This window comes from Lolium rigidum, chromosome 5 (genome assembly GCF_022539505.1).
Source record: "Lolium rigidum isolate FL_2022 chromosome 5, APGP_CSIRO_Lrig_0.1, whole genome shotgun sequence".
Classification (NCBI taxonomy): domain Eukaryota; kingdom Viridiplantae; phylum Streptophyta; class Magnoliopsida; order Poales; family Poaceae; genus Lolium; species Lolium rigidum.
In genome coordinates this window covers 137,313,854-137,385,942 of record NC_061512.1, presented here as the reverse complement: position 1 = coordinate 137,385,942, position 72,089 = coordinate 137,313,854, and the positions used below count along the sequence as shown (strand labels likewise).

Here is a 72,089-nt window from a genome sequence, read left to right as displayed (position 1 = left end):
GTTCTTTGTCTCCCCTTGTGTCGAATCAATAAATTGGGTAATACTTCCCTCGAAGACGTTTGCGATCCCCTATACGTGTGGGTCATCAGCGGCACATGAACATTTTCTGGTACTGCGCTACTCTGATCAAGGAGAGAAGATTCAGTAATCTCGTCGAGTTCTACTTTTCTTCCAGTCACTTCTTTAGTGAGAAATTCTTTCTCAAGAAAAGTTATGTTCTTAGCAACAAAGATTTTGCCTTCGGATCTGTGATAGAAAGTATACCCTAGAGTTTCCTTAGGGTATCCTATGAAGACGCATTTCTCCGCTTTGGGTTCTAGCTTGTCCGGTTGTAACTTTTTTACATAGGCTTCGCAACCCCAAACTTTAAGGAACGACAGCTTAGGTTTCTTATTAAACCATAATTCATACGATGTCGTTTCAACGGATTTAGATGGTGCCCTATTTAAAGTGAATGCAGCCGTCTCTAATGCATAACTCCAAAATGATAACGTTAAATCAGAAAGAGACATCATAGAACGAACCATATCTAAGAGAGTTCGATTATGACGTTCGGACACACCATTTCGTTGTGGTGTTCCCGGCGGTGTCAATTGTGAAAGTATTCCGCATTTCTTTAAATGCATGCTAAATTCATAACTCAGATATTCGCCTCCACGATCAGATCATAGAAATTTAATCTTCTTGTTACGTTGATTTTCTACTTCACTTTGGAATTCCTTAAACTTCTCGAAAGTTTCGGATTTATGTTTCATGAAATAGATATACCCATATCTACTCAGATCATCTGTGAAGGTTAGAACATAACGATAACCACCACACGAGGCTACACTCATTGGTCCGCACACATCGGTATGTATGATTTCCAATAAGTCTGTAGCTCGCTCCATAATACTAGAGAATGGAGTCTTAGTCATTTTTCCCATTAGACATGCTTCGCATCTATCAAGTGACTCAAAGTCAAGAGATTCAAGTAATCCATCGGTATGGAGTTTCTTCATACGTTTCACTCCAATATGACCAAGACGACAGCGCCACATATAAGTAGAATTATCATTCAATTTAATTCGCTTAGCATCAATGTTATGAACATGTGTATCACTACTATCGAGATTTAATAGAAATAAACCATTCTTCTCAGGTGCGTGACCATAAAAGATATTATTCATAAAAATAGAACAACCATTATTCTCAGACTTGAATGAATAACCGTCTTGCATTAAACAAGATCCAGATATAATGTTCATGCTCAACGCAGGTACAAAATAACAATTATTGAGGTTTAAAACTAATCCCGAAGGTAGATGTAGAGGGAGTGTGCCGACAGCGATCACATCGACCTTGGATCCATTTCCAACGCGCATCGTCACTTCATCCTTCAATAGTCTTCGTTTATTCCGTAGTTCCTGTTTCGAGTTACAAATATGAGCAACCGAACCAGTATCAAATACCCAGGTACTAGTACGAGAACCAGTAAGATAAACATCTATAACATGTATATCAGATATACCTTTCTTCTTCTTGACAAGGCCGCTCTTCAGATCAGCCAAATACTTGGAGCAATTACGCTTCCAGTGTCCCTTCTCCTTGCGATAATAGCACTCCAGCATCAGGCTTAGGGCCAGTCTTAGGTTTCATAGGAGGCGTGGCAGCTTTCTTGCCACCCTTCTTGAATTTGCCTTTAGACTTGCCCTGTTTCTTGAAACTGGTGGTCTTGTTGACCATCAACACTTGGTGCTCTTTCTTTATCTCAATCTCAGCAGATTTCAGCATGGCGAAGAGTTCAGGTAACTCTTTGTTCATCTTCTGCATATTGTAGTTCATCACAAAGTTCTTGTAACTAGGTGGCAGTGATTGAAGAACACGATTAATCCCCGATCTGTTAGGAATCACTATTCCCAAGTCACTGAGTTTCTTCGCATGCCCGGTCATGGCGAGCATGTGCTCACTAACGGAGCTGCCTTCTTCCATCATGCAACTGAAGAAGTGTTTCGATGCTTCATAGCATTCCACGGCCGCATGAGTTTCAAAGATAGCTTTCAGCTCAATGACCAACTCATCAGGATCGTGGTGCTCAAAACGTTTTTGAAGATCGGCTTCCAGACTGCATAGGATGGCACACTGAACTTGAGAGTACCGAGTTTTCCAAGTCGCGTAAACATTATTTACTTCATCGGTTTCAGTTTCTGCAGGAGGGTCACCTAGCGGTGCATCAAGCACATATTGCAGGTTTCCACCAGCGAGGAAAATCCTCACATGACGGAACCAGTCGGTGAAGTTGCTACCGTTGCTCTTAAGCTTTTCTTTCTCTAGGAACTGGTTAAAATTGATTGGGGACGCCATGATATACAACATATATTTGCAATAGTTTAGACTAATGTTTATGACAAATTGAGTTCAAATTTTAATTCAACAAAACTAAAAAAATAGGTGAACTCCCACTCAAAACAATATCCCTCGAATTGTCTTAGTGATCACACGAACCAAATCCACCACACCAAGTCCGATCATCACGAGACAAGATGTAACTTCAATGGCGAACACTCAAAGTGTTCATCATATCAATCATATGATTCATGCTCTACCTTTCAGTATCACATGTTCCGAGACCATGTCTGTACATGCTAGTCTCGTCAAGGCAACCTTAGTATCCTGCGTGTGCAAAACTGGCTTGCACCCGTTGTATGCACTTGTTGAATCTATCACACCCGATCATCACGAGATTCTTCGAAACGACAAGTCTTGGCAACGGTGCTACTAAGGATGAACACTTTATTATCTTGATATTTTAGTGAGAGGGATCATCTTATAATACTACCGTCGCGATCTAAGCAAAATAAGATGCATAAAAAGGATTAACATCACATGCAATTCATATGTGATATGATATGGCCCCTTTGTATTTGCGCCTTTGATCTTCATATCCAAAGCACGGACATGATCTCCATCATCAACGGGCATGATCTCCATCATCGTCGGCGTAACGTCAAGGTCAATGGCGCCGTCTTCATGATTGTTCTCCCATGTAGCAACTATTACAACTTCTTTGAAATACTACTCAACATGAAATTTAAAGACAACCATAAGGCTCCTGCCGGTTGCCACAATACAATAATGATCATCTCATACATATTCATCATCACCTTATGGCCATATCACATCACCAAACCCTGCAAAAACAAGTTAGACGTCTCTAATTTGGTTTGCATATTTTACGTGGTTTAGGGTTTTCGAGTAAGATCTAATCTACCTACGAACATGAACCACAACGGTGATACTAGTGTTGTCAATAGAAGAGTAAATTGAATCTTCACTATAGTAGGAGAGACAGACACCCGCAAAGCCACTTATGCAATACTAGTTGCATGTCGAGCGTGGAGCAAATCTCATGTACGCGGTCATGTAAAGTTAGCCCGAGCCACTTCATCCCACTATGCCACAAAGATGCAAAGTACTCAAACTAAAGATAACAAAGCATCAACGCCCACAAAACAATTGTGTTCTACTCGTGCAACCAATCTATACATAGACATGGCTCTGATACCACTGATGGGATTCGTAGCATAGAAAGCAAAAAATTTCCTACCGCGAGAACGCAATCCAAGCCAAGATGCAATCTAGAAGATGGTAGCAACTAGGGGGCGAACGAGACTAACCCTTGAAGATTTCCAAAGCCTACGAGATTAGATATCGTTGTTGCAGAAGATGATCACTTGCCGCTTTCAAAAGCCCGTAGAAGATCTTGACGGTGCCACAATCGGGCAGCACCTCCGTACTCGGTCACACGTTCGGTGTTGATGAAGACGACGTCCTTCTCCCCGTTCCAGCGGGCAGCGGAAGTAGTAGATCCTCCTTGGAATCCCGGCAGCACGACAGCTTGGTGGCGGTGTCGATGGAGATCTCCGGCGGAGCTTCGCTAAGCGTATGCGGGAGAGGTGGTGGAGGAGGGGCGGCTAGGGTTTGGGAGAGGGGGGCGCCGGCCACTCAGGGGTGCGGCCAACTAGGGCTTGGTGTGGCCGGCCCCCTCCCCTTGCTCCTCATTATATAGGTGGAACCCCCAAGTGTTGGACTACAAGTCTTCGAATAAGACCCAAACCCAAAACCTTCCATGTGTAGGGAAACCTACCCAAGGTGGGATTCCCACTCTAGGTGGGATTCCCACCTTTCCTTGGAGGGGGTGGCCGGCCACCTTGGTGGAGTCCACCTGGGACTCCACCCCCTTAGGGTTGGCCGGCCATGCTAGGTGGAGTCCCTCCGGGACTCCGCCTTCCATAGTGATTTCTTCCGGACTTTTCTAGAACCTTCCATAAATGCACCGGATCATTTTCAAACTTATAAAATGACTTCCTATATATGAATCTTATTCTCCGGACCATTCCGGAACTCCTCGTGATGTCCTGGATCCCATCCGAGACTCTGAACAAAACTTCGAACTCCATTCCATATTCAATATCCACTAATACGACATTAAACCTTAAGTGTGTCACCCTACGGTTCGTGAACTATGTAGACATGGTAGAGACCTCTCTCCGACCAATAACCAATAGCGGGATCTGGAGATCCATAATGGATCCCACATATTCAACATTGACTTAGTGATCGAATGAACCATTCACATACGATACCGATTCCCTTTGTCACGCGATATTTTACTTGTCCGAGGTTTGATCATCGGTATCTCTATACCTTGTTCAACCTCGTCTCCTGACAAGTACTCTTTACTCGTACCGTGGTATGTGGTCTCTTATGAACCATTCATATGCTTGCAAGCTAATTAGACGACATTCCACCGAGAGGGCCTAGAGTATATCTATCCGTCATCGGGATGGAGAAATCCCACTGTTGATCCATATACCTCAACTCATACTTTCCGGATACTTAATCCCACCTTTATAACCACCCATTTACGCAGTGGCGTTTGATGTAATCAAAGTACCTTTCCGGTATAAGTGATTTACATGATCTCATGGTCGAAAGGACTAGGTAACTATGTATCGAAAGCTTATAGCAAATAACTTAATGACGTGATCTTATGCTACGCTTAATTGGGTGTGTCCATTACATCATTCACATAATGACATAACCTTGTTATTAATAACATCCAATGTTCATGATCATGAAACTATGATCATCTACTAATCAACAAGCTAGTTATACAAGAGGCTTACTAGGGACTCATTGTTGTTTACATAACACACATGTATCAATGTTTCGGTTAATACAATTATAGCATGGTATATAAACATTTATCATAAACACAAAGATATATAATAACCACTTTATTATTGCCTCTTGGGCATATCTCCAACAAAGGGGTCTCTCCAGGCTTTAATCACCAAGAGCAAGTACTGGAAGTGATGCAGGGGAGGTAGAGGAGCAATGATCAACAAAGATCAAAAGAGGTTTAGTCAAAAATCTGGTGGATAATAGAGTGTATGTGCAAACCAGAATTGTGCCTGCCAAGTGCTCGATGAAATGGCCGCATGAAGAAAATGTTTGAATTTTTCAAATCTTTTTGGTGGAGTTGATTTGAATATTATTTGAAGTAGAATGGTGGTGGTGGTGTGCAAATTGGTGCTGGTTTGCAAAGTTTCAAATTTGAGGTGATCTTCTCTTTGATTCAATGTTGCCACTTGTCACCTTTATACTGGTCAATGTAGACAGAGTCAACCCTGATGGTCAACACCAAAAATGTTCATCTTGATATGGTCTTGGATGATGTGGAAAGAAGTGAGGGGTTTTAGTTTAAGAATCTGCCAAACCAGGGGCTCAAAGTGGGCATGATGTTATAAAGGTGCAAATTGACCATTATCATATGTGAGTGAGATTTGATATTTCCTTTGATTTGATTTGTGTTTCTTGGATGCAAAAGTGTTTGTTATTGCTATATTAGTGTTTCACAAGCAATGTCACAAGCAATGGTGGCCTTGGTTGATGATTTGCATATTTGGCTAAATGTGTATGTGAGTGAAAATGGTATTTTTCTATTTTCTTTGTTTCTCTCAAGTTGAGGTGCTATGATCATGTACTAGGGTTTAAGCACCTTAGAATAACACATCAACACTCATCATGGAAATGGCATTCAAGAATGCATGAACACTTATGCATAGCACTATATGTAAAGAAAAGTTTTTGTTAGTTGTAAATTTTGAGTAATTGATTTCTTTGTCTTTATTGAATTGAAAACTTGGGATGTTACAAACCCTTCCCCCTTACAAAAAATTAGGTACTAAAGAGATATGGGTATTCAGTCCTCATGAAGTCTTCTCGCTCCCAAGTAGCTTCTTCTTCGGTATGGTTACTCCATTGGATCTTCAGAAACTTGATACTCCTGGTGCGGGTGGTTCGGAAAGATTCTTCCAAGATGAGAATAGGTACTTCGCGATAGGTCAAATCTGAATTGATATCCACAGCTCGGTGATCGATGTTCTTGAAAACCTCGGTCTTCTCCGGCACTTCCAAGCACTTCCGGAGTAACGAGATGTGAAACACATTGTGTACCGCTGACATTTCTTCAGGTAACTCCAGCTAATAGGATACTTCTCCTCGGCGACTCAGGACTTTGAAGGGTCCAACATATCGGGGTGCAAGCTTTCCTCTAAGTTGGAATCTCTGTATTCCTTTAAGGGGCGATACTTTGAGATACACAAAATCTCCGATCTCGAAGGTCATCTCTCGGCGTCTCTTGTCAGCGTAGCTCTTCTGTCTTGATTGGGCTACCTTGAGGCATTCTCGGATCTTGTGAACCTTCTCTTCGGCTTCTCGGAAAATATCTGGTCCAAAGACTTGAATCTCTCCGACTTCTGACCAATTCAGAGGGGTATGGCACTTCCTTCCGTACAACGCTTCAAAGGGAGCCATTTGCAAACTGGCTTGATAGCTGTTGTTGTAAGAAAATTCTGCATAGGGCAGACAGTCTTCCCACTTGGATCCATACTCAAGTACACATGCTCTCAACATATCTTCCAGTATCTGATTGACTCGTTCAGTCTGTCCATCAGTCTGTGGGTGATAGGCGGTGCTGAAATTCAGCCGGGTTCCTAGTCCTTCATGTACTTTCTGCCAAAATCTTGAGGTGAATTGCGATCCTCTATCGGACACTATTGACTTCGGGGTTCCGTGCAGGCTGACTATCCTTGAGATATATAACTCGGCAAGTCTTGGTCCTTGATAAGTGGTCTTGACGGGGATGAAATGGGCTACCTTGGTCAATCTAGCAACCACTACCCAGATAGAATCATTTCCTTTACTAGATTTGGGCAATCCGGTGATGAAGTCCATTCCTACAGAATCCCACTTCCATTCGGGAATCTGCAGGGGTTGCAGCAATCCTGCGGGTCGTTGATGTTCTGCTTTGACTCGTTGACAGATATCACACTTGGCGATGTAGCTTCCAATTTCTCTCTTCATTCCATGCCACCAAAATTGTTCCTTCAAGTCTTGGTACATCTTGGTTCCTCCGGGATGAATGGAGTAAAGGGTGTCATGGGATTCTTTCAGGATAACTTGCTTCAACTCTGAATCTGATGGCACACATAATCGTCCATTGTACCACATCACTCCTTCTTCATCTTCGGTGAATCTCGGTGCCTTTCCCGCAGCTATTTGGCTCTTGATCCCATCAATGCTAGCATTTCCCTTCTGGGCTTCCTTTATCTGACTAATCAAGGTAGGTTGGAGTTCGATGCTGGCTAGAAATCCGTCACTAACTAGCTCCAGTCTAAACTGCTCAAACTCTTGATGCAAACTGGGTTGCTCTTCTGCGATCATGGAGTTCAACTGACACGGCAGTCTACTCAGGGCATCCGCTACCACATTGGCCTTGCCGGGGTGATAGTGAATTTCCATATCGTAATCCTTGATTAACTCTATCCATCTTCTCTGCCTCATATTCAGCTCCTTCTGAGTGAAAATATACTTCAAGCTCTTGTGGTCCGAATAGATCTCGCATCGATTACCCATGAGGTAATGACACCATACTTTCAGGGCCAAAACTCTGCTGCTAGTTCTAAGTCATGGGTTGATTAATTCTGCTCATGTTGCTTCAATTGCCTTGACAAGTATGATATCACCTTGCCTTCTTGCATCAACACACATCCAAGACCAATCTTGGAGGCATCACAGTAGACGTCAAAAGGCTTGGTGATGTCTGGCATGATTAATATTGGGGCTAAGGTCAATCTGCTCTTGAGCTGTTGGAAACTTTCTTCACATTTCTCAGTCCATTCAAACTTCTTGTCCTTCTTCAACAATTGAGTCATTGGTCTGGCTATGCTCGAGAATCCTTCAACAAACCGGCGGTAATATCCCGCCAATCCGAGAAATGCACGGACTTCAGTCTGAGTGGTTGGGGCTTTCCATTCTTCAACGGTCTTGATTTTGGAGGGGTCAACGGCAATTCCTCCTGCAGACAAGATATGTCCCAGGAATCCTACTTCCTTCAACCAAAACTCACACTTGCTGAACTTGGCGTATAACTGATGCTCCCGAAGGGTATCTAGGACTACTTCCAAATGTTGCTCATGTTCTTCTTCGGATTTGGAGTAGATAAGGATGTCGTCGATGAAGACAACGACAAACTTATCCAGGAAGTTCATAAAGATCTTATTCATGAGATTCATGAAGTAAGCGGGGACATTGGTCAATCCAAATGACATGACATTGTACTCATACAATCCATATCTGGTGGTAAAGGCAGTTTTGGGGATATCGGTGGCTCGAATCTTTAGTTGATGGTAACCACTCCTAAGATCAATCTTAGAGAATACTTTGGCACCGGTCAGCTGGTCAAACATGTCTTCTATCTTTGGCAAAGGATACTTGTTCTTGATGGTGACATCGTTAAGCTTACGGTAATCCGTACATAAACGAGTGGCACCGTCCTTCTTTTCCACAAACAAAACTGGGGATCTCCAAGGTGACACACTTGGTTGAATCAGACCTTTGGACAACATATCATCCAGTTGCTTCTTCAGTTCCACTAACTCTGCCGGGTTCGTACTATAGGCTCTCTGGGCTATAGGTCCTGTTCCAGGGATTAACTCAATGATAAACTCGATATCCCGATCTGGGGGCATACCGGGTGAATCATCAGGAAACACATCGGGGTATCCACAGACTACCCTGATCTGATCCAAGGTTGGTTTGGCTAAACTTTGGTTGCAGGTAAACTTTCTGGGCAGTCTTTCAGATATGTGCTCTACTAACACTCCGGTGCTACTAGTCATGGTGATGGCCTTCTTGGTACAATCAATCAGTCCATGATATTCGACATCCAGTCCGTACCTAGTACTACTTCCAAACCTTTTGTTCCCAAAACAATCAAATTTGCATAAAAATCTATTTCATGGATTCTGATAGGCACATCTTTGCACATTTTTCTAGCTTTAGTTGTTGAACCGGGTATTTGAACTATCATAACATGCTTCAAACTGATGGGTTGAATCTTACTAGTGCATGCAAAATCTTCAGTAACAAACGAATGCGATGCTCCAGAATCAAACAACACTCTTGCAGGTATTGAGTTAACAGAGAACATACCCAGCACGACATCCGGTGCTTCATGGGCTTCTGTTGACCGCCAAAACCCACCGGCGGGCAGCGACCGTCAACACAGTAGAGCCGGGAAGAGCCTAGAGCTGCGGCTGGCTGAGACCCCTCCGAGCGACGGCCCGCAATGCTCTTCTGGTCACACGCGGCGATGCGAAGTGCAAGGGCGTGCCACCTGACCTATACCTGGTCAGGAAGGTGATGGGGATGCCTCGCTTAGTTCCCGCATGGCATACACGTAAACATTAAATACGAGCCTCGATCGGCTCTCGAGTTATCTCGTGAATCGGCTCAAAGAGCCGATCCACCCATGATTCGTGCGGGGTGCACGAATACTTGGTGATCCTGCTTGATCAAGATAAAGCTAATTAGATCTACGACGATTTAGGGTTTTCACCGCATAATCGGATCATCCTACTCCGAGGTTGGGCCTCGCGGCCACGCACGGTGCTCGTAAGCCGATCCTAAACAAGGCCACAAAACCAACATGACGTTGATCCTCGGAACATCCTGTTTAGGACTTGCGAACGCCACCCTACGTGCCACTCGGATCCTCCCCCTTTGTAAGGCCTAACTATTGCGGATATTAAACTAATCCTTGCGCAGCAAGGAGCAATCGTAACGGATCAGATCTACTAAATGATGAACAAGCAGGTGCCGCCCCCACACCCGAGATAGGTGTGAGGGCGGCTAGACATGCAAGGGTTGCACTACGTAAGCATGTTATACGAAGAACTATGCTAACCCTAACACATCTATGATAACTACGTTGCCCGCCATCAAAGACGCTTCAGTACGGGCAACGCATGAACAACGTGGGCTTGTGCTGCCTAGATCGCAAGATGCGATCTAGGCAGCATGTCGCTTACCTGATTGAAACCCTCGAGACGAAGGAGTTGGCGATGCGCCGAGATTGGTTTGTTTTGGGGTGAACGTTGTGTTGTTGTTTATTCCATAAACCCTAGGTACATATTTATAGTCCAGGGGACTTTCTAAGGTGGGCGTGCACTAAACCGTGCACGAGATAAACTCTAACTTTTAATCTAAATACAATCTATGGTAATTAAAGATACATGGGCAATATAGCCCAAATTCCCCAAACAAGGCCGCTTCAGAGATCTTCCACGTGTAATCTTCCAAGCCCATCTTGATCGCGGCCTACCTCCTGATTTGGCCAAAATCTGGTGATAACACATGCCCCCCTGGTTTTGGAAATGACATTTCCAAAATCATTATGCTTTCCTTCGTCGGGTCATGTCGTGGTACCACCGTTGCAGTATCCTTTGTCTCCTCATATTTTGCAGTGAGAATTAGTGACATGGCACCAGTAGTATGCAAGCAATCGGCTCTTTCTCCATAAGAAATCCCCCTTATCAATGAAGAAAAATCCCTTAATTAATTTCGCTCACTTGCCGATTGTCGAATGGAGTTGTCGTACGAGGAGCCGACGGCGGAATATCGGCTCATCTTGCCGTCCGAGGCCCAGCTGTTGTATAAACTTATTTCGCTAAAGTCGATATCAACGTATCGGCTCTGTTCTCTGAAGTCGATGCCCGTGCATCGGCTGTGATTTTCTCGTATATGTATATCCTCCTCTTTTTTTTTATCGGCCGATTCTGGAATCGGCCCCACATCTTACTCGTCCATCATCCCACATGCTTGGGAAATATTTCTTGAGGTGTTGACCATTAACAGCCACGGGGAACTTTTCGCCGCTCAATTCCTCCGAGCATGTATGCATTACCCTTCAAGGCCTGGACAACTTTGTACGGACCGTGCCAATTAGGAGACCACTTGCCATATGCCTTATCCCCGGTTCCCAATGGCAACACAGCCTTCCCACACAAGATCGCCAACTTGGAATTCCTTTGGCCTAACCTTTTTGTTGTAAGCACGAGCCACCCCGGCTTTGTTCTCCTTAATCTTCTCCAACGACCAAAGCCCGAGTTCCGTTGCGTCCTCAATAGTGTCGCTCATCAAAGCTGCATATTCTTCAGCTGTCAGATCATTCTGAAACGTGACACGTCTTGATCCAGCCGTAATTTCCCAAGGCAATACAGCCTCCTGTCCATAGACAAGCTAGTACGGCGAGGTCTTTATAGCTCCATGGCACGACATGCGGTAGGCCCATAATGCTTCTGATAACTTCTCGTGCCAATCCCGAGGGTTCTCGTCAATTTTCCTCTTGATTAGCTTGATCAGGCTCTGATTGGACGCCTCGGCCTGTCCGTTAGCTTGAGCATAATATGGGGATGATCGGATCAGTTTGATTCCTACGTCATCACAGAACTTCCTGAATTCTTTAGAAGTAAAGACCGAACCGCCATCGGTCGTGATAGTCTGGGGAATTCCAAACCTATGAATGACGTGTTCTTCCACAAACTTGATCACGTCCTCTGATTTCACCTTTTTCATAGGGACGGCTTCGACCCACTTGGTGAAGTAATCTGTGATAACCAAAATCCATTCATGTTTTTTACTTGATGCCGGATGGATTTTGCCGATCATATCCATGCCCCACCCCCGAAACGGCCAAGGCTTGATGATGGGATTCATCGCTGATGCTGGCACCATCTGAATTTTTCCAAACATCTGACATGCTTGGCACCCCCGTAATAGTTGAAGCAATCTTCAAGCATAGTGGGCCAATAAAACCCTGATCGCCTGATCAACCACTTCATCTTATGAGCCGACTGATGTGTTCCACAGGCGCCTTCATGCACCTCATGTAAGAGCCGATTAGACTCAGTCGGTCCTAGGCACTTGAGTAACAACCCTTCCAATGTCCTGTAGAACAGATCGTCTCCTATAAGGACGTACTTCATGGCTCTGTATCTTACTCGTTTAGGTGCCCCCCGAGCCGAATCTTTCAAATAATCGAAGATCTCGGCTCTCCAATTGTTCTGTTCCAGGAATTGTATCTGAACTTCCGATCCGTCGGCTATATCTATGTAGCCTGACGCCATTTGTGCGAGACTGTTGGCATCGGTATTCCGGGATCTTGGGATCCAATTAAAGTTGATGTACCGGAACTGCGTCATCAACTCACGGCATTCCACCCAATATGGGAACAGCGATTCGCTTTCGCAATTATATTCCTCCGTGAGCTGGTTAATCACCAACTTTGAGTCTCCAAAAAGCTCTACGGCTTCCGCTCCAGCCTTCCAATAGCAGTTCCATTCCCTTACGTATTGCCTCATACTCGCTACGTTGTTGGTGCAAGGGGTAGATAATCCGATGGAGAAGGAGTATTCTGCCCCCCGAGGCGACACGAGCAGAATGCCGATGCCGCAACCCTCATCACAAACCGATCCATCGAAGAACATAGCCCACGCACGTATGGATAGTGCTGCTATATTGGTGCTGATCCGTTCAGCGATGAGATCGGCCAATGCTTGGCCCTTGACCGCCTCGCGAGCCGGTACCGGAGATCAAATTCCGACGAGCGCAAGCATCCATTTACCGAGTCGGCCTTTCAAAACAGGGGCCGACAACATGTGTTTGACGACGTCTGATTTACAGATGACGATGATCTCTGCCGTCAGAAGGATGTGATGAAGCTTGGTGCAGGTGAAGAATAAGCAGAGGCAAAGTTTCTCGACCTCAGGGTATCTTGTCTCTGCGTCCAGCATCCTTCTGCTGAGGTAGAAAACGACTCTCTCAACGCCATCGTAAAGTTGCACCACCACTGAAGCAATGGACGTGTCAGCTACTGACAGGTAGATGTAGAATGGCCTGTCTTGCTGGGGCGGAACTAGCACAGGCGGCGTCGTCAGATATCGCTTAATTTCATCAAACGCCTGTTGCTGTTCTGCCCCCCAATGAAACTCGTCATCAGATTTAGTCTTCACCAGCGCCATGAACGGCTCGATTCGTCCTGACAGATTAGAGATGAACCGCCGGACGAAATTGATCTTGCCGATGAGACGTTGGAGCTCCTTTTTCGTGGCGGGCGGCTGCATGGTACGCACCGCCTCCTGACTTTTCAGGCCGATCTCAATTCCCCGCTCATGAACCAGAAAACCTAGGAATTGACCAGCCGTTACGCCAAAGGCGCACTTCTTCGGATTCATTCTCAGTCCGAATTTCCGAGTTCGGTCTAGGACGCGCCGTAGATCGTCCAAATGTCCCTCCATGGAGACCGATTTGACCACCACGTCGTCGATATAGATCTCCACCAACTTGCCGATCAGATCATGAAATATATAATTCATGGCTCGTTGGTATGTCGCACCAGCATTCTTCAGTCCAAAGGTCATGACCACGTACTCAAACAAGCCTACTGCCCCTGGTACTCTGAATGCGGTCTTGTGTATATCTTCCGGAGCCATGAAAATCTGATTATAACCGGCGTTGCCATCCATGAAGCTCAACACCTTGTGGCCAGCAGCAGCGTTTATCAATGTTTCTGCCACGGGCATTGGATATTCGTCCTTTGGGGTGGCCCTATTAAGATCTCGAAAATCGATGGCCACGCGCCATCGGCCGTCCTTTTTTTCCACCGGAACGATACTGGAGATCCACTCAGCATACCTGCATGGCCTGATGAACCCGGCGGCCAACATTTTCTCGATCTCCTTCTTGACTTCTTCCAGGATCTCGGCCCTCATCTGACGTGCTCGCTGTTGGAACGGCCGAAATCCTTTCTTAAGGGGGAGCCGATGCTCAATGATGCTTCTGTCCAACCCAGGCATCTCCGTGTAATCCCATGCAAAGCAATCTGGGTATTTCTTCAACAGGGCTATCATCTGTCCCCTGAGCTGTGGATCTAACTTCTTGCTGATAAACGTAGGTCGAGGCTTATCCCCAGGACCGATGTCGACCTCTTCTAGCTCATCAGCTGATGTAAACCCATACCCTAGCTTTCCGTCACCTGTGAGGTCGACGCCACATACCGGGAGAGCATGTGATACGGATACTATGGGCCGATCGCTGGCATCGGCTTCTACTTTGATCATCACCAAGATGTTTTGGCGGTGTTGGGGACGATCGCATGGAGCAGCCTCTTCCTTATCTTTGCCACGAGAGCAGTTGCCCTCGCCTTTATCTCCATCAAGGGGTGTCCCGAGCTCTATCATGTTGACGTTGAACAAGCGTCCTGGTTGGCACCTCCCAGGGTAAGTACCGTTAGTCCTGCCAACGGTGCGCGACGGTGAATGAGGCACTCCCGGTGCCGCCGATGTGCACGACAACGGCAGACGGGGCTGGAGTGGCACTTTTCCTCGGTAGGTCCTGAGAGCTGGCTCTAATAGAGAGTGCTGATTCTTCATGACCTCCTTGACCATCCGAACGGCGACGTGCTCCAAAGTATTCACCAGGCTCTCGGAATGGAGACGCAACGAGTGAGCCACCATGCCACCAATCTCCTGGCGCACGGCCCTGGTACGCTCCTCTGACGGGACAGATAGATCCACTCCATCGAGTGCGCCTTCCGGTGAGAACCCCTTCCGCTGGACGCCATGTGAACGAGTCTTGTGATACGAGCCGATGAGGTCGGCTTCGAGGGCGACCTTGATCTCGTCGTATTTCTTCTTGAGCTCGGCAGGTAACTCCTCGTAGGTAACTGGCGTGCCGTCCGCCGCCATCTCAGATGTAGATGGCGATGTGGTTGATCCGTTGATGTAGACGATTGTCCCACCGGGCGTGCCAGAATGTGTTGACCGCCAAAACCCACCGGCGGGCAGCGACCGTCAACACGGTAGAGCCGGGAAGAGCCTAGAGCTGCGGCTGGCTGAGACCCCTCCGAGCGACGGCCCGCAATGCTCTTCTCGGTCACACGCGGCGATGCGAAGTGCAAGGGCGTGCCACCCGACCTATACCTGGTCGGGAAGGTGATGGGGATGCCTCGCTTAGTTCCCGCATGGCATACACGTAAACATTAAATACGAGCCTCGATCGGCTCTCGGGTTATCCCGTGAATCGGCTCAAAGAGCCGATCCACCCATGATTCGTGCGGGGTGCACGAATACTTGGTGATCCTGCTTGATCAAGATAAAGCTAATTAGATCTACGACGATTTAGGGTTTTCACCGCATAATCGGATCATCCTACTCCGAGGTTGGGCCTCGCGGCCACGCACGGTGCTCGTAAGCCGATCCTAAACAAGGCCACAAAACCAACATGACGTTGATCCTCGGAACATCCTGTTTAGGACTTGCGAACGCCACCCTACGTGCCACTCGGATCCTCCCCCTTTGTAAGGCCTAACTATTGCAGATATTAAACTAATCCTTGCAGAGCAAGGAGCAACCGTAACGGATCAGATCTACTAAATGATGAACAAGCAGGGTGCCGCCCCCACACCCGAGATAGGTGTGAGGGCGGCTAGACATGCAAGGGTTGCACTACGTAAGCATGTTATACGAAGAACTATGCTAACCCTAACACATCTATGATAACTACGTTGCCCGCCATCAAAGACGCTTCAGTACGGGCAACACATGAACAACGTGGGGCTTGTGTTGCCTAGATCGCAAGATGCGATCTAGGCAGCATGTCGCTTACCTGATTGAAACCCTCGAGACGATGGAGTTGGCGATGCGCCGAGATTGGTTTGTTTTGGGGTGAACGTTGTGTTGTTGTTTATTCCATAAACCCTAGGTACATATTTATAGTCCAGGGGACTTTCTAAGGTGGGCGTGCACTAAACCGTGCACGAGATAAACTCTAACTTTTAATCTAAATACAATCTATGGTAATTAAAGATACATGGGCAATATAGCCCAAATTCCCCAAACAAGGCCGCTTCAGAGATCTTCCACGTGTAATCTTCCAAGCCCATCTTGATCGCGGCCTACCTTCTGATTTGGCCAAAATCTGGTGATAACAGCTTCTTCCACACTCATGTGAAAGAGGCGGCCGCTGCGGTTGTTCGGGTTGTTCGGGGTGAACTTCCTGCCGGTGGAGACACGGCGTTGCTGCTGAGCAGGGGCAGAGGTGTTGGCGGCAGTCTTGGCGACCCTTTTGGGGCACTCGTTGGAGTAGTGAACCACCACTCCACACTCATAACAAGTGATGGTGGACTTGTCCTTGGGGGTGATGAAAACAGCGTTGCTCCCAGTCCTTGGAGCATTGTTGGTGTTATTGGGGTTGTTGTTACCGGGGGCTCTCATTGGGGCGCGGTTGAAGTGGTTGGTGTTGGCATGGTGGGGGTTGTTGTTGTTGTGGTTGTTGTGGCCTCCTGGCCTAGGGTGTCCTCCACTCCGGTTCGGAAAACCCGGATGTGACATCTGCATCTGTGGCTTGTTGTTTCTTGGGGCAAACCCTCCGCTTGAGCTAGGGCGAAACCTTGGAGTATTGCTGGGCCCACTCTGGTGCATCATGCGGCGCTTGCGGTTCTGTTGACCGCCAAAACCCACCGGCGGGCAGCGACCGTCAACACGGTAGAGCCGGGAAGAGCCTAGAGCTGCGGCTGGCTGAGACCCCTCCGAGCGACGGCCCGCAATGCTCTTCTGGTCACACGCGGCGATGCGAAGTGCAAGGGCGTGCCACCTGACCTATACCTGGTCAGGAAGGTGATGGGGATGCCTCGCTGATACGTCTCCAACGTATCGATAATTTCTTATGTTCCATGCCACATTATTGATGTTATCTACATGTTTTATGCACACTTTATGTCATATTCGTGCATTTTGTGGAAATAACCTATTGACGAGATGCCGAAAGGACAGTTGCTGTTTTCTGCTGTTTTTGGTTTCAGAAATCCTAGTAAGGAAATATTTTCGGAATCGGACGAAATCAACGCCGAAAGTCTTAGAAATACGCGAAGCTTCCGGAGCACCGAAGAAAGGTCGGAGGGGTGCCGTGGGGGCCCCACACCTGTGGGCGGCGCGGCCCAAGGGGGCGCGCCCCCTATGGTCCGGGCAGCCCGGGCCCCCTCCGACTCCGACTCTTCGCCTATTTAAGTCGTCGTGACCTAAAACCTCGACACCAATTGACGAAACTCCGGAAAGACTCCGGGGCGCCGCCACCGTCACGAAACTCCAATTCGGGGACAGAACTCGTTCCGGCACCCGCCGGAGCGGGGAAGTGCCCCCGGAAGGCTTCTCCATCGACACCGCTGCCATCTCCATCGACACCGCTGCCATCTCCACCGCCATCTTCATCACCGCTGCTGCTCCCATGAGGAGGGAGTAGTTCTCCATCGAGGCTCGGGGCTGTACCGGTAGCTATGTGGTTCATCTCTCTTCCATGTACTTCAATACAATGATCTCATTGAGATTCATATGAGTTTGTATCACTACTATCTATGTGCTACTCTAGTGATGTTATTAAAGTAGTTCTATTCCTCCCGCACGTGTGTAAAGGCGACAGTGGGTGCACCGTGTTAGTACTTGGTTTATGCTATGATTATGATCTCTTGTAGATTATGAAGTTAACTATTGCTATGATAATATTGATGTGATCTATTCCTCCTACATATGCATGAAGGTTACGGTGTGCATGCTATGCTAGTACTTGGTTTAGTCCGTTGATCTATCTTACACTAAAGGTTACTAAAACATGAGCATTATTGTGGAGCTTGTTAACTCCGGCATTGAGGGTTCGTGTAATCCTACGCAATGTGTTCATCATCCAACAAAAGTGTAGAGTATGCATTTATCTATTCTGTTATGTGATCAATGTTGAGAGTGTCCACTAGTGAAAGTGTAATCCCTAGGCCTTGTTCCTAAATACTGCTGAGTTACTACTGCTTGTTTACTGTTTTACTGCGTTACTACTGCTGCAATACCACCACCATCAACTACGCGCCAAGCACTTTTCTGGCACCGTTGCTACTGCTCATACTTATTTATACCACCTGGTATTTCACTATCTCTTCGCCGAACTAGTGCACCTATTTGGTGTGTTGGGGACACAAGAGACTTCTTGCTTTGTGGTTGCAGGGTTGCATGAGAGGGATATCTTTGACCTCTTCCTCCCTGAGTTCGATAAACCTTGGGTATCCACTTAAGGGAAACTTGCTGCTGTTCTACAAACCTCTGCACTTGGAGGCCCAACACTGTCTACAGGAAAGGAGGGGGAACGTAGACATCAAGCATTTTTCTGGCGCCGTTGCCGGGGAGGAAAGGTAAAAGGCACTCATACTTCGGTCCCAGGTAAAGTATTTTTCTGGCGCCGTTGTGCGTGTGCTCGAAGCTATTTCCTTTAGATCCTGCAATTGCATCTTTTTGTTTCTTGTTTACACTAGTTAGGCATAATGGAAAACAACAAAAAATTTAGTGAGCTTTTTAATCTTTTTCCTGATTTAGAATTGTTTGATGCGAAAATTAAAAAACCTATGGAACCTTATTTGCATGTTAGTAGCAATGTTATTAGTATGAATGCAATTACTGCTAATGCTATGAAGAAGTCTAAGCTTGGGGAAGCTAGTTTTTGTGGTCTTTTTAGCTTCCCATCTTTAGGGGAGAAAATTTGTTCGGATAATGCTTTATCTCCCATATGCGATAACTCTAATAATGCTTCTGATATTTTAAATCCACCTGCTGAAAGTATTCCGTATAAAATACCCATGAAAATTATTGAACGTGTTATGGACAACCACTATAAAGGGGATGGAACTGTCCATCCTAGAGATCATTTACTGTTTTTGCACGAATTATGTGGGTTATTCAAGTGTGCAGGTATCTCTATGGATGAAGTGAGGAAGAAGCTATTCTCTGTTTCATTGTCTGGTAAAGCAGCACATTGGTATAAATTGTTGGAGAATAGGCATTCTCTTGGTTGGGAGGAAATTGCATCTCTCTTTTATTCTAAATTTTATCCTCCGCATGAAGTGCATATTGATAGGAATTATATTTATAACTTTTATCCTCGTGATGGAGAGAGTATTTCTCAAGCGTGGGGGAGATTGAAATCACTAATGCTCAAATGTCCCATTCATGAGCTCCCCGTAATGTTATTGTTAACAATTTTTATGCGAGGCTTTCAGGACAACACAAGGACTATCTGGACGCGTGTTCGGAGGGATCTTTCACAAGCAAGGAGGTTGAAGCTAGATGGGACCTCCTTGATCGGATTGAGGACAACGCTGAAGGATGGGAGAACAATGAAGGTAAAGAGTCAGGTATAAATTATGATTATGAATGCATTGAAGCTTTTATGGATACCGATGAATTTCGAAATATGAGTGCTACTTATGGTCTTGACTCTCAAGTTGCTGCAAATCTTTATAAAGCCTTTGCTTCTCATTTCGAATTGCCTAAAAATAATTTTGATAAGTATCATGAACCTTTTAAAGAGGCTTGCATGAAGAATGAAATTGTTGTTAATTATTGCAATAAGCATGCTCAAACTCCTAAGAATGCTATTTCCTATAAGCATGTTAATTTTTGTGGAATACATAGACCTTGTGGAATTAATCAAATCAAAGATGAATATTGCATCCATCATGCTAATGAAAAAACTACAAAGTGGTTTAGGGCTCTAGATGATCTTGGTAAAAAAGTTTGTGCCCTCTATCCTTTTATTTGTGAAGTTTGCCATGAAGTGGGTCATTTTAATTTTCAATGTTCCTCCGAGTGATATTTTGAACCCAATGAGTGCTGCAAATTTGTATTGCGATGATGAAATTACTCCTAATCGGCATGATGAACTTACTTTATTTTTGGGGTGTGAAGAACTGTCGAGAAAAATCTCTTTGTTACATATGAGTGATCTTGATATTGATGATGTCCTGCATGGGTGTTTTTCTTATTGCATTGATAATAGCCATACAAATACTTACATACAAAATATTTTAGAAGATGACACCTTGCCAAAATATGATAGGACCGCTGTGTGTTTTCAACTAATTAATGAAAAGGAGGGATCCTCCCAAGTTTCTTCTATTGTTTCTGAAAGTAAATCAGGTTATGCGGACAAGCCACCCTTCAAGCCTCTCCCTCCTGAAGAAGGGAATGATGAGAAGGAAGAGAAGGAGAAGAAGAAGGGAACGAAGAAGAAGAATAAGAAGAAGAAGAAGAAGAAGAAGAAGAAGGAGAATAAAAAGAAAGAGGTAACATCATATCCCCGCGTATATGAGATAACGATAGGTAACCGTAAGTATGTTGCACCTGATGATTATTGTGATAATGAATCTGAGTACGATGATCTTCCTATACCCTTTACCCATATTAATGATCATGATTTGGAAGAGCACACTAAATTTGATGTTGGAAATCTCTTTGGTACTGATTATGAAAGTAATGATGATAGCATTATTCATGTCCCCTCAAACGATGATATTGAAAGCTCTAAGCTTGGGGATGTTGTGCTCAAAGATCCTATACTTGAGACCTCTACTTTTAGTGAAAATGATGATATTACATATTCTGGTCTAGATAATCGCTATAGAGATGGATATGACACATGTTACAATTATCCTTATGAAACTTGTCATAGTTATGATAGGCTTACCGAAAACAATTGCCTTAATATGCAACTTGTTTACCATGTTCAAATTCTTGATAATAATCCTGCTCAAATTACTGTTAATGAGAATAATTCTTCTTATGCCAAATTTAATGATACTTCTATGCATATGAACCATGATAAGAATGTTTTAAGTGATGGGTATATTGTGGATTTCATCAATGATGCTACTGAAAGTTATTATGAGAGAGGGAAATATGGTTATATGCATCTTAATAATATTAAGTTTCCCCTCTTTATGTTGAGAATCTTGAAGTTACTCGTGTTTTATCCTCTTATGCTTGTCACTTTGTTCTTCATGAATTCATTTGTGTACAAGATTCCTCTTCATAGGAATCATGTTAGGCTTAAATGTATTTTTAATTTGCCTCTTGATGCTCTCTTTTGCTTCACATACTATCTCTTGCGAGTGCATCATTAAAACTGCTGAGCCCATCTTAATGGCTATAAAGAAAAGAACTTCTTGGGAGATAACCCATGTGTTATTTTACTACAGTACTTTGTTTTATATTTGTGTCTTGGAAGTTGTTTACTACTGTAGAAACCTCTCCTTATCTTAGTTTTGTGTTTTATTGTGCCAAGTAAAGTCTTTGATAGTAAAGTAAGTACTAGATTTGGATTACTGCGCAGAAACAGATTTCTTTGCTGTCACGAATCTGGGTCTAATTCTCTGTAGGTAACTCAGAAAATTATGCAAATTTACGTGAGTGATCCTCAGATATGTACGCAACTTTCATTCAATTTGAGCATTTTCGTTTGAGCAAGTCTGGTGGCCTAATAAAATCCATCTTTACGGACTGTTCTGTTTTGACAGATTCTGCCTTTTATTTCGCATTGCCTCTTTTGCTATGTTGGATGAATTTCTTTGATCCATTAATGTCCAGTAGCTTTATGCAATGTCCAGAAGTGTTAAGAATGATTGTGTCACCTCTGAACATGTTAATTTTTATTGTCCACTAACCCTCTAATGAGTTGTTTCGAGTTTGGTGTGGAGGAAGTTTTCAAGGGTCAAGAGAGGAGGATGATATACTATGATCAAGGAGAGTGAAAGCTCTAAGCTTGGGGATGCACCCGGTGGTTCATCCCTGCATATATCAAGAAGACTCAAGCGTCTAAGCTTGGGGATGCCCAAGGCATCCCCTTCTTCATCGACAACATTATCAGGTTCCTCCCCTGAAACTACATTTTTATTCGGCCACATCTTATGTGCTTTACTTGGAGCGTCTGTGTGCTTTTGTTTTTGTTTTTGTTTGAATAAATTGAATTAAATCATGCTTGTGTGGGAGAGAGACACGCTCCGCTGGTTCATATGAACACATGTGTTCTTAGCTCATAATATTCATGGCGAAGTTTCCTCTTCGTTAAATTGTTATATGGTTGGAATTGGAAAATGCTACATGTAGTAATTGCTATAATGTCTTGGGTAATGTGATACTTGGCAATTGTTGTGCTCATGTTTAAGCTCTTGCATCATATACCTTAAACTTATTAGTGAAGAAATACATAGAGCTTGTTAAAATTTGGTTTGCATGAGTGGTTTCTCTAGAGTCTAGATATTTTCTAGTAAGATGTTTGAACAACAAGGAAGACGATGTATAGTTTTATAATGCTTGTAATATGTCTTTTATGTGAGTTTTGCTGTACTAGTTCGTGCTTATGTTTGCTTCAAACAACCTTGCTAGCCTAAGCCTTGTATCGAGAGGGAATACTTCTCATGCATCCAAAATCCTTGAGCCAACCACTATGCCATTTGTGTCCACCATACCTACCTACTATGTGGTATTTCCTGCTATTCCAAAGTAAATTGCTTGAGTGCTACCTTTAAACAATTCAAAATTTATCACCTCTGATTTGTGTCAATGTTTTATAGCTCATGAGGAAGTATGTGGTGTTTAGCTTTCAACCTTGTCATTTACTTTTGACGGACTCTCATATGGACTAGTGGCACATCCGCTTATCCAATAATTTTGCAAAAAGAGCTGGCAATGGGATTCCCGAGTCCCAAATTAATTAACAAAAATAGACACTCCTCCATGGTATGTGATTGTTGGACGGCACCCGAAGGATTCGGTTAGCCATGGCTTGTGTAAGCAAAGGTTGGGAGGAGTGTCATCATAATAAAACTAAAATAAAAAGGCACTCCTTCATGGTATGAGATTGTTGGCAGGCACCCGAGGATTCGGTTAGCCATGGTTTGTGAAAGAAAGGTTGGAAGGAGTGCCACCCAAAAATAAAATAATTCATGGGAGCCGCTCTTGGAAGTCCGGTTGACGAGGTAGTTAGTGTACCCATTACCATTCGTTGACAACAACAAACACCTCTCAAAACTTTACTTTTTATGCTCTCTATATGTTTTCAAAACCAAAGCTCTAGCACAAATATAGCAATCGATGCTTTCCTCTTTGAAGGACCATTCTTTTACTTTTATTGTTGAGTCAGTTCACCTATTTCTCTCCACCTCAAGAAGCAAACATTTGTGTGAACTGTGCATTGATTCTTACATACTTGCTTATTGCATTTGTTATATTGCTCTGCATTGACAACTATCTATGAGATATACATGTTACAAGTTGAAAGCAACCGCTGCAACTTAATCTTCCATTATGTTGCTTCAATACCTTTTACTAAGAATTTATTGCTTTATGAGTAACTCTTATGCAAGACTTATTGATGCTTGTCTTGAAAGTGCTATTCATGAAAAGTCTTTGCTATATGATTCACTTGTTTACTCATGTCATATACATTGTTTTGATCGCTGCATTCACTACACATGCTTTACAAATAGTATGATCAAGGTTATGATGGCATGTCACTCCAGAAATTATCTTTGTTATCGTTTTACCTACTCGGGACGAGCAGAACTAAGCTTGGGGATGCTGATACGTCTCCAACGTATCGATAATTTCTTATGTTCCATGCCACATTATTGATGTTATCTACATGTTTTATGCACACTTTATGTCATATTCGTGCATTTTGTGGAACTAACCTATTGACGAGATGCCGAAAGGACAGTTGCTGTTTTCTGCTGTTTTTGGTTTCAGAAATCCTAGTAAGGAAATATTTTCGGAATCGGACGAAATCAACGCCGAAAGTCTTAGAAATACGCGAAGCTTCCGGAGCACCGAAGAAAGGTCAGAGGGGTGCCAGGGGGGCCCCACACCTGTGGGCGGCGCGGCCCAAGGGGGGGGCGCGCCCCCCATGGTCCGGGCAGCCCAGGCCCCCTCCGACTCCGACTCTTCGCCTATTTAAGTCGTCGTGACCTAAAACCTCGACACCAATTGACGAAACTCCAGAAAGACTCCAGGGGCGCCGCCACCGTCACGAAACTCCAATTCGGGGGACAGAACTCTGTTCCGGCACCCTGCCGGAGCGGGGAAGTGCCCCCGGAAGGCTTCTCCATCGACACCGCTGCCATCTCCACCGCCATCTTCATCACCGCTGCTGCTCCCATGAGGAGGGAGTAGTTCTCCATCGAGGCTCGGGGCTGTACCGGTAGCTATGTGGTTCATCTCTCTTCCATGTACTTCAATACAATGATCTCATTGAGATTCATATGAGTTTGTATCACTACTATCTATGTGCTACTCTAGTGATGTTATTAAAGTAGTTCTATTCCTCCCGCACGTGTGTAAAGGCGACAGTGGGTGCACCGTGTTAGTACTTGGTTTATGCTATGATTATGATCTCTTGTAGATTATGAAGTTAACTATTGCTATGATAATATTGATGTGATCTATTCCTCCTACATATGCATGAAGGTTACGGTGTGCATGCTATGCTAGTACTTGGTTTAGTCTCGTTGATCTATCTTACACTAAAGGTTACTAAAACATGAGCATTATTGTGGAGCTTGTTAACTCCGGCATTGAGGGTTCGTGTAATCCTACGCAATGTGTTCATCATCCAACAAAAGTGTAGAGTATGCATTTATCTATTCTGTTATGTGATCAATGTTGAGAGTGTCCACTAGTGAAAGTGTAATCCCTAGGCCTTGTTCCTAAATACCGCTGAGTTACTACTGCTTGTTTCATTGTTTTACTCGCGTTACTCATCGCTGCAATACCACCACCATCAACTACGCGCCAAGCACTTTTCTGGCACCGTTGCTACTGCTCATACTTATTTATACCACCTGTATTTCACTATCTCTTCGCCGAACTAGTGCACCTATTTGGTGTGTTGGGGACACAAGAGACTTCTTGCTTTGTGGTTGCGGGGTTGCATGAGAGGGATATCTTTGACCTCTTCCTCCCTGAGTTCGATAAACCTTGGGTATCCACTTAAGGGAAACTTGCTGCTGTTCTACAAACCTCTGCACTTGGAGGCCCAACACTGTCTACAGGAAAGGAGGGGGAACGTAGACATCACTCGCTTAGTTCCTGCATGGCATACACGTAAACATTAAATACGAGCCTCGATCGGCTCTCAGGTTATCCTGTTAATCGGCTCAAAGAGCCGATCCACCCATGATTCGTGCGGGGTGCACGAATACTTGGTGATCCTGCTTGATCAAGATAAAGCTAATGAGATCTACGACGATTTAGGGTTTTCACCGCATAATCGGATCATCCTACTCCGAGGTTGGGCCTCGCGGCCACGCACGGTGCTCGTAAGCCGATCCTAAACAAGGCCACAAAACCAACATGACGTTGATCCTCGGAACATCCTGTTTAGGACTTGCGAACGCCACCCTACGTGCCGCTGGATCCTCCCCCCCTTTGTAAGGCCTAACTATTGCAGATATTAAACTAATCCTTGCGGAGCAAGGAGCAATCGTAATAGCATCAGATCTACTAAATAATGAACAAGCAGGGTGCCGCCCCCACACTTGAGATAGGTGTGAGGGCGGCTAGACATGCAAGGGTTGCACTACGTAAGCATGTTATACGAAGAACTATGCTAACCCTAACACATCTATGATAACTACATTGCCCGCCATCAAAGACGCTTCAGTACGGGCAACGCATGAACAACGTGGGGCTTGTGCTGCCTAGATCGCAAGATGCGATCTAGGCAGCATGTCGCTACCTGATTGAAACCCTCGAGACGAAGGAGTTGGCGATGCGCCGAGATTGGTTTGTTTTGGGGTGAACGTTGTGTTGTTGTTTATTCCATAAACCCTAGATACATATTTATAGTCCAGGGGACTTTCTAATGTGGGCGTGCACTAAATCGTGCACGGGTAAAACTCTAACTTCTAAACTAAGATGTGATCTAATATGTTACAGATATACGGGCAGTTTAGCCCAACTTGGTATACAAGGCCGATTCACGTATTCCTTATATATATATTTCTTCAAGCCCATCTTGATCGTGGCCCACCTCTGGCTCGGTCAAATTCTGGTGATAACACATGCCCCCCTGGTTTTGGAAATGACATTTCCAAAATCATTATGCTTTCTTTCGTCGGGGCATGTCGTGGCAGGATTTTTCGCAGTATCCGTCATCATGATGCCCTGTCCCTTCCGCTTCTACGCGGCCTACGAAATTTTTCTGCCAGGCACCATTTCTCGGGAACTGCTGTGGCAATGAATCTCACCATAGCTCCCTTTTATTTAACCGCTCTGAGCAGTTCGCCACTTCACCATCCTGTTCTGTTCTGGCCATCGGCACCAAAAACCCCCATTCTCCCACAGCCATGTCTTCCTCTTCTTCCTCTTCCTCGTCGGTCTTCCACGACTCCTCCTCTGAGCTTTCCTACGGGTCCTCCTCCTCCCGCGGGATGCCGCCGGACATCCGCGCCCCAGAAGCATGGGACCTGGAAGACCATGCCTCCTCGGTTTGGTCCGAAGACGACCAGTCCCTAACCAGCGGGGATGAAGATCTTCAGTTCCTTGCCGTCGGGGAATTGGAGTCGGAGAGCGAGGACGACCAGTTCCCCTGGGACGGTTGCCCCACCTCTGAAGAAGAGGAAGAGGAAGACGACGATGACGACGATGATCCCCTCGAGGGCTACCCGCCAGCGAAGCGCCTCCGCATGTGGTGGGACGACGACAGTAGCGACGATGAAGACGAAGATGAAGCTCCCGTAAAGGGCTACGGAAGTAGCGACGAAGAGCCCATCGGCAGCGGTGCCGATGAGAGTTCTGAGGATGATGATGAGGGCAGCGATGGCCCGTAGATTAGGATCTCATAGTATAGGCCTAGCCGCAGTAGATTGGTCAATAGACCCTCCTTTTGTTCTTCCCTCCTTGAGCAATCGGCTCCCCATTGTAAGAAATCCCCATATTAATGAAGAATCCCCTTAGCCTGATTTCGCCGATTTCTTTCATGCTGAGTTTGTCGACTGTTGGCCTACTCCACGCTTAGTGACTGATGGTACCACATCAGTTTCATGATAATCTGCGAGACGGGCCAATTCAACCATCCCTCCAAACTAGCTGACTCCTGCCGATGATGATGACACAGCCGATCTTGGTAAGCTAGCGACTTGATCTTCGAGCAAGTGACCTTAAAAGAGCCCTGGAACCGTCTCGGATGCTCAAACTGATGACTCTGGAACACTGCTCTCCAAACCAGTTGTGTCGCAGGGCTAGCCGATTCCAACCAAATCGGCTCCCTAGAGCAATGACTCTTAGGGTGAGCTGCCCCCCGAGCCTTAGCGAAGGCGAGTCAGACACATGTGCCGACATTAGCCTTAACTCATGACGTAGCCCCAAGCAGAGAACCTTCAGGGTGAGCTGCCCCCCGAGTTTCTTCCGGCGCCTTGCCAGTTAGATCGGCCCCTTTCCTTTGGTGGATCGGCACGTCCAGACTGCTCTTGGCCTTGTCCCTGAAGGGAAGATCCGAGCTCTTATTTCTCTTGAGTCGATGGCCACGCATCAGCTTTTTGTGTCCTTAAGTCGATGTCTGCTGCATCGGCTGTGCTCGAAAATTTTCGAAATTTTCAGATTTTTTTTTTACGGCCGACTAGTGCATCGGCCCCAATATTCCAATACCCATCACCAAAAGATGAGACTGCTTTTCCTCGTGCTTTATCCTTCTATGTGCCCCCCCGAGCCGATTCTGTCAAGAGAATTGATGGTATCGGCTCTGTTGGATAACGCGCTAAACCCAGACAAAATGGAGGGTGAGGATAATTTTGGCCGATTGCTGGAATCGGCCCCCATGTTGCTTGTTCGATGAAGGTTTTGTAATGTCCCTTCATAAATTTTGGGGCCGATCACAAGGATCAGCCTCGCCATGCTAGCTTATTGACGAGCCCTTGCTATTTGGTTAGGCTGGATAAAACCAACCCAACCTCTGACTTGATGCGCTTGCTGTCGTCCACCTTGAGTGCACCGTAGAGTCGTGGAGCACTAAGCTCTGTCGGCAAGACGAGTACCATGTTTGTGCCAGCCGATGTCTCATCATCGGCTTTCCTCCGTTTGGGGCGCCACTCCATTTTTCGTGGACGACCCTCTTCATCCAGGGTTCGCTGAACCTTCGCAGCCAGATCAGGCCGTGCCTTCCTTAGCGTATGTAGGTATAACCTTTCGGCTTCCTCCAAGCCGCGCAACCGCTGAACCCTGCGCTTTTGTGAACGGCTGAGTCCGTCGGGGCACCACCTTGGACGGTGGTACCTGTCTTCTTCTTCTTCTTGTCCCTCGTCTTCTGAATCCTCAAGATCTGCCCAACGAGGTGACTCAGCGCGTTTGCTTTGTGGTGGGAGAGGCCCTAGGCGCTCGAACACATATACGTTGGCTGCCTCCTTCTTCTTCTGGTTGCATTCTGGGCAATTGCCGATTGTGGGCAATCGGCTCATTTCTGAATCCCAGCAGTGTCTGAAGAAAGGGCAGTCCCAGTGTCTGGCGTTGTCATCTTGCTCCCTTGACTTGTCTGAGGCACGGCGCTCATGCTCCTCCTCATCGCGATCCTGCCGACGATGTCTTCTGGCTTCTCTAGCCAGACGATCTCGTTTATCATCATAGTTGGACCGTCGGCGTTGGTCATACTGACTCACATATTTGTTGAGGAGGTGATCAGAGAGAGGTCGTTGATATCTTATGTTCTTCACTTCTCCCTCTGTGACGTAGCGCTGGCCATCATGATGGAGCCGATCGCCTGGAGCGGCCTCCTCTGTGTCCTTGCTATGAGAGCAGCTGCCCTCATCTCCATCTTTGCCAGAGTGGTTCCCAGGTCCTACCATGTTGATGCTGAACGATGGACCTGGCTGGCAACCCTCAGGGTGGGTGACTTCTACCATGTTAACGGCGGGGAAGGGTTGGGTGTCGACCTTCATGGCGTACTGGTTGAAAATTAGACGCCCCTTCTCTATCGCCGCTTGGATGTGCTGACGCCACACCCTGCAGTCGTTGGTAGCATGGGAGAGCGAGTTGTGGAATTTGCGAGTACGGCTTTCCGTTTAGCTCTTGCGCCGTGGGGAACTTGAGACCTTCGAGGATCGTCAACCGTTTCTCCTTGAGCAGGAGGTCGAAGATTTGTTCGGTCTTGGTCACGTCAAAATCAAATCCCCTCGGCGGCCCCGGTGGCTTTACCCATTTGCGGGACACGGGGTTCCTCCCCGAGTCCACTCGGCCATTGCTACTTCTTGGCCTCCCGCGGGCACTTCACCTTCCTCCGTATCGACCATGACTATCGCACGCTTGAACTTGTCCTGGTACGAGTGCAGGTGGCGCCGTTCATATGCCGATAGTTTCTGAACCATGTGCGCCGGCAGGGATAATCTGCTTGGGAGGCCATGTCCTTGAGCTGTGTTGCAAGGCCAGCTACTGCCAACTCGACTGCTTCCTTTTCAGTTATACGAACCGAATAACATCGGTTCCTAAGATTCCTGAAGCGCTGGATGTACTCTGTCACCGTCTCTCCGCGCTTCTGACGTAGTTGTGCTAGATCGGCAATGCTAGACTCGGAAGCTTCTAATGGTATTGCATATGGAACTGTTCTTCCAATTGCTTCCAAGACTGGATGGAGTTTGCTGGCAAAGAGGTATACCATCCAAAAGCCGATCCTGAGGGACTGTGAAAAGAGCCTCACGCGTAGCTGATCCGACACTGAAGCCGGTCCTAGTTGAGCCAAATATCGGCCGATGTGCTCGATGGAGCTGGAGCCATCCGATCCACTGAATTTGGAGAAGTCAGGGAGCCGATATTTAGGTGGCAGCGGGATCATCTCGTACTCGTCGGGGTACGGCTTGGAATAGCCGATTGCCCTTCTTTTCGGCACCATGCCGAACTGGTCTCTCAGTATGGTACTGATCTGATCCGCTGTGCTGGCTGCAGGAGATGCATTCTGAAGATTCGCCGGGGTGGCGTACTTAGCCAGCCATGTTTGCTTTTCCAGCTCTGAGCCAACTGCAGGAGCTGGGCTCGGGAGTTTCGTCGGGGTGGCATACTTAGTTAGCCAGGTCTCCTTCTCAAGCTCTGTTGCTGACGTCCCTCCTGCTTGCGCCGGAGTCCCTGACGTTGTGGCCTGGTTCGAGAGTGGCCAGTTGCCACAATCTGGCACATACGTGCACGCGTATCCTTGAGGGATCTCCTTGGGCGCCTCAGCCAAGAACTGGTAGTCACTAGGGCCACCATCGATCTTGTAGACGACGAATGCCGGTGTAGCCGGCACTTCAGCTGGCGCCGCCAACGCATATGGCAGCGGTGGACGGGACTGGAGTGGCAACTCTCCTTGATGCGTCCCGAGAGCTGGTCCTGACGGCGAGTACTGGTGGCTCATGATCTCCTGGATCACGCGCAGAGCGAGACGCTCCAACACGTTGACCAAGTTTTCAGAGTGGCGGTGTAGCGAGTGAGCCACCAGGTAGTTGATCTCCTGCCGTAGGCCTCTGGTGCGTTCCTCCGACGGGGCAGAGAGGTCTATCCCATCGAGTGCACCTTCTGGTGAGAATCCCTTCCATCTGATGCCATGGGTACGGGTTCTCTGAAAAGAGCCGATGAGGTCGGCTTCGAGGGTGACCTTGATCTCGTCGTATTTCTTCTTGAGCTCGGCAGGTAACTCCTCGTAGGTGACTGGGCGTGCCGTCCGCCGCCATCTCGGATGTAGATGGCGATGTGGTTGATGTAGACGATGTCCCACCGGGTGTGCCAGGAATGTGTTGACCGCCAAAACCCACCGGCGGGCAGCGACCGTCAACACGGTAGAGCCGGGAAGAGCCTAGAGCTGCGGCTGGGCTGAGACCCCTCCGAGCGACGGCCCGCAATGCTCTTCTCGGTCACACGCGGCGATGCGAAGTGCAGGGCGTGTCACCTGACCTATACCTGGTCGGGAAGGTGATGGGGATGCCTCGCTTAGTTCCCGCATGGCATACACGTAAACATTAAATACGAGCCTCGATCGGCTCTCGAGTTATCTCGTGAATCGGCTCAAAGAGCCGATCCACCCATGATTCGTGCGGGGTGCACGAATACTTGGTGATCCTGCTTGATCAAGATAAAGCTAATGAGATCTACGACGATTTAGGGTTTTCACCGCATAATCGGATCATCCTACTCCAGGTTGGGCCTCGCGGCCACGCACGGTGCTCGTAAGCCGATCCTAAACAAGGCCACAAAACCAACATGACGTTGATCCTCGGAACATCCTGTTTAGGACTTGCGAACGCCACCCTACGTGCCGCTGGATCCTCCCCCTTTGTAAGGCCTAACTATTGCGGATATTAAACTAATCCTTGCGAGCAAGGAGCAATCGTAACGGATCAGATCTACTAAATAATGAACAAGCGGTGCCGCCCCCACACTTGAGATAGGTGTGAGGGCGGCTAGACATGCAAGGGTTGCACTACGTAAGCATGTTATACGAAGAACTATGCTAACCCTAACACATCTATGATAACTACGTTGCCCGCCATCAAAGACGCTTCGATACGGGCAACGCATGAACAACGTGGGGCTTGTGCTGCCTAGATCGCAAGATGCGATCTAGGCAGCATGTCGCTTACTCGATTGAAACCCTCGAGACGAAGGAGTTGGCGATGCGCCGAGATTGGTTTGTTTTGGGGTGAACGTTGTGTTGTTGTTTATTCCATAAACCCTAGATACATATTTATAGTCCGAGGGACTTTCTAATGTGGGCGTGCACTAAATCGTGCACGGGTAAAACTCTAACTTCTAAACTAAGATGCGATCTAATATGTTACAGATATACGGGCAGTTTAGCCCAACTTGGTATACAAGGCCGATTCACGTATTCCTTATATATATATTTCTTCAAGCCCATCTTGATCGCGGCCCACCTCTGGCTCGGTCAAATTCTGGTGATAACAGGTTCTCGTTGGCTTGGTTGAGTTTTCCCTCCATCTGGATGGCTGAGTCAACCAGGGCTTCAAGGTTAGCAAAAGGAATGTTGACCAGCACAGTCTGCATTTCATCGTGCAGTCCGTTCAGGAATCTCTCCTTCCTCTTCTCGGTGGTGTCCGTCTCATCCGAGGCGTACCTTGACAGAGTGAGGAATTTGTCGCGGTATTCTACCACGGTTAGTCTGCCCTGCTTAAGTTCCCTGAACTCGTCCCTCATTTTCTTGATCAGGTCCAGAGGCACGTGATACTTGCTGAACTTGAGCTTGAAATCTGCCCAAGCCATCATTTGCCCCGTATTCAATGCACGGGCACTCGTCCACTAGGCTCGTGCAGGTCCTGCCAGGTAGTGGGTGGCAAACAGCACCTTATCATTGGCTTCTACTCCGGCAACTTCAAGATTGTTCTCCATGGTTTTGGAGCCAATCATCGGCATCAAGGGGCTCTTCAGTCACTACAAATGGACCCCCCCTTTAGCAACGTATCCATGCGTTGCCTAATGTCTATATAAGCGTTGGTACCACCTACACCAACGGATATGTATGCGTTGCCGTTGGTGGCGTTGCAAGGGTCTACAACAACATATATGTATGTGTTGGTAAACGAGATGATTAAGCGTTGTAAGATAGCAACGTATATAGTTCAAGCTTGACAACACTTCATATGCGTTGGTGGTTACCCTGTATGAATGGATTTTTTAAATGGGCCGTAAAATTGTTACATAAGCTTAGAAGAGTTTCTAGATAGCTCAAACAATTAATGTGAGTACATATTGCTAGCAACGACTATATGTTCAATGTTGAGTGTGCACCGTACTATAGTAAATGGAAATACCTCATATATTAAATCAACTTTGTAGCTTTACAAAGAACATGGTCCATTGAATACAAGATACGTATATCTAAAAATGACATTCTAAGACATGATGTAAAACTATCTGGTCATAGCTCTTTTCTCGAACTTGCTCTCAGCATGGTCTCAGCCATGCGTCATCCATTTATTTTAGGAATCCACAACAAAAACATAAATTGATATTTTTTATTGCAGCTCATTTTTGCAATCCCTCTTCTTTGCAGCTCCTATTGGTTTCCCAGCTCACCGCACTCGTTGAGGACAGCGTATCCGGGAGTGCAATCTGCCTTGCGCTATCTTTTGACTAAACCTGTTGCAAGTTCATGAAGTAAAACATTAAATGAATATAGTATATAGTATATACAATAAAAAGATGTAGTTGCGTAATCATTTTATTTTGACTAAACCGCTTATTGTTGACAGAGTAAATTATATACAGGCTGATATAAGAAAAGAAGCAGCGGAGTAATTGGCTACCCATTTTTTTTGTTATGCTGACTCAGTGTGTATCCTTCTAGAAGTCAAATTAGTAGCAAATCTCTAGAAAATACAAAAATAACTTATTCAGAAGTAGATAAAGCTAAGAAAAAATGCACGTGAAACTAAATTTAAATATTTTTGCACACTTCAGCATGTATGTTACCACATGTGAGCTGCCTAAACTGATATATTTGAGGCCATAACAACTTCAGGATCAAAGACGATGCTTGTGCCTATGCAGTTCCAGGTCGTACCACATATTATTATAATTTCATATAAGTACTTCTTATGTAAAAGCATGGCTTTATATTTATCATAGTTGCAACCAGAAAATACTTAGACCTATATCTCGTCTGAAACTGCACAAGCACAGGCATGCTGTCATCCGGAACGAACTGAAATTTCTGGACCAGTGTGTAAAGCTGCAAGTAAATATTACCTGACAAATACAACTATATAATACTGAATCTGGGAAGTTAAGTTACGATCAGAAGTCTCCTGTTTCTTCGGCCAACAAGTTACTCCATTGATCAGACCCGGAAGCTGCATCCCATTGACATCCATACACAAATCACTGAAGAGAAGATGAATTTGAGCTAATAAATTCTTTTGTTTACACATGCATATAGCCAACAGACTGAATCTGGTCTGTAAGATAATTCTTCTAATGCATATATGGGAAAGACCACAACTCTAGTGTGCGCATATAAAGTCGAAGAATCGCTGGTCTAGGCACATAATAAGAATGATATGACTAACATTTATTTATCAGTTAGAAACCCCAGACAGGCATATAGGGTAATCAACAACAAAACTGTCAAACTGATCAACCATAAAGACATGTTGATATTCAAAAAAAACTTGCATATCGCAGTAGCACCAACAATAGTGTAGAACCTACCATGCTGTAAAATTAAAGGGAACGGATCTTGTAGTAAAATCTTCAAAAGGTGCGCTAACCTGCAGGGCCTAGTTACCTGAACGTGTATAGCTGCGAGTAAAGATTGCCTGATTAAGCTAGGTGAGGGCAGTTGTTGGTAGTTGGCACTCGTGGCAGAGACCTGTAAGCGAGCAGTCGTGGATGAGGAACGAGAAAGGCAGGCGGCGCACAACACGGATCCAAAAAGCGCACAACCTAATAAAATAATTAAGAACGGATCAAGGAAACCAACGACTGCAGATATTGGATGGCATAAAAAGAGCAATTGGAAGATCTCCATACCCGAACCTCCAGCAGTTCTGCCACACCCAGTGGTTCCTGTCAATGGTTGGGGACGCAGTGGCGTTTGGCTCGCCACCAAAAATGATTTCGTAATCCTCGGCATCTGAAATCATAGGATCGAGAATGGAGAAGTGCATAATTAATCTTCCTGCATGACCAATTCACCATTCAGTAACTCAAGTTAAACCAAAAATGCATATGAAACTTAATTTATATAAATCTGCACACTTCAGCATGTATGCTAGTACATGTGAGATGCCTAGATAATTTGAAACCATAACAACGTTAGGAAGCAAAGACAACACTAGGCCGTACCACATACTCTGATTACCTTTTGAACCCTTCTTATATACAATCATAGCTTTATATTTTTCACAGTTGCAGGGCACAAATACTGAAGATTTACTTCTCGTCTCTATCTGCACAAGCACAAGACCAAGCAAAATTTCAGAAAGAGTGTGTGAAGGTCCATGCCTCTATGTAAAGATTATCTGAGAAACAAAACTATATAATACAGATTATAGTAAGCTACAGAATTTTAGATCTTCGTCGTCTGCCTCCTTGAGTAGAAGGGGTTCTGTTCAGGATATATGATTAGAAGTCGGCGCAGTTTCCCCTATTCCTGGAGCCAACTAGTTACTCCCTTGACTAGCCCCAAAAGTTGCATAGCATTGACATCCATACACAATAATCGAAGGCAAGATGAATATTTTGGGTTACTATTTTTTGACACATGTATAACAACAGACTTAAGCTCGTCTGTATAATATTTATTCTATCTCATATATGGGAAAGAACACAACCGTGTCCTGCATAAATAAATAAAAGACTGAAAGGCACCTCATAAGCACAGAATACCTAATATTTGCAGATCATGTGAAGAAAACGAGCTAGGCATAGCAGCCAACCACAAATATGTCAAATTAACAAATCCATAGACTGATAGACACAAGTTAAAGTTCGAACACATCTTGGATATTACAGGAGTACCAATAAAGCTACACAACCTACCTGGCAGTAAAATTTGGGGGAACAGATCATGTACTAAAATTCGTTAAAAAGAGCAATCACGTATAGGACCTGGTCACCTGATGGAGGCTTGTGGTTGGCAGTAGACACTCGTCACATGGGATCTGGGAGTGAGCGCCCTTGATTGAGGGGCGGGAACTGCAGGAGGAAAAAATGAGATCTACCAAGCAAATAACCTGAAATAATAAACGAATCAAGCCAACAAAGGATTACAGAGTTGAGTGGGTGAGAGAGAAACTGAAATATCTCCAGAATCGACTAGGATTGTCGGTCCTCCAGCTTGTCTCTGCACAGAATGGTGCCCGTCGTTGATTGATTATGGAATAGCTTTTGGCTCGCCGCTTCACACAATTGGCGAACCCTCAACATCTGAATACCCTAATGTGAGTGCAGAGAATAAAGCACAAACGGTAAAACCAGGATATGGCGACGGCGATACAGATCAATAGACGAGATCTAGTATAGGCACCTCTCCCCATGAGCTGTGGATGGTGTAGTACTTCTTCGAGACCAGCTGGCGAAGAGTCCTACGCTCCTTGGCGATGACCTTGATGGTCTCCGCCTGCTGATTCAGTTGGAGGTAGGTGTGGTTGGCGAATGCGCGGGAGTTGTCCAGCTCGGCGCGAGTCTCGAACAACATGAAGTCGAGATGATCCACGTGGTGCCTCAGCACGGGGTGGAATGGCAGGCTGATGGGCAGCCCAAGAGAGGTGTGCCTTGCAAAGTGTGCAAAGCGCTCCCCTTCAATAGCCACCGAGTTCTGCCCGCACAGACGAGCGAGGGCCTCCTGCAGAGCGCGTGCGAGTCCGTCAAGCCGGTTGTTCTCCCCGAGAGAAGCCGGATCCGGCGGAACATGGGTGACTCCGGCTTCCCGGGGAGGTTGGCCATGATGACCCATTGAAGCTGTCCCCGGGCTGGTCGGCGACCCGACCCTCGTAGAACACGGGCGGCGAGCGTCCGAGAAACTACGAGAGGGCAAACGGGTCCCTTTCAAAGATCGGATCTCCACCGTTCGCCAACTCGTACACTCGGGTTTGGATGAAAGGCTCCATCGGGATGATAGGCTCCATCTGTAGAGGGATTGATGAGTAAGTTAGAGAAGTGCAAGTGTTCAAAATTTTAAGTAACTTATAAATAAGAGTATAAATTTGCTATTTGAAAAGAACTCAAAGGTAAGGTTATGAATGTATTTTTCATAACTATTCAATTCATTAAATTTGAAACTAAGTTTGTCAAACATCCATTCTAACTAGGGTCTCCTAAGGTCAAACAATGGCTCTGATACCAACTTGTAAACACCCGGATTTTTAAGTCCAGATGCCTATTATATCATAGATCGCAATCCCAGGAAGATTGTTTTTGCGAGACATAATAGTAAGTAGTACAGAGTCATCATTTATTACAACACATATTTGTCTTACAACAACGGATCACATGATCCAATATTAGACAAATAGATTGTTCAACATCACAAATAAGTAGCGGAAGCGAGGTAGTAGGGGACTATCTATTCCACAGGCAACGCTTGACGTTAGAAGACGATCCTAGTTATCGTAGACGTTCTGTTGTCCGTCATCCTGATACTGTTGCTCCTCTTCAAAGTCTGGCATTTGAATAGCCAGGGCAAAGCCATGAGTAATTTAAAGTACTCGCAAACTAATACTAAGGTAATTACTTATTTAGTGTAGTAAGGGGTGCTAAGCTCTAGGTTTATTTGCATAAAGCCAAGTTTTAGTTCCTCAAACATTTAGTAAAGACTCATCATTTGATAGACTAACTCAAGTGGGAACATTAGTGTCATTCCCACCAATCATTGGTGATCCAAGTCAAATCACCATTCAATTCATCATTCCTTTTTAAGATCAAAAATTCTGATAACGAAATAGTATGGCCTTCCCAATCGTCCATAACCGTGGACACGGCTATTCGAATAGGTTTAACACTCTGCAGAGGTTGTACTCTTGTGCCACAACTTTTGATTACATCCGTCGAGGATAACCCCGAATCATCGTAACTCAGTACGCGGATCATCAACCTTAACCTTTCACTTGTATATACTAGTATAGGCACCTCTCCCCATGAGCTTGGCCTCCCGATGAAAACCAACTGTTAACCCGGGAACTGCACAGGGCTTGGGTCGTACATTCACCTCATATTCACATCATTTCCCATATACGGAGGCAGCCTCGGCGTAACCCCTATGATGCTTGTTTAGAGGGAACCCATACTAAAATACACAAGTTTCTAGTTAAGCCCTACCCATAATCAGGTATTGTGGGGGTACTTGTATAATTGGAAGGGTATCGCATTCAAACCCAATCATCAGTTTTCATTTTAATTCACCAAGTCAACCATGTCACCTTCAACTTCACTTTCTTTCAAAGTCATTTTACTTCACCAAGTTCCCATCTAGAGTAGTCAAATTTTATTTGATTAGCACTAGCAACTATTTCATGAGGGGTGCTATCTAGCTTGGATTTGTTCTAAGCTAACTTTAGATCTTGTTCTACTCTATACCAAGTGAATCATAAATCAAAAGTACTTTAAAATAAATAAGCAAAGATAATTGCAAGGTAGAAACATGGGATAGGTAAATACATAAAATTAAAGGGTGATGGTGCCTTGCTCTTGTAGAGCTTTGCATCATGGTGGTTAGCAAGAGTTTAGCTTGCCTTGGTGGGGATAGGAGTCAAAGTTTTCCTCCTCCTCTTGAGAGTAACTTCCCTCCTCCAAGTATTCCTCGTTACTAGCGTCTATATACGAATACGAGGTACACAATCACCACACAAATACTTGCATGCTAGACTAAAACACACAAAAGGGTTCACTCAACTAATTCTAACATCACATCAATCATGGCATGGTGAATTACTTGGTTTGTTCTTATTTAAGAGAAATAATTTCCTCTCATTATAAGTATTTATTTGATTTGCTATTTAAGTCTTTGGAGAAAATAATTTCCTCTCATTAAATCCTATCAAGATTTAATCTCCAAAAATAATAATAAGGTATGAAATATAAGTTGACCAGGTCAACATTTCATATCTATTATGAGGGAGTAATAATTTAAATGAGGTGCTACACCTCATACAATTTAAAACTAGCATCTAAATGGTTTAAAATCTCTAAGTAATAACAATCAGAGGTTTATTAGCCTAAGGTCATTTCCTCTTATTGTATTACTTAGGATCAAGATTTAAATGGGATAGTAGCTCTCATACTATTTATAAGATTTAAATTCCAAAATTTAAATGCACTAGAAATGGCTACTTAGCCATTATTTTGGTCCAGTACATGATCATGCAAACAACTTGGCTATATTATTTCATAATCAATTAAAGGACATCAATTGTGATTTATGAGAGTTGGAATCAACTCAAAATCAATTTTGGTTGAATTTTAAATAAAGTTTCAATTTGCAAAAGTCCCTGTCTTGTTATTTTTAGCATTTTAATTCTACTACGAAATTGGAGGCGGGACCAGTGGCAAAGTGTAGAGAATTTCATGAGCTTTCCACAGATATAAAGTTGGCTAAATTTGGTGCAGCAGTTTGAAAGTTATTCAATTTAGAAGTGGACATCAGTATTGAATTTGAACTGAAACTATTTAAACGAAATTTGAATTCTTGGGCTGCGGGAAAAGGAATTGGACCGAAACGAATTTAAATCGCGACGCACGGCCCAGCAACACAGCCCGTGTGAGTGGGCCGCCTGACGAGGTGGGGGCCACCCGTCAGTGGCTCGTAACAGAGCGAAACGGTACGCTCGTTATAAACCGTCGGATTAGAACAGGATCGAGTGGTCGAGGATCATCGTCGTCTCCGACAAGATCCCGACGGAGTGACGGCGAGCCTAGGGGGTCGGAGGACCTACCGGCGTTCCCGCGGGGTTCTGCTAGGTGCGAGGCGACGTTGTCGATGGTGCTGAAGCTCCTGGTAGCAGTGGCGAGGCACGGGGAAGCGTCAATCGTCGGCGGTGATCTGCGGGCTCCGGCGGACTTCTTCTTCCAATGCGAGCTACTCCGGCGAGGTGGTGTCAAATTGGGTGGTCGAGAGGAAGCAAGGATGGGAGGAGAATGAGTGAGTGTGAAGAGATGGTGCTCGGGACGTCTCTATTTATAGGCGGGAGGCGATGCCGTGGGTGCTGCAAGGGCGCGTCGACGGCGTGGCCTCTCCGGCGATCGAAGGGGCAAGGCGAGGACAGCATCTTGTAGGAGGCATTCTAGCGATGCTCCAGGACTAGCTAGCGCAGAGAAAGGGTGAGAGGATGGCTCGGGCGCGTGCGATGAGTGTGGCAGTACCCGCGGTACTTCTCCGGCGAGGACGACGGTGACAAGGCGGCCGCAGTCATTTGAGTATGTCTACGCGGTAGAGGGTGGCGAGGAGATGCTCGACGCAGGCTTAGCCTTTGCAGGGGAGGGAGAGGGTGCTCGAGCGCGCGACGTACTGGCGCGTCCAGAGCGCGCTCACCGCGTCGACTAGCATGCACTGGCAACGTTTTGGACGCGCGCGTTCTGGCCAATGCCGTGCCTTGGCGAGCTAGGGTCGGGTACTGGCACGATCCTGGTGATGAGTAGATGCTCTGGGACATGGTGGTGCTGAGAGAGGGAGGCCAGAGAAAGTTTTGCCAAAGGTGGCCGAGTGTGCACGGCATGGAGCTTTTCTCTCCTCTTTCCACTTTAAACGAAAAGGGCAAGGACTAAGCTTGATGCAGGGGATGCAGGAGAAGCTCATGATCACAAATTAAAGTTGGTTTAGGCAATAATCCATCGGGTAATAGCATGTAACACAATTCTGGAAAGTTGCCTGCAAGGTGTTCGGAGAAATGGCCGCAAGAACATTTTTGAGGAAATTTGGAATTCTTTTTGGTGAGTCTCAATCATATAATTAATGTGAGAGATTGGTGGTGGTGGTATTCAATTTGGAGCTGTTTTGCAAAAATTTCAAAATGGGGTCATCTTCACTTTGATTCAAAGTCACCACTTGTCAAATCCATACTGGTCAACCTGGTGAAAGCTAGCAATGGTGGTAAACATCAAAGTTGTTGACTTTGACATGGTCTTGGATGAGGTGTCAATGGTTGACCAAGTTTAGTTTAAGAAAAGATAAAACCAGAGGGGTAAAGTGAGGAACATTTTATAAAACTCACTTTTGACCATTATCACATGTATGTTGGTTTTGAGATTTTCTTTGATTTGATTCTGGTTTCTTTCATGCATTTGTGTGTGTTTATGTTATATAAGTATTCTACAAGCAATAGATCAAGCAAAGGTGGCCTTTGGTGATGATTTGCAAAATTGGCCTTATGTGTATGTGAGGGTATTTGGCCCACTTTTGTATTTCTTTTATTTCTCTCCAAAAGAGGTGCTATGATCATGAATTAGGGTTTAAGAGCAAGTGATCAACATATCAACACTCATCATGGCAATTGCACAAAGGAAAAGCACACTTATGCATGAAACTATATGTGACACTATATGCATAGAAAAAGTTTTTGTTGGTTGCAAAATTTGAGTAATTGAAATCACTCTCTTTATTTTACTATTGTTGAAACTTGGGATGTTACAAATCACCAAGAGCAAGTACTAGCAGTGATGCAGGGGAGGTAGAGGAGCAATGATCAACAAAGATCAAAAGAGGTTTAGTCAAAAATCTGGTGGATAATAGAGTGTATGTGCAAACCAGAATTGTGCCTGCCAAGTGCTCGATGAAAGGGCCGCATGAAAAAAATGTTTGAATTTTTCAAATCTTTTTGGTGGAGTTGATTTGAATATTATTTGGAGTAGAATGGTGGTGGTGGTGTGCAAATTGGTGCTGGTTTGCAATGTTTCAAATTTGAGGTGATCTTCTCTTTGATTCAATGTTGCCACTTGTCACCTTTATACTGGTCAATGTAGACAGAGTCAACCCTAATGGTCAACACCAAAAATGCTCATCTTGATATGGTCTTGGATGAGGTGGAAAGAAGTGAGGGGTTTTAGTTTAAGAATCTGCCAAACCAGGGGCTCAAAGTGGGCATGATGTTATAAAGGTGCAAATTGACCATATGTGAGTGAGATTTGATATTTCCTTTGATTTGATTTGTGTTTCTTGGATGCAAAAGTGTTTGTTATTTCTATATTAGTGTTTCACAAGCAATGGCACAAGCAATGGTGGCCTTGGTTGATGATTTGCATATTTGGCTAAATGTGTATGTGAGTGAAACTGGTATTTTTCTATTTTCTTTGTTTCTCTCAAGTTGAGGTGCTATGATCATGTACTAGGGTTTAAGCACCTTAGAATAACACATCAACACTCATCATGGCAATGGCATACAAGAATGCATGAACACTTATGCATAGCACTATATGTAAAGAAAAGTTTTTGTTAGTTGTAAATTTTGAGTAATTGATTTGTTTGTATTTATTGAATTGAAAACTTGGGATGTTACATAGGACCAAACTGACGCTTTGCAGCAAACGTCAACTGTCAAGTTGTAAACAGCACAGTATAGTAAGAACTCAACCATCCTTAGAGTAATATAGTATATGTACCGATTTAGAATCATTGAGCTGATGTACTGAACTGATGACTGTTTTGTATGTGACTGTTAGACAAGGTAATCAAGGGGAATAGTAATGAAGCATACCAGGGGGATAGATTGCTCAGCTACTGCATTATTCAGTTAAGGCTAATGCATGATCTGTGAACCTGATGGTTTGTTATCTCGGTCAGATATTTGAACGGTTTCTATTAGATATTACGGATTTGCTAAGTCTCAGGTGACTGAGATTCTCTGATGTCTCAGTCGATATTGTAAGCCGTTGAATCGTTCTTTAAGATTCGTGAAAACAGCCTAAAAGGTCAGAAAAATGTGTTACGCGGGGGGATGGAGTCGAACCCACGTTCTGTTGCTTCGCAGCGCGTGTTTGCAACCAACAAGACAGTCGGTCGGCTCTTCACGCTGTTGTTCCACTACGAATTCTTTGTATTGCTTATTTTACCGATTTGTTTTCTTCTATTTTAAAGAGCAAATTAGTCTGCATTTGTGCTGATACATTTTTGTTTTTTTATTTTGCCTTTTTTCTAATTATTTTTATTATCTGTATACAATTTAGTTTCATTTTCGTGGTTGACCTTTAAAGAAATGTGCAACTAACTCAACAAGAAATGTGCAACCATGCCTTATATGTATCTTCTTTTTTGTTATTTATGTCGGTAGTATTTTCTACTTTTTTCATTTAAATATATTGTACTTTTCTCAAGAAATATACAAGTAGCAACCTATGCTCGATGTGAGTTACACATTTTAAAAGAAATGTGCAACTCCATCCGATTTCAATATGAGTTGCATTTCTTCTCGAGAAATATGCAACTAGCAACCGGTTATTGATACGAGTTGCACTTTTTTTAAAGAAATACGCAACTAGAAGTTTTTTCCCTATTTGCACTTTACTCCAAGAATGTGTAAAACTAGAGACCGGGTTTTTGGTATGAGTTACACTTTTCTCAGGAAATGTGCAACTAGCAATGTATATTCTATGTAAGTTGCACTTTTCTCAAGATACGTGCAACTTCATCCGATTTCAATATGAGTTGCATTTTTTCGAGAAATGTGGAACTAAGAACCGTGTATTGATACGAGTTACACTTTTGTGCGGAAATGTGCAACTAGAAGTTTTTATATTACATGCACTTTTCTCCAACAATGTGCAAAACTACGGAGCGATTTTTGGTATGAGTTGCACTTTTCTGAAAAAAATATGCAACTAGCAATCTATATTCTATGTAAGTTGCACTTTTTTCTCAAGAAATATGCAACTCCATCCGATTTCAATATGAGTTGCAATTGTTTTTGAGAAATGTGCAACTAGGAACCGTGTATTGATACAAGTTACACTTTTCTACTGAAATTTGCAACTAGAAGTGTTTATATTAGTTGCACTTTTCTCCAACAATGTGTAAAACTAGCAACCGATTTTTGGTATGAGTTGTAGTTTTCTCAAGAATTATGTAACAAGCATATTATTTTATTTCCATATTTTTGTCTTTATTTTTTTTGCTTGTTCTTCTATTTTAAATTACTTGCAGTTTTCAATTAAATTTCAGAAAATTTTAAATTTTAAATTTTCGGTGAAGTACCAGTACTAGACTAAGTGGGATTGAAACTATTGTTAGTTAGCTTCGTCCAAATTAAAAGAACGTACGATATGTTGTTCAACATGTAGCTAGGAAGCTAGCTAGCTAGCAAAGCATGGAGCATATACTGCTCTTCTGCATGTCATGAGCGAAATGGTGTGATACTGCTGGCTGCATGCTTCTAGGGCGTCGACTGAGACGTAACAAATTCTCAGTCAACTGCTCCCTAGCCACTCCCTACATATTAACTGTCAGTCAGTTACAACTTACAACTATGAGAACGTGGTGATTGATGTCTCAGTCAGTCAGATATCAGATAAATGAATCTTTTCAGTTCTGTCATTTATTTACATTTTAATAGCTGTTAAATAGGCAGAACTCAATCGCCGAGAACGAAAAAGAAGAGGCGGGCAATATTTTTGATTTGATCGGTATTTACTCACAATGACAGGCCAGCATTTGCCAACATACTTCAAAGAGTTGCTAGAATCCATGATCGCCCGACACATAGAGCTCTAAAAATGATTTGATTGAGCGTATTTGGAAAAAAAATTAGGCCAAAATAGATTATTTGCTAGTCCTGGTCTGTGTAATGCTAAATATAGTTTATATATATTTTAGCAATATTACATTCAGACTAAATTATTTATCCATGTGTACCAATAACAATGTGGGGTAACTAATGTTAGGAAATTAGTTATCTCGAAAATTTATAGCCAACGAATAGGGAGAATAATGTTGGTGAATTACTATGTTACTATTGACGAACTACCGTAGGATAACTACCGTGGAAAAATTACGGTCAAAAAAGTGTGTGGAAGAACCACTGTCGAATAATTGAAAAAAAGCAACATCAAAAAAAGTCGGTGCTAGAGGGTAAGTACCGTCGGGCCGATATGTCATGTCAAAAAGTTGGCGCAATCAGTGATCGGAAGAAAATAGTTATGTTATCGATTGGGAAAAATAATTATGATAAAATAAAGCTAGTAGTCATCAAGCACTCTGAAAACAATGTCACTATATTCATCATGCAGGAGTATGTCTTTTCAGGATGTGGACTTTTTGTAAATTTCTAAGAAGTATTATGATCAGACATTGCACTCAAATTGGAGACTTGGAATTAAAAAAATGCATTAGTGACTTCAACTTAAACCTTGGTGACTCAACTCCGAGAGGAAGAAGAAGTATGTGGTTAAACAGGTTGTGGTGTTCTACCTGATGACTCCCCTTGGTAGGGATGTCTATTTCCTATGCGATCCATTCCAAATATCAGGACCTGTTAACGTGCAAACAGAGAGAACAAAACAATGTCAATCTCAAGTTGCAGTAATCTGTTTTATGCATGCCACTAAAAAACTTACATTCTGCTCTTGATCCGGAGGTTTCTTTTTCTTGATATTAAGGGAACCGCAAATGTAAGTGCTCACTACCCGATCAGCCCAACTTTTTAAAACCATGATAAACCTAAGATCCAAGAAAGCAAGTACGTGAAAATGGTTGTCCGTCGATGTGGCAAATGCAAAATAAGGTGCGAACACAACTGAGGGCACTCTCAGTGGTTCGTACCTGCAGCTGTTATTAACTGAATCAAGTTATTAACTGAAAGTTTAAGCTGATCATAAAAAGTTTTATATTTATCAATTTACCAAAGAGAAGTGCACATCATACTATATAAAGTTATAAACCATGTTCTGTAGCTTCGTGATAAAATTTCTGAAACCAATCAAAGAACAAAATCCAAGAACAAATCTTCAGTGGATGATCAGCTGAGGTGGGCAAAGTAATGAATAACAATTCCAGCAAAAAAAAATTGCGGGGGAATTCCAGCAATTTGCTACCCATCGAACAAACACGAACTAAGAAAATAAAAGATTGCTTGGGTGCAAGAATTTCACCAGGTGCTGGTATGTGCATTAGCAGTACTAAATCTACAAAAAAGATTGTAGTAACCGCGTGCAAATCAATACATGAAACAAAGAAGCGCTATCAGTTAGTATGCATCAGATGAATAGATGATTCAGATCTGCCAAACTCGATCGAAGATTAGCACTTTAGCAGTGCATGCCGGTCGGTGCAAATAATGCAGATGGAAGCAACATATAGATGGATCCTGTGATAGGGAGACCAAGTGAGGACTGGGACTAACTTACTTGGTGCGCTACGGATCTAGGCGGGCGTGTGGAAGAAGATTTCTTGAAGCGACTCCTCCTTCGCTAGCTGCTTGTTCGTCGGCGAGTTCACAGCCTCTGCACAAGGATATGGAACAGCTACTAGCTAAAGATGGCAAAATGCATTTACACAACTAAATGGTAAGTATAGAGAGAAGGGGTTGCGTTCTGAGTTCTGACTCACCTTGTCTATTCTCTTGGAAAAGACGGGAGGCGGAGCTCGCTTTCTCCGCGGCGGGGAGGAGGTGAGTGAGGAGATCGTGGACAAGGCCGCGCGTAGGGGAGTGGTGGTCTCGTCGCCCGACAGCGGAGAGGCTGGCGAGGAAAAGATCTGCAGCAGCGGCTGCAGTTCCACGCGGCTCGTGCTTCTCGTCGTCGAGGTGGAGTTCAGAGTAGGAGCTGCGGAGCTCGCTTTCCCGGCGGTGGAGGCCTAACAGAGTGGCGGGCGGCGGAGCTCGCTTTCTCGAGGTGGAGTTTCGGCGAGGGATCGAGGCCGCGCGCAGGGTGTACATGTATTGGCCTCTGGCCTCTTATAAATAATCGAGACATCCATCCTTTAGAGGGTTGAGCAAGTTTCCCAAATACTCTGTCTTACATCATACCAGCCTAATTTTCGATCCCGGTCTAACCCTAACCCAAGCTGCCGCCTCCACCGCTACCATGAGCGACGCGCCGCCTCCGCCACCGGTCACCACGGCGCTGCCGCCTCCACCCCCACCACCGCCGTCCTGACTGCTTTCGCCTCGGGCTCGTCAGCCGCCGGCTTCCTCCCGGCATTGCTGGCCGCCCTTCTCTCCACGCCTCCCACTGGACTTGCTCCCTCGGTGCTCCAATTCTTCGACACCACCAGCTACGGGTCGATGTTCTCGGCCCCGATCCCGCGGCCTAGCTCCGCCCTCGCCGCCGCAGCGGTCTCCGTCGCAACCGCGCCGGCCCCCTCGACGGTCTCCCTCGACGCGCCCCAACCGGCCGCCTCGCAGCCCCTGGCGGCTGCCCCGCCACTGCCTCTCTTGGTGGCCTCGGTGCCTTCGGCCCCTGCTGCCGGCGTCGCCCCCACCTACGCTGGGGTGGCGCCCACCGCGGCCCCGACCACGGCTCCTTCTGCCGCCATGCCCTACGGGGCAGCGGCCCCCGCCACCGCCGCGCCTCCGGTCGCCGTCGTCGCCGCGTCTTCGGGCTCGTTCCACTTCGGCAACCTCATCACCATGCGTCTGACCCCGGATAATTACCTGTTTTGGCGTGCCAAGGTGATGTCGCTGCTCCGCAGCCATTACCTGCTTGGATACGTTGACGATTCTCTTCCGTGTCCTCCACACGTGATTGAGACGGTGTACGGCCCGACGACCAATCCCGAGCACCGCGCGTGGATTCAGCAGGATCAAGCGATCCTCTCCGCCTTCCAGTCGTTCCTGGGCGAGGGGGTTGCTGGTCTCGTGATCTTCGCCTCCACCTCCAAGGAAGTCTGGGACATCATGGAGCGCATGTTCGCCTCGGTCTCTACGTCCTGCTCCATGGCTATTCGTCGCGAGCTTGGCGAGATCAAGAAGTTGGACTCCTCTGCATGTGCCTCTACCTTCTACAACAAGATCAAGGTGCTCGCGGATACCCTTCAGTCTATGGGGAAACCGTTCAGTGAAGAGGAGTTCGTCGGCTTCATCCTTCAGGGGCTTGACCAGGAGTACGACATGCTGGCTGAGGCTGTCCACGGTGCTAAACCACCGATGACCTCCCACGAGTTGTACTCCCGCCTCATGAGCTCCGAGCAGCGTGTCGAGGCACGCCGTGCTCAGGACATCACCATCGACCCGCCGCAGCCTACTGGGCTACTCGCGGCGGCCCCCGCCCGTCTGCGCCCCTGGCCCCTCCTTCGGCCCCGCGCCCCCAGGCGCCCCCACCCTCTGCCCCGCCGTCGGATGCCCTGGCACCGGTGGCCACGGCCCGCGGGTGTGCCAGCTGTGTGGTCGTGAAGCCCACCTTGTCTCCAAGTGCCACTGCCGCTTTCAGCGGAGCTTTCTAGGGATCGACAACAATGGTCAGGGGAACGAGCGCCAAGCCCAGATGGCTGACTACGGCCCTCCTCCCGCCGCCACCCCCACAGCCCATGTCGCTGCCAAGGGAAAGGAGCAGGGGTCTACACCATCATACCATGTTGATCCCACCTGGTACATGGACACTGGCGCTACGGATCACCTGAAGAGCGAGCTCAGCAAGCTCACCACCCACCAGCCCTACTATGGGCACGACAAGGTTCACACCATCAATGGCGTAGGTATACCCATCTCTCATATTGGCCAAGCATCTCTCATCACTAGTCATTCTAATAGGCAGCTCCACCTTCGCAATGTCCTACGGGTTCCTTCGGTGACTCGTAATCTTTTGTTTGTTCCTAAGCTTAATCTTGGTAACAATGTCCTATGTCAATTTCACTCTTTGATCTTTTTATTAAGGACCGAGCTACCCGGGACATTCTGCTTAGTGGTCGACTGAGCCAAGGCTTGTACCGTCTGGAGGATTCGTCACTTTCTCGAGTCTTCAGCTGTGTTCGTGTGTCGTCATCACAGTGGCACTCTCGCCTTGGTCATCCTGCCAGTCCTATAGTACGGCATGTACTCCACCGTCACAAGCTGCCATTAGAGTCTAGCAATAAAGAGATAGTTGTGTATGATGCCTGTCAGCAAGGCAAGATTCATCAGCTCCCATTTATTTCATCTACTAGATAAGTTAAGAGTCCTCTTGAGTTTGTTTTTTCTGATGTTTGGGGTCCTGCACAAACCTCCGTTAGTGGTCACAACTATTATGTCAGTTTTATTGATGCTTATAATCGATTTACTTGGCTTTATCTTATTAAAAGTCTGATGTGTTTGATATCTTTATCCAGTTCCAAAAGCATGTCGAACGTCTTCTCAAGCATAAGATTATTCATGTTCAGTCGGATTGGTGGGGGGGGGGGCGAATATCGCAATCTCAACACCTTCTTTAATAAGCTTGGGATCTCTCATCGTTTGTCATGCTCACATACACACCAGCAGAATGGTGCCGTTGAGCGCAAGCATCGTCATATAGTTGAGACCGGTCTAACACTTCTTGCTCATGCTTTTCTACCTTTTCGATTTTGGAGTGATGTCTTTCCCACTGCATGTTTTCTTATTAATAGGCTACCTACGCGTGTCATTAAAAGTCCTATTGAGCTTCTCTTGCATGAAATTCTTGATTATATCATTTTCAAGGTTTTTGGGTGTGTGTGTTGGCCTCATCTTCGCCCATATAATAGTCGAAAACTTGAGTTTCGGTCTAAAAAAATGTGTGTTTTTTAGGTATAGTTCTCTTCATAAAGGCTACAAGTGCCTCCATGTGCCAACTAATCGTGTTTACATATCTCGTGATGTTGTCTTTGATGTGTATAATTTCCTTTTTTAAGCCATGCCACATACACCCACAGCTGATACATCCATGCATTCATCTCCTATTCCGCTTGGCCAATTTGAAGATGTTGCATATTCTCCCTTGTTGTTGCCTAATCATGGTGCAGGAATTGGTCGTGGTGCTCGCCTGGAAGTTCTCCCTAGCGCTGCACCAGCTCTTGCCAGCCCCCAAGTGGCTGGCTTCGACGTCGGCCATGTCAACCTCGCCGCATGCAGCGCCCCTGCGTCGACGCTCGCTCCTGAACTCGGTGCATGCACTGCGCCCCCGGCCCCGCTGCCCTCGGCCGCTCGTGCGCCCGAGCGCCCGGCCACGCCGCCACCTGGCTCGACCCTGCCGCTGACCGACTCGGCCCCGCCATCGCCAACCCAGGCTCGCCCGACTTGGCTCCACCTTCGCCTGGCTCGGGCTCACCTGGCTCGGCCGCGCCCTCGCCTGGCCCGGGGTCGCCCGGCTCGGCCTCGCCCGCGCCATCGAGCCCTCCAGCCGGTGCGCCTTCGCCGTCGCTGCCTCAGTCCCCGGCTCCCGCTCCTCCGATCGCGCCTCCTGTTATGCCCGTTGACACGCGTCCTCACACGCGGAGTCGCAGCGGTATCACCTGGCGCAAGGAGCGTACTGACGGTACCGTCGCATGGTTGGCTGCTTGCATGGCACATGCTGTCGCCGATCCGACCACTGAACCACGCAGTTATCAAGCCGCTATGAGTATCCCGCACTGGAGGGCTGCTACGGAATAGGAGTATCAGGCTCTGTTGAAAAATGAGACCTGGACACTTGTTCCCCCTCCACCTAGTGTCAACATCATTGATTCAAAGTGGGTCTTCAAGGTGAAGAAACATGTTGATGGTTCCATTCAGCCCTACAAAGCGCGTCTTGTGGCAAAGGTCTTCAAACATCGCCATGGACTGGACTATGAGGACACGTTTAGCCCTGTGATCAAGCCCACCACTATTCGGCTCCTTCTGTCTTTAGCAGTCTCTCGAGGTTGGTCTATCCATGAACTTGATGTGCAAAATGTTTTTTTCATAGTCTCCTTGAAGAAGAGGTCTATATGCGGCAGCCACCAGGATTTGTTGATCACACTCAGCCCCACCACTTATGTCATCTGACGAAGGCTCTCTATGGCATGGAGCAAGCGCCTCGTGCCTGGCACGCTCGCTTGGCTTGTGCCCTCCGCACTCATGGCTTCGTTCCATCGACGGCAGACACTTCGTTGTTCTTGTTTCAGCGCCCGAGTGTGACTATGTACTTGCTTGTGTACGCGGACGACATCATCCTGGTCAGTTCTTCGATGGCCGCCGATGCTCTTATTTCTGCTTTTGGTGCTGACTTTGCTATCAAAGACTTGGGCCGGCTACACTTCTTCCTGGGTATTGAGGTCGATCATCAGTCTACAGGACTTGCTCTCACTCGGAAGAAGTATTCTCTTGATCTCTTGCGACGAGCTGGTATGCTCAAGTGCAACACGTCACCTACGCCTATGTTCGCCGGCTACTGAAGGTCTTCCTTTGTCTTCTGTGGATGCGACAGAGTACCGCAGTATTATTGGTGGCTTGCAGTATCTGACGATCACGCGTCTGGATCTGTCCTTTGCAGTCAACAGGGTGTGTCAGTATCTTCATGCCTCTAATGACGTGCAGTGGTCTATTGTTAAACACATCTTGCGTTATGTGCGCCTCAATGTGTCCTTCGGTCTTCACCTGCGTTCCAGTTCATCAGGAGTTCTTTCGGCCTTCTCTGATGCTGACTAGGCTGGTTGTCCAGACGACAAGCGCTCTATGGGGGGATATGTTATATTTCTGGGTCCGGATATGATCGCCTGGAGTGCACGTAAGTAAGCCAGTGTCTCCGCAGTAGTACAGAAGCCGAGTACAAGGCCGTTGCTGATGCAACCGCCGAGCTTATATGGGTTGAGTCCCTTCTTCAGGAGTTGGGTGTTTCTCAACCTCATCCACCGGTCCTATGGTGTGACAACATCGGTGCCACGTTTCTATCGTCGAACCGGGTGTTCCATGCACGGACCAAGCACATAGAGATTGATTATTATTTTGTGAGGGAACGCGTCGCACAGAAGCTACTATAAATCAAGTTCATTTGTTCAAAGGATAAACTTGCATACATCTTCACCAAGCTACTACCTTTGCCTATGTTTGAGGTCTGTAGACGGAATCTCAACCATTTTGACACATCAGGAGTGAGTTGAGATTGAGGGAGTATGTTAGACTTTGTATAGCATCGTCTATTGTAACTGTACGTATTGTACATGTATTGGTCTCTAGCCTCCTATAAATATACGAGACAGCCATCCCGAGAGGGTTGAGCAACTTCCCCCAAATACTTTGTCTTACAGCTATCTCCCTTGAGTCCAATGGGGGAGGAGAAGGGAAGCAGCTGCTACGCTCTGGACTTGTGCACTTCGTTGGCTGCTCGTCGGCGATGAGAAGAGGAGAAGGGAGCTGGAGGTGGAGTGGAGTCATCAGTGCATCTCCAACGGGGCGACGCAAACGGACGCCGAGCCGGGCCGAAAAATGCGTCGGGTCCCTGCTCCAGCGGGGCGACGCAAAGTGAACGGGCCGTCCGCGGCGACGGAAACCTGGCCCAAATATGCGCGAGGTTTGCATCTCCGTGGACGTTGCGCGGTCGCGCCGAGCGTCCTCCTTTTCTTACCCATGGAGGATATTCATGAACAAACCTTGCTCATCCTATACCAGCGCCGAAAATTTTCGGTCTGTGTTGCGCCATCTGCGAAGTACTCGTTGTGCAGCATGATATGCCCCTACATCCTATGTCGGGGATTCGACTTCTTTCTTCCCGCCTTTGAACCTCCACAGCGTGGCCTCTTCCTCTTTTCCACGTCGGCGTCAAGCATGTTTTGGAGGGACGCGATGATCGACAAATGCTCCTGAATGTCGTCATCGAATGCTTGCTCTTCCTTCGTCATTTGGACGATCATCTCGTCATCGCTATCCATATCTGAAGCAAAACAAATAGTTAAAATTCATCTGCCGCAGAGGAGGCAACGGACAACGACCTATCGTGCCTAACTGACAAGCCGTCGAACACATTCTGTGCGCGGGGCAGGGGTGGATTTACCAGTGTGTTCCGGGACGCGTTGGTGAAGTGGCGGCGGAAAAAAGAATGACGAGGGAGCTAGCCTTCACGACGGTGCCCGACTCAAGAGAGATTGGCCGATGAAACGATCGGTAAATCAAGCGGCGGCGGAGGGGTGGGAGGCGCGATGAGAAATAAAAGGCGAGAACCAACCGTTCTGGATTTGGTCCTCAACAGGTGGGCGCCCCCTTGCTTCTCGCTCTGTCCGACGCGTCCGGAGCATCTCCTGTGGAGTGAAGACAGACTCAAAACGGCGGACAGCGTAATGAGCCACATCGGGTGGAAAGAGGATTTAGGGCCCGCAACTAGAACCAAAAAAATATTTGACGCGACTAAAACCTTTGGAGGACGCGACTAGAGAGGCTCTAACTCTAGGTAGACATGTAAAGTCTGGGTAGACATGTAAAGTTGCAAACTTCCTTAGAGCATCTCCACTCGTCCCCCCGACGAGGCCCCCGGCGAGCGTTTTTTCCATCCGGACGGCGTAATTCGGCCCAGTCGCGCCCCCGGTTCCTCGTTTTCGTCCGGATTTGGGCCTAAATCCATCCGGCGATCCCACGCCATCCCCGGCCCCCCGGGGAGCGCTCGGGGACTCCGGACGAGGGAAAAGCGGGCGTGGCCCCAACTTGTCGGCGACAATGGCCTCCGATCTACGGCAAAACCCTCGTCTTCCCGATCTACGGCAAAACCCTCGTCTTCCCGATCTACGGCAATACCCTCGTCGAACGAAAGCTTTGAACTCTCAAGTGGTGCAACATAGATAGATTATATATATATTTCGAATATAATTCGAATAAACATAAAAATTACATATAAAAACTTTAAAACTAAACTACTTCTTCTTCTTCTTAGAAGGCCCCGCCTCATCGTCGTCGCGGCGACGCTTCCGGCTCGTCACCTCCTCGTCGGAGGAAGTTGAGTCCTCCTCGTCGTCGTCCTCATCGGCCTCTTCGTCCTCCTCCTCCTGCTCCTCCTCCTGCTCCTGCTCCTCCTCCTCTTCCTCGGCCTCTTCCTCGGCCTGCTCCTCGGCCTGCTCCACGGCCTCTTCGTCCTCCACCTCGTCGTCCCACTCGTCCTCGCTGGCCGGCGGGGGGGAATCGTCGCTGCTGGACGATGCAGCTGGATCCCACCAATGGCGCCATCCGGGCGGCTTCCCCTCGCTCGTCGGTGTCCGATGGCCAAGAGATATCGCTCATGGTTGACGGAGGATGGTGACGAGAGAACAGATGAATGGCTCAGCCCGTCGAAAACCGTTTATGTAGGTCTCTCGACGAAAGGGAGCGCCGGTTGCTCTTCCGCGGAGTTCGTGCTCCATTACGGCGGTTCTCGCATCGAGGCCACTTCGACCGTTCCCGACGAGTCGTTTCGGCTCTCCAGTCCACTTCGCGACGGTTCAATGCGGCGAGGGAACTCCGACGATTGCCCTTCCCGGTGACCGCGCCGTCGCTATGCACGCGGTGGGTGCGCGTCCATGGGCTCGCGGCTGGAAAAATGGGCCTCCCCAGGCCAAAAACTACATCCATCCGGCGCTAAATTTCGCCGGATTTGGGCGTGGGGAGCCCAAACGAGTGGGGATGCTCTTAGGGCATCTCCAATGGGGCGACGCTGACCGACCGTTTGCGTCCGCCGCGACCAAAAATGCGTCTGGGCCCTGCTCCAGCGGGGCGACAAGTAATCGGGCCATCCGCGACGACGCAAACCTGGCCCAAATATGCGCCAGGTTTGCGTCTCCGCGATGCTCCGCGGTCGCGCTAAGTGTCCGCCTAAACTTATGTAGGACCCTAACGTTAGTGGCAGGGAGGCCGATAACATTCCCGCCAGTGGTCATTCCCCACGCGAAAAATCAAAGTAGACCGGCACGAGCAGTCCAGAAGCGATGGACGTCATCGCCGCCTCAGCCGCCACCATGGATTCCGTCGCCGCCCCACACTCCCCCATAGCCACGACCATAGCCACAATGGAGGCCGCAACTCTGGTGGAAGAAAAGCGGGCCGCCACCGGCGGCCGGGACGCTAAGCCGAAGGCGGCAAAGAAGGTGATGTCCAAGGAGGAGAAAGGCGTCGAGGCCGCGAAGCGTCGCGGCCGGCGCAGGAACCTGAAGGAGAGGAATGCAGCGGCCGCCGCCCTGGAGGCCAACCAGCAGGCGTGGCAGATGCAGCTGAAAGCCGGCGTCGCTCAAGTAGGTCTCCATCCGAGCTTAGCGGAGGCCTACATGCTCGTCAAGCGAAAGGGGATCGTCGGCGTCGCTCCTCTGGCCTCGTCGGTGAGCTCGGTACGTTCCTAGCTGCGTCCTGGAACTCCCGCTTCCTTACAGGTCCACCCGGCGTCGCGGTTTGCCTCCAGCGTGGCGCCGGTGCAGTTCAACGGGGCACCGGTTCCCGACCTCAACCGGACGGCGAGAAGCGGTGACTCGTGCCCGTACGCGACGCACAAGATGCGTCAGCTGCCGGAGGAGAGCATGCCGATGCCCTGCATCCTGTTTGATTAACTGGCACCATCTGCCCGGGAGGCACAGACCATTGCGTTCACCCAGAGCTTGGAGAAGATGATGGTCGACAATCATGCCTCCATAGCTGCTAGGGACAAGAAGAAGCGTCTTGAAAAAGAGGCCGCAGTTGCCATCTACCTCAACCTCACAAAAGAGGTCATTGAGGTCGAAAGGATGGACGGCGAGGCCAAAAAGGCAAACGCCGAAGCCAAATTGCGTGACGCCGAGGCCAGGAGGATGGACGCCGATGCCAAGACCCGTGCAGAGGACACAAGGATCATGCTAGCCGACTTGAGCAGCGTCGACGACGACACCGGGGCCTGGTTCATGAAGAGGCGCGCCGAAATCCGCGCACGAGGCGCCTGATCAACGACGCCAATGTCTAGCACCATGGCCTCCTTTTGGACTGGCCTTGCTGTGCCCCTTTTGGACTCCACTTTACGCCGTACCATGTGTAAAGTGTGATGAACTTATTTCAGACCTTAATTTGACGTAATTTGAGGCTATAATTTCGTGCAAATTTAAGCTAATTTCAGGCTACAACCTTTTTTCTGAAATTTCTGAAACTAAACTGGTCCACGCCCAAAGTGCGTCGACTCCACCCAACATAAACAAACACATGGCCATTTTCGGGCCACCGACGCTCACGAACATTTTAACCGTTCAAAATGTGTTGACCTGTTGGAGATGCCCTTAGAGCATCTTCAGTCGCGTCCCTCAAACCGCGCCGGATTGAGCGTTTGGGGGATGTGTTTCGTTCGTGCCGCGTTTAGGGGAACGTCGCTCCCCAGTCGTGTCCCCCAAACGCCGCCCCAAACATTAAAAATACTTTTTTTAGCATTTTTATTTCAATTTCCACAAACTAATACATAATTGGGAACGTGGTTTACACGAAGACATAGTTTGGAACATGATTTTCCACAAACTAATACATAGTTTGAACCATGGTGGACACAAATATAAAATATTGCAAAAAAACTAAACCTAACTAGGCCGTGCATCGAAGGTTTCGTGTGTTCGCTGCCAAGAAAGAACACTCGAGGGCACCCAGTCACCCAAACTGGAAAATCCAGTGGGAGATGGTGCCCTTGTTGGTTCTACCGAGGAAGAAGAACAGACAGAGACCTCCGTGCACGTATTCGCTGCGAAGAAACAACACTCTTCATCAGTCGTCCTCCTCGTCGGTGCTGTCGTCGTGGTAGTCCCGGCGGCAGCGCGTCTCGTCGAAGACCTTGACGCTCATGTCCATGTCGCCAAAGTAGGAGAACAGGAGGATGAAGCCGACTTCGAGACTGTGGTGGCGTGTGAACTTCTCCCAGCCGATGTGGAGGTACATCTTGCCGCGTGCATCGTAGATCACGTCGACGATCCACGGGTAGAAGCCGCACGCAACCTCCCGCAGATCAGCGCGCCCGGGCGGTGGTCGCCGGTGACGTAGGCGGCGAAGGAGTCGGGCAGCCTCTAGATGCCGCGTGGGTCGCCTTTGAGGACGAGGAGGAACTCGAATAGCACGGGCCCCTCCACGTCCATCTCCGACGATGAAGCCGACGGCGTGGAAGGCAACGACGAGCGTGTAGCTCTGCCGCGGCCACGACCACGACCACGACCACGACCACGACCACGACCGTGAGCTCGGCCTCCATCTCTCCCATCCATGGCGTTGACTCTTGTTGACATGGTGGCGGCTAGGGTTGGGGAGAGAGGCGCTTGGGTTTGGGTGTGAGAGGGATGATGAGAGGCAGCCCTTTTTATAGGCCGGAGGGAGGCGGGGGAGCGGTGGCGCTCATTAACGCCGGCACGCAGAGCTAGGCGCGATGAGACGCGTCGCTGCGCCTCTGCGGGAACTACACCGTCGCTGCGGGAACTGCACCCGTCGCTGCGCGCCAATAACTTCCGTCGCGAGGTAGGCGACGATTAGGTTAAAATTTATTGTGCCGCTGACGAGTCGGCCCCGCCACTCCCCGCCTCGCTTTTCGGTGTGTCCGGCGTCCCCGGTGCGTCCCCTGTGGGGCGGGGACGGGCTCGGAGCGCCGGACACCGTATCGGAGCGCGCCGGACAAAATTCTGCTTTGGGAGACGCGGCTGGAACCATTTTTTGGTCCGGCGCGCCCAAATTGTTTTGGAGGACGCTTTGGGAGACGCGACTGGAGATGCTCTTAGGGCATCTCCAACCGGGCGACCCATCCCGCGCCCGCGCGTCCGGATGGGTCCAGCCGGACAAAAATGCGGCCCAACACGGGGACACACCGCAAAAGCGGATGGCCGCGGCGTCCGGAACGACGCAAACCCGGCCCAAATCTGGGCCGGGTTTGCGTGGCCGCGGATGGCACGCGGCGTCCTCTCGTGTCCGCCTGGTCCGCGTGGCTGGCACACCTGTCGGTTCCCCAGTCCTATTAAATGTGGACTGGGGAGGGGGACTGTCCCTATCTAGTCCCCACTCTCCACTCCGCCCGCACGAGCTCGAAGTGGGAGTTCAAGCCGTCCGCCAACGACCACGAGGCCGGAAGCAGCCGGCCAGTCGCGCCGGCGGCGTTCGCCATGGGGCCGCCGGTGACGCCCAGACGCGACCGGATCCACGTCACCGTAGCGGTGGTGCAGATGTTCTGAGACGCCGGCGTCCCAATGCCGTGGGGGGGCGTGCACCTCCCCCACGGCTGGCACCTGAGCCCAGATCGGGTTTCGGTGCCGCCCATCCCGGGCTCCGGCCGCGCCTGCGTCGCGGAGATCCGGAGGCACCACGCGAAGCTGCTGGCGGACCTCCAGGAGGACCCCGCTTGCGGCGACGCAAGTCCCAACTGGGACTTGTGGTTCGAGGTGGAGCACGATGCGCGTCGGCACACGTGCTTCACCTCCGCGACGACGCGGCCTCGCACGCAGCGACGCACACATGCAAGCCCCAGCCCCGCACCAGCCCCAGCCCCAGGAGGAGGAGGATGACCCGGAGCTGCAGGCGTCACAAGCGGCGTCCCGCGAGCAGAGCGACCTCGACAAGCTGGCCAAATGGCCGCACCTCGCCGAGACGTTGCGCGCCTCCGCGCTGGAGGAGGCGGCCAGGAAGGCCCAGGAGGACGCCCAGGCGGAAGCGTGGGCCTTCCTCGAGATGGCGCGCCGGCAGGAGGAGGCCACGCGCCAGGCGGCGCTCCGGGAGGAGGAGGAGCGCCGGGCCACGCGCCTGGCAGAGGAGGAGCGCCGGGCCGCACTCCGGCTAGAGGCGGAGCTACAGGCCGCAGCGGAGGAGCAGCTCCGGCAGGAGTCCGCGTGGAGGGCACGGCTGCGCAGGCCGGCAAGCCCGCCGAACCCGCACTCCGCCTGGGAAAGGGCGCAGTGGTCGCCCTGGCCGGAGTCCCCGGCGCCCTCTGGCATTTCGAGCCGGAACAGCGCGTCGCCGTCGGGGGGCGTCGTCGTCATCGTGCCGGCGGCCACCGTGCTCGCAAACCCTGGCTAGGGTTTGCTTTTTTTTAGTTTAAAGCCCATATAGGACTTTCTTTTGTGTAAAAATTACCCAAAATAGGGCTAAGTTTAACTAACCACTAGTTTAAATTTATTTTTTGTTGTTTTCCTTTTTCATTTTCATTTTTGTTTTTTTATTACATATGCGCTGCGTCCGCGCGTTGGGCGCAGCGTGCGACCCAAATGGATACGCGGACGCGGGCCGCTGTCCGGGTGTCCGCTCGGCCACCCAAACGGCCCAAAACGGACGGCCCAGCGCGTCCGTTTGGGTCGCTTGGTTGGAGATGACCTTAGAGCATCCCCACTCGTCTCCCCAACGAGCCCCCGAGCGACGATTTTCCCATCCGGACGGTGTAATTCGGCCCAGTCGCGCCCCCAGTTCCTCGATTTCGTCCGGATTTGGGCCTTAATCCATCTGGCGAGCCCACGCCATCCCCGGTCCCCCGAGGCGCGCTCGGGGACTCCGGACGAAAGAATTTGGCGCGAAAGAGTCGTGTGGACCCTCGTAGTCGGCGACTGGACCGCCAAATCCTGTCGATTTCCCTCCAATTTGCTTGCATATCCCCATTCTGTCCCACCGGATTTGTGTAGCCGTCTCCATTCTCCTCCTTCTCTTTCTCGTCCACCACCATGCCGCCGAAGCCGAGGAAGTCGCGGGCGAAGAAGGAGCGGCCGTCGGGTGTGTCCAACGCAGAGTGGGCGGCGGAAGAGCTCCGGCGACAGGTCGAAACAAGCGGCAGGGTGGAGAGGGAGAAGAAACTCAACGCGAAGAGGGCGGCGTTGGCGGTGGAGGACGAACAAGCGAGGAAGGTCTCCATGGCCATGAGCATGGGCCATGCTCGCGGCGGCGGCGCCGCCGCCATGTTCCCCGGCCAGTGGCCCAACCAAGGTACGAGTAGTTCCCCATCGGCTTTCTCCCCTTCGAGCTTCTCCCCGTCGTCGCCTGCCATGTTCCAAGAGGCGACCTACGGCCAACCGTCCAGGTTCACACCGTCGCCGCCCGATCTCGCCGGCGGCAACCTGAACGAGGGCTCCTCGCCGGCCCTGCGACGAGGGCCACTCCCGTTCGGTGCGACGGCGGCGCCGAACGACGAGGTGATGAACGAGATGATCGACTCCGGCTCCGCGGCCGCCGCTGCGAGCCCGGGGTTCTTCACGCAAGAAGAGGCGAGAGCGACGGCAGTTGTCGCGGAGCGCAACTGGTGGGTGGAGGATGTGGCCGACGGAAGCCAAGCCGTCGAAGAAGAAGAAGAGGAAGAACCAACCCAAGTCGAGGTCGCCGACGGCAACCCGCCGAAGGGAAAGAAGAAGAGGAAGAAGGACGCGCCGCCGGCCGAACCGCGCATCAAATGGACGCCGAGGGAAGAGGAGTGCCTCGCCGAAGCTTGGATGACCGTGTCCATGGACGGCATAACCGGGGCGAATCAGTCCTCCGACACGTATTGGCTTCGAGTGAAGGCGGCGTTCTTGCGCTCGTCGATCCCTACTTCAACAGGACGATCATGAACCGGGGAGACAAGGCCATGGCCACCCATTGGGGGATCATACAGACGGCGTGCAGCAAATGACACGGCATACAGGAGGAGCTCAAAAAAACGCCGGTGAGCGGCGAAGACTTTGAAGCCAAGGTATGCATACGCCGTCCCTCCTCCGTCGACCCTGCATGTACTGATCGCCGTGAGCTGATCGCCGCCCTATTTTTTCCCAGATGCGCCGTGCTTTCGACATGTACCATGACACCGGCCTGACGTTCAATTTTTTGAACGTCTACTCCCGCATCGAGAAGTGCGAGAAGTGGACGGAAACCCGCACGAGCCTCTCGAAGAGCAAAACCGAACAGTACAACCCCGACGCTCCGGCGCCAGGCTTGTCGGATGGCCGCCCGGAACTCGGCCAGAAAAAGCTCAAAGATCTGAAATGGGCCATCCCGCCGAGAGGATGCAGGCGGCGTTCGACAAGTGTTGGGCCGACGCGAGGACGCACGCCGCCGGGAGGGACGACAAGTTCGACGGCAGGTGGAGGGATATGCTCGCCAACCAAGGCGCCAGATCGCCCTGCTGAAGACGACGGCCGCGGCGAAGAAGAGGAACACAAACTTGGCGTTCCTGATGGGCGGCGGCAATACGGAACTGATGGACGAGGAGACGAGGAATTGGTACGAGGGACATGGCTGCGACATCCTCCGAACCGCTCCGGCCAGTTCTTCGTCTTCTCCGGCGCCTACCTCGTCGTCCTCACCATCTACGACGTCGGCTGCCGCTGCTTCAACGTCGACTGCGGCCGTGGCGTCGGCCGCCGCTTCGACCACGGCGTCTGACACCGCCGTGCCATACGGGACTGCCGACGCCCCTGTTTCAGTGTAATTTCCCTCCGATCGCCGATTTGTGGCTGATCCTTTTGCCGATCGAATTTGTAGCGGGACGACGACTTGTTTGAATTTCGACTTTGTCCACCGAACTCCGGGTGGACGACTGGAAATATGGTTCTCCCCACGAATTAATTTCATCCAGTATAACTGTAGTTTCATCCGAATTTCAGGTGGGGAGACCAAACGAGTGGAGATGCTCTTGTACTCCCGATGCCGTCGTCGATTTCGCAGACAAAGTCATACCGGAAGATGCCCGTTCGCATTAATCCAGTGCACAGAGATGAAAGGTCTAGTCGGTACCAGCGAGCTTTTATCAGTGCTGAACGGAGCATTGATTCATCGATGGAGCACGCCAAAGGCAGCGCAGACACGTCCGCCAGTGCTTGGTGACCGTGTGTATCTGTGCAAAGACAGGCATCAGGTCGATCGACAAGACAACACACTAGTAGTACGTGTATGCATTTGATACAATAAAATTAAACTTTTGACGAACGCCAGAAACTACAGAGGAGGCCGAGCTACATCTCTCTATTTTAAAAAAATCGAAAATCATAGTTTAAACTTTCAAACAAACTAGCAGGATGGCCCCCGCATTTGGGCAGCTAGATTTTATATAACTTTATTTGTTCTTGTTGTTACATTATTTCCATTTGTAAAATCATGAATATAATTTGATACATAAAGTAAATATGTTGTAAGTTTATTTGACTCAAGACTAAGATTGCCGCATGTTTTTGTTATACACTTTATCAACCTAGTTCTTCATTTTTAGTATATCATATTTATATCAAAGGTCATTTGCACAAAAACTCGGTAAATGAAAATTTATATTATTGATATTGGCAAGACATCCTTATATGTGAGTATACTTCCTCTTAGCAAATCGTGTTGCAGGTGCCCACGATTCCACCCAAACCAACATGCTAATGCAAAAAAAATCATCGGTTATTTATTTTTCCTAACACAAAAATTACTTTAAGAATCTTATTTTTACCGCTCGCCAAGATATCTAATTTTTAAATAGAAACGCTATCATGAACATGTTATGTGAGTGTGAAATATAGAATTTATGTAAGTGCATAAATACCTTAACTCAAATGATGAAGATCCAATTGGTTATAGAAGAAGAGCCCTTTTCTCCTCTCAAGGCGCTACAGTACCCAGGTCGCTTTGAGAGTCCGCCGCCCTTCTCCCCCGTTGCCGGCCCGATCTGGATTCTTCTCCGCCGGCGATGCCGTGTGGAGCGGAGGAAGGGGAGGCGCCTGGCCAGATGTACATAGTAGTCTAGGGTTCCTAGTTCTGTCTGCTACCCTTGTGGAGTATTGGAGTAGGTGGCGGGATCTTCTTGGCTAGATCCGGCCCGTCCAGGCCTTCTTCTTCGTCGCTGTTCTTCTCCGGTGGCAGGAGCGGCGGCAGGCGACGAAGGGACGGTGTGGCATCTCCAGCAATAAGGCCATCCCTTCCCATCTTCGTCATCTGCTTTGGTTGTGCTGGAGCAGCAACCAAAGTCCAGATCTTCTGCTTCTCCGACCTCATCCATGGTGGATGGACAAAAGAAGGGGAGGATCTGAGGATGGCTTCTCAAATAAGCTCTCCTGGGTTAGCCAAAGTCGACATCTTCAACGCCCGCCTACCCGAGTCCGTGGCAGGCCCTTCGGGTTTGATGGCGAGCCGCTCTCTTCGTCATGGCTTTGGTATGGCCCTGTTGCTTCTTCAAATCTGCTTCCTCTTCTTCTCTCCCGAACTCCAGGCGTCATGGTGGCGTCAAGTGAGGGAGTGTGCAGAGTGGCGGTGCTGAGGAGGTGGCACCGGAGTCTATTGGAAGCACCTTCTTGGAGCACCATATCGGCGGCACATATGCTGTCCGTTATCCATACCAGTGAAGTCTAGAAAAAATTCAACCTCCATCGGAGGCCCTCCCCGAGATTGGCGGTCGCATCCATCGCCGACTTTGAAGCAAGTGGTTTCATCCCCACGTTGAAGCTCGACGGCGACCTGGCTGATCTCCTGCTCGTCGGTGGGGAAAGAGAAGGGCTTGATTGCTTTTTCCTTTCTTTTAGGGAGGCCCTTTCTGCAAATATCAGGGACCTATGTGTTATTTTCTATTTCTTAGGGTCCTTTGTAATGTATTGTACACTCACCGTTTGTGATCAATGAAGCTTCTACGCCCTTCGGGGCGCTCCGTGTTAAAAAAAATGGTTATAGAAGCTTTGCGCAACTCTGAAACCATGGCATAGAAAATGGAACCGTATTGGTTCATAATGTTTTTAAAATTTATTTTCTTATACCACTATCACATGTACTTATTTTATGAAGTATACTTGCCTGTTAAATTATTCTGTCATTTGTAATGTCATCTCTGGTGATAGACAATAAATCTTCAATTGCTTTATATGATTGTATGAAACCGTATCTAGGAGGAACTAGACACTTTTTGATATAGTAGAGGGACTTGGCGTGACAATTCCGAAATTCGTTCCTAACAGGAATCGAACTCCGGTCGTTGGGGTGCGCCACTGCGACCCCAACCACTGGACCACTGGGCTAAGCCCACGTTGTCAAAAAATGAATTAGTGCTAGGAGGAACTAGACAATAAATGATATAGTAGAAGCGGGACCTCGGCGTGAGAATTCTAGAAATTCGTTCCTGATATGATTCGAACCCTGATCGTTGGGGTGCGCCACTGCGACCTCAACCACTGGACTATGCTCACGTCCTCATTGCTTTATATGATTGTATTTAGACCGTGGGTTAGTAGTGATACAGAGTCGCAATAATGTAGAATTAACATACACAGTATTTCCTCTCCCTGAGATTCAGAATCGGTGATAGAAGATCCAAAGTAATTTACATACCTTTTATATACCAGTTTGTTCCACTGCCAATCGCTGAAGATCAATGATTGAGATGATCCAACAATAAATAAAACCAACGCCATAGTCTAAAGACGAAATTTATATGAAGAAACCTGCAACGAAATTAAATAGTATGTTAAGATACTTGTAAACATCAAAGTTTTCTACACCCCGATGATGATTTAGTTTATGGAATATATATAGTGCCCTAGAGAAGATCGGTACATTCTTTTGTTTTTATTGCCGGGCGTAGACCTTATCTTTATGTGGAAGCTCATGCATCCCTAGTTCTGGCATGAGATATATATTGAGATTTTTATTGGACGTGAGTCAGTAGCCTATCTATTTAGTTGAAAATCATACATATCTAACTGATACGTACTGCAGCGCATCGCCTCCATCGACTGCCATGTAGCTCGAATATATGTCGTGCATTCATCTGGTGCAGTTTCGATAAGCCGAAACTGGTCCAGGCCGAATCCCTCCTATTCGGTGCTTGCCGTGGCTATCTGTCATGCGCTAGGTCGACCGCGCCTCCTGTTCGATGCTTGCCACGCCGCCTCCGACGGGAGTAGATAATCGCTCTCCATCTCATCGGCGTGGCTTGACACCTTGGCACAACGAAGTAGGCTTGTGTGTGGGTCATCGCCTGGTCGAGTGCTCAGGACGACCGCCTCCTCTCCGATTCCTGCGCCATAACGGGAGATCGCCATGTCCCATCTCGTGAAAAATATTAGGGTAGTGATCATGCAGCAAAATAGTGCGCTTTTCCGATTGAATCATACAGATTGCACACAGTAAGGATCTTAATCTACAATTGAATCTTGGTCAACTCATGGAGCCATAGCAGTGCGATGTTCTCCGGCCGGAGATCAAGATCGTGGCCGATGTTCTCCGGCCGGAGAAGATCTTCTTGTGCTACTAATCGAATTTGGCTCTGCGTGCCAGACCTAGCTAAATCCAACGGCAAGATAAACTTGTCTTGTCACGCAAGATCGCAATCATGGCAGATGTTCATCGGGCCGGACAAAACATCGTTCTACTATTCGATCTTGAATCTAGGTGTGTCTTGCGGTGGCCACGACGTGAAGAAAGGAAAAGGTAACGGTGTGAGAGGATACGCTATAATTATTTTAATAATGGCAGCGGTGGGTAATTTTTCGCTTTTTCCTTTAAATCTGAGCCTTTCTTTTTCAAGTGCTAAATCTGAGCCGCTATTTGTCTTGTGTTTTAATTATAGATAGATAGATAGATAGATAGATAGATAGATATGAAAAATCCTACACGTAGCCAATGTTGTATTCTAGAAGAGTGCAAAAGATTTGTTTTATATCCTAGACTACAGAAAAATGAGGAATGTGCAGATCTTAGTGTAGTGAATAGTGAATAGTGCATATTTTAAAACTATAAATTTATCAGATTTTATCATTTTTGTGCGGTCAAGAATACAAAAAATGTAGCATTAAATTTTGCACCCTTGTAGAATACATCGTTAGCATGTCAAAAATTATTTGTAACTTTAAAAATGATTTTAAAATTTAAAATAAAATTATACATGTAGCTCTTCCTGCATGTGTCCACTCACATTTGACACCTCCTATATTTCTTCGAAAAGAATACGGTAGAGGTGACATAGGCATCCCCAATGGACTTGTCGAAGATGGTACCCGGGGTTTACTGAAAGCCCAGGACCCGAAGTTTATGAAGCCCAGAAGCCCAGTCAAGAGATAGTTTGGAAAGATAGAGTCGTATTAGGAATATCGACATGTAATTGTTACGGGACGAATTCAAAGAGTCTCCCGGACTTTGTAACTTGTACATCACGAAACCCTCGGGTCCGCCTCCTATATAAGGGGGAGTCGAGGGACAAAGAGAGCATCAATTTCATTATCAACACAACCCTAGTTTTCATAGCAGTCGAGTACTTTTCCGGCTGAACCTTCGAGATCTACTTGCCCTTTACTTCCCTAAAAACCCTAGTCGACAATCTGTAGGCATTGACAAGTCGATACCTTGTCAATTGGTGCCGTCTGTGGGAACTGAAGGCGACAAGGATCTGATCTCGATGGCACGCTCAACATCGTCGACGTCTTCGGTGGGAAGCAACGCAATGGATAGAGGTAAACAGATCGAAACTGATCTAGTCGATTTTGTTGGAGATATGCCCAAGAGGCAATAATAAATTGGTTATTATATATCTTTGTGTTTATGATGAATGTTTATATACCATGCTATAATTGTATTAACCGAAACATTGATACATGTGTGTTATGTAAACAACAAGAAGTCCCTAGTAAGCCTCTTGTATAACTAGCTTGTTGATTAATAGATGATCATCGTTTCATGATCATGAACATTGGATGTTATTAATAACAAGGTTATGTCATTATGTGAATGATGTAATGGACACACCCAAATAAGCGTAGCATAATATCACGTCATTAAGTTCATTTGCTATAAGCTTTCGATACATAGTTACCTAGTCCTTTCGACCATGAGATCATGTAAATCACTTATGCCGGAAGGGTACTTTGATTACATCAAACGCCACTGCGTAAATGGGTGGTTATAAAGGTGTGATTAGGTATCCGGAAAGTATGAGTTGAGGCATATGGATCAACAGTGGGATTTGTCCATCCCGATGACGGATAGATATACTCTGGGCCCTCTCGGTGGAATGTCGTCTAATTAGTTTGCAAACATATGAATGGTTCATAAGAGACTACATACCACGGTACGAGTAAATAGTACTTGTCATGAGACGAGGTTGAACGAGGTATAGAGATACTGATGATCAAACCTCGGATAAGTAAAATATCGCGTGACAAAGGGAATCAGTATCGTATGTAAATGGTTCATTCGATCACTAAGTCATCGTTAAATATGTGGGAGCCATTATGGATCTCCAGATCCCGCTATTGGTTATTGGTCGGAGAGAAGTCTCAACCAAGTCTGCATAGTTCGCGAACCGTAGGGTGACACACTTAAGGTTTGATGTCGTTTGAGTAGATATGGAATATGGAATGGAGTTCGAAGTTTTGTTCGGAGTCTCGGATGGGATCCAGGACATCACGAGGAGTTCCGGAATGGTCCGGAGAATAAGATTCATATATAGGAAGTCATATTCCAAGTTCGGAAATGATCTGATGCATTTATGGAAGGTTCTAGAAGGTTCTAGAAAAGTCCAGAAGAAAGGCACTATGGAAGGACTCCACAACCATGGCCGGCCAAACCCTAAGGGGAGGAGTCCCAGGTGGGCTCCACCAAGGGTGGCCGGCCAACCCACCTAAAGGAAAGGTGGGAGCCCCACCTTGAGTAGGACTCCCCCCTTGAGTAGGTTTCCCACTTTTGGGAGGTTTTGTTGTTGGGGTCTTATTCGAAGACTTGGACTACAACTCTTGGGGACTTCCACCTATATAATGAGGAGCCAAGGGGAGGGGGCCGGCCACACCAAGCCTCCAAGGCCGCAGCCCCCAAGTGGCCGGCGCCCCAAAAACCCTAGCCTCTCCCCAACCCTAGCCGCCTCCTCCTCCACCACATCTCCCGCAGCGCATAGGCGAAGCCCTGCCGGAGATCTCCACCACCACCTCCACCACGCCGTCGTGCTGCCGGGATTCCGAGGAGGATCTACTACTTCCGCTGCCCGCTGGAACGGGGAGAAGGACGTCGTCTTCATCAACACCGAATGTGTGACCGAGTACGGAGGTGCTGCCCGATTGTGGCACCGTCGCGATCAAGATCTTCTACGCGCTTTTGCAAGTGGCAAGTGATCGTCTACATCCACCCCGAGATCTAATCTAGTTAAGCTTTGCGAATCTTCGAGGGTTATTCTCTTCATCTCCTCATTGCTACTGTCTACTAGATTAGATCTTGGCTTGTGTTTCGTTCTTGCGGTAGGAATTTTTTTGTTTTCTATGCTACGAATCCCATCAGATATATGGCGATACATGCCTTTATACTGGCAAACAGGCCACCCCCAGGAGACCCAAGAGAGGCATTGTATAACATGGCCATTGCAGGAGTTGGAGTCATGGGGACAACGTTTGCAGGAACAAGCTCACCCCCCAAAGGTGTTGCAAGACAAAACAGTCCACGACCTACAGGGGCAGTACAGGATCCCCCGAGAACATCGGCAAGAGATACAACGACACAGGCGCGGGTCGACAGGGCGCGTCAAGAAAGGAGAGAACATCGGCAGTCACCAGAGGTTGACGAGGAGGAGATGTGCGGACTCCCCTGTTTTACTCGACGAGTTTGCAAAACGCGAGTTCCATCTGGTTTCAAATTACCCGACAATTACAAGAAGTTCGATGGCTTGCAAGATCCGGAGGATTGGCTAGTCGACTACTTGGAAACAGTAAAGTTGACGACTGGAACTAAAGCAACTTCAATGCAGAGCATCCATGTATACTTGAGTGGCGCAGCGCGATCATGGATCAAAAAGCTACCACCTGGATCCATCGACAGCTGGGAGACCTTTGAGGACATGTTCGTGAAGAATTTCCTATCTACATGCAAGAAAACTGCGTCAATAGAACAATTGAGAGCTTGTCGACAGAAGTACGATGAGTCGATGAGGATGTACATCCAGAGGTGGAACATCATCAAAAGGGCGATAGATGCTTTTGTCGCTGGGATCCGAAGAAAAGATTTCATCGAGGACTTGGGAAGGATTAACCCAAAAACCATAGCATCATTGATGGAAATAGCGAATCACTGGGCGGATGGAGAAGATGATGTTCATAATAAGCGGCATAGGTCGCCTGAGGAGCATCGAAAACGAAATATTCAAAATAGACGATGATTCTCTCGCCAATACTCCGACTATGACGGTCCCGGCCAAATATCGGCTAGCTTCCGAGGAAATAGCGGAAATAACAATCGAGATGATTATCAAAAGAGTGGTGAACAGCGTAGTGACTACAGGGATAGTCCACGCCCCAATAGGCAAAATAATGGTCCAAGGTTCCAGAGGCCGTACATATCTCTCGAAGATATGATGAACGGACCATGTCAAATGCACTTTTATCTCGACAACAACGGGAAAAGGCAGTCGGGACATTTTCAGAAGGATTTTCGAACTTTCCAGGCGCTGAACAGATTTGCGGGACACGCCAACGCGTAGGCAGCGAGCAGGAACCCTCAGGGGCCAAGGAGTGAGATCCATGATGCGCGTAGATGACGCGTCCGTTGGGAACCGCAAGAGGAAGGTGTGATGCGCACAGCAGCAAGTTTTCCCTCAGTAGGAAACCAAGGTTATCGAACCAGTAGGAGCCAAGAAGCACGTCGAAGGTTGATGGCGGCGGGATGTAGTGCGGCGCAACACCAGGGATTCCGGCGCCAACATGGAACCTGCACAACACAACCAAAGTACTTTGCCCCAACGAAACAGATGAGGTTGTCAATCTCACCGGATTGCTGTAACAAAGGATTAGATGTATAGTGTGGATGATGATTGTTTGCGGAAAACAAGTAGAACAAGTATTGCAGTAGATTGTATTCGATGTAAAAGAATGGACCGGGGTCCACAGTTTACTAGAGGTGTCTCTCCCATAAGATAAATAGCATGTTTGGTGAACAAATTACAGTTGGGCAATTGACAAATAGAGAGGGCATAACCATGCACATACATGATATGATGAGTATAGTGAGATTTAATTGGGCATTACGACAAAGTACATAGACCGCTATCCAGCATGCATCTATGCCTAAAAAGTCTACCTTCAGGTTATCATCCGAACCCCTTCCAGTATTAAGTTGCAAACAACAGATAATTGCATTAAGTATGGTGCGTAATGTAATCAATAACTACATCCTCGGACATAGCATCAATGTTTTATCCCTAGTGGCAACAACGACATCCACAACCTTAGAACTTTCCGTCACTCGTCCCAGATTTAATGGAGGCATGAACCCACTATCGAGCATAAATACTCCCTCTTGGAGTTAAGAGTAAAAACTTGGCCAGAGCCTCTACTAATAACGGAGAGCATGCAAGATCATAAACAACACATAGGTAATAGGTTGATAATCAACATAACATAATATTCGATCTATATCCATCGGATCCCAACAAACACAACATATAGCATTACAGATAGATGATCTTGATCATGTTAGGCAGCTCACAAGATCCGACAATGAAGCACATAAGGAGAAGACGACCATCTAGCTACTGCTATGGACCCATAGTCCAGGGGTGAACTACTCACTCATCACTCCGGAGGCAACCATGGCGGTGAAGAGTCCTCCAGGAGATGATTCCCCTCTCCGGCAGGGTGCTGGAGGCGATCTCCTGAATCCCCCGAGATGGGATTGGCGGCGGCGGCGTCTCTGGAAGGCTTTCCGTATCGTGGCTCTCGGTACAGGGGGTTTCGCGACGAAGACTATATGTAGGCGGAAGAGCAGGTCAGGGGGCCACACGAGGGCCCCACAAGCCAGGGCCGCGCGGCCAGCACCTGGGCCGCGCCGCCCTGTTGTGGCGGCGCCTCGTGGCCCCACTTCGTAAGTCCTCCGGTCTTCTGGAAGCTTCGTGTAAAAATAGGCCCATGGGCGTTGATTTCGTCCAATTCCGAGAATATTTCCTTACTAGGATTTCTGAAACCAAAAACAGCAGAAAACAACAACTGGCTCTTCGGCATTTCGTTAATAGGTTAGTGCCGGAAAATGCATAAATATGACATAAAGTATGCATAAAACATGTAGATATCATCAATAATGTGGCATGGAACATAAGAAATTATCGATACGTCGGAGACGTATCAGCATCCCCAAGCTTAGTTCCTACTCGTCCCGAGCAGGTAAACGATAACAAAGATAATTTCTGGAGTGACATGCCATCATACCCTTGATCATACTATTGTAAGCATATGTAATGAATGCAGCGATCAAAACAATGGTAATGACATGAGTAAACAAATGAATCATAAAGCAAAGACTTTTCATGAATAGTACTTTCAAGACAAGCATCAATAAGTCTTGCATAAGAGTTAACTCATAAAGCAATAAATCAAAGTAAAGGTATTGAAGCAACACAAAGGAAGATTTGAAGTTTCAGCGGTTGCTTTCAACTTATAACATGTATATCTCATGGATATTGTCAATGTAAAGTAATATAACAAGTGCAATATGCAAGTATGTAGGAATCAATGCACAGTTCACACAAGTGTTTGCTTCTTGAGGTGGAGAGAGATAGGTTAACTGACTCAACATAAAAGGTAAAAGAATGGCCCTTCGCAGAGGGAAGCATTGATTGCTATATTTGTGCTAGAGCTTTAGTTTTGAAAACAAGAAACAATTTTGTCAACGGTAGTAATAAAGCATATGTGTTATGTAAGTTATATCTTACAAGTTGCAAGCCTCATGCATAGTATACTAATAGTGCCCGCACCTTGTCCTAATTAGCTTGGATTACCGGGATTATCATCGCAATACACATGTTTTAACCAAGTGTCACAAAGGGGTACCTCTATGCCGCTTCGTACAAAGGTCTAAGGAGAAAGCTCGCATTGGATTTCTCGCTTTTGATTATTCTCAACTTAGACATCCATACCGGGACAACATAGACAACAGATAATGGACTCCTCTTTAATGCATAAGCATGTAGCAACAATTAATGTTCTCATATGAGATTGAGGATATATGTCCAAAACTAAAACTTCCACCATGGATCATGGCTTTAGTTAGCGGCCCAATGTTCTTCTCTAACATTATGCATGCTCTAACCATTAAATGAGTGGTAAATCTCCCTTACTTCAGACAAGACGGACATGCATAGCAACTCCCATGATATTCAACAAAGAGTAGTTGATAGCATCCCCAGGAACATGGTTATCGCACAACAAACAACTTAATAAGAGATAAAGTGCATAAGTACATATTCAATACCACAATAGTTTTTAAGCTATTTGTCCCATGAGCTATATATTGCAAAGACAAAGAATGGAAATTTTAAAGGTAGCACTCAAGCAATTTACTTTGGAATGGCGGAGAAATACCATGTAGTAGGTAGGTATGGTGGACTCAAATGGCATAGTGGTTGGCTCAAGGATTTTGGATGCATGAGAAGTATTCCCTCTCGATACAAGGTTTAGGCTAGCAAGGTTATTTGAAACAAACACAAGGATGAACCGGTGCAGCAAAACTCACATAAAAGACATATTGTAAACATTATAAGACTCTACACCGTCTTCCTTGTTGTCCAAACTCAATACTAGAAATTATCTAGACTTTAGAGAGACCAATTATGCAAACCAAATTTTAGCAAGCTCTATGTATTTCTTCATTAATAGGTGCAAAGTATATGATGCAAGAGCTTAAACAT

At 47.3% G+C, this 72,089-nt stretch overlaps 1 protein-coding gene and 2 long non-coding RNA genes across 7 annotated transcripts; all 3 read right to left on the bottom strand.

The window, feature by feature from the left end:
• Window positions 1-33,027: 33,027 nt before the first annotated feature.
• Window positions 33,028-35,675, bottom strand: LOC124653959. 5 transcript variants are annotated; one of them, XR_006988111.1, is made up of 6 exons: window positions 35,619-35,675; window positions 35,092-35,179; window positions 34,761-34,863; window positions 34,516-34,599; window positions 33,978-34,112; window positions 33,028-33,368 (listed from the first exon to the last, which is right to left on the bottom strand). It is a non-coding gene; the product is annotated as an uncharacterized LOC124653959 (long non-coding RNA). The 5 variants fall into 5 exon arrangements; XR_006988114.1 differs by having other exon boundaries at window positions 34,761-34,908; window positions 35,092-35,669; XR_006988113.1 differs by having other exon boundaries at window positions 34,516-34,673; window positions 35,092-35,669.
• A 42-nt stretch (window positions 35,676-35,717) lies between these two features.
• LOC124656463 lies at window positions 35,718-36,687 on the bottom strand. Its single transcript, XM_047195201.1, has 2 exons — window positions 36,259-36,687; window positions 35,718-36,167 (listed from the first exon to the last, which is right to left on the bottom strand). The coding sequence occupies exons 1-2, from the start codon at window positions 36,685-36,687 to the stop codon at window positions 36,048-36,050; spliced, it is 549 nt and encodes a 182-aa protein (XP_047051157.1). The 3' UTR covers window positions 35,718-36,047.
• Window positions 36,688-45,120: 8,433 nt separating this feature from the next.
• Window positions 45,121-46,562, bottom strand: LOC124653958. The gene is made up of 4 exons (XR_006988109.1): window positions 46,258-46,562; window positions 46,056-46,151; window positions 45,267-45,369; window positions 45,121-45,181 (listed from the first exon to the last, which is right to left on the bottom strand). It is a non-coding gene; the product is annotated as an uncharacterized LOC124653958 (long non-coding RNA).
• Between the last annotated feature and the right edge of the window lie 25,527 nt (window positions 46,563-72,089).

What these genes read in the sequence shown, in the direction of transcription:
- LOC124656463 (XM_047195201.1), bottom strand. Translation starts at nt 36,687, where the DNA reads ATGGGTCATCATGGCCAACCTCCCCGGGAAGCCGGAGTCACCCATGTT. An exon ending in TCCACAGCTCATGGGGAGAG is followed by an intron (nt 36,168 to 36,258) that starts GTGCCTATACTA and finishes CACTCACATTAG; the next exon opens with GGTATTCAGATGTTGAGGGT.